The sequence below is a fragment of the Dermacentor andersoni genome, chromosome 3 (genome assembly GCF_023375885.2).
Source record: "Dermacentor andersoni chromosome 3, qqDerAnde1_hic_scaffold, whole genome shotgun sequence".
Classification (NCBI taxonomy): domain Eukaryota; kingdom Metazoa; phylum Arthropoda; class Arachnida; order Ixodida; family Ixodidae; genus Dermacentor; species Dermacentor andersoni.
In genome coordinates this window covers 108,080,244-108,152,332 of record NC_092816.1, presented here as the reverse complement: position 1 = coordinate 108,152,332, position 72,089 = coordinate 108,080,244, and the positions used below count along the sequence as shown (strand labels likewise).

Here is a 72,089-nt window from a genome sequence, read left to right as displayed (position 1 = left end):
ACTACACGGAAAGCTTTTATATACGGGAACCCGCCGTGGTTGCTCAGTGGCTATGGTGTTAGGCTGCTGAGCACGAGGTCGCGGGATCAAATCCCGGCCATGGCGGCCGCATTTCGGTGGAGGCGAAATGCGAATACACCTGTGTACTTAGATTTAGGTGCACGTTAAAGATCCCCAGGTGATCGAAATTTTCGGAGTCCTCCACTACGGCGTGCCTCATAATCAGAAAGTGGTTTTGGCACGTAAAACCCCATAATTTAATTTTTTTTATATACGGGTTTCTTAGACCAAAATATTCGCAGTTGACAAAAAAAAATGATCCTGGTCCGTGACTCGAACCCGGGACCAGCGCCTTTCCAGGACGGTCAGTCTGCCATCTCAGCCAACAAGGAAGCTCGCATGCCAGAACGCGAGGGTGAATTGACCGAGGAATCAAAGCCCATGAACATTGATTAAAAAGAAATCTGTTCTGTGGATTCCTAAAGGAGGTGGTAGTGAAGCAAACGTGATGAAAGTGAAAATTGTCATCCTCCGTAATGTAGCACAGAGCTCCAATTGTACTGCTACCTACTTCGACTTGTCAATTCGACCTGTCAAGCGGGTTGGTCCCGCGTTCGCATACCGGACCAAGATAAGTATTTCTTCAACGGCGAAACTTTTCTTCTGAGCAGCCCTAATGGGTTTCTTTGTAGCTTTGCGCTACATTCGGGTGGGTCACAATTTTTCCTTTCACGTTGTTACTACGTAGTGTTACATACACGAGGAGGTTCAACAGTTACAGACTGAATTGGAGGTTCCCCATGAAATTAGGAAACATCAAGAGAAGCAAATCTCGGAAGGCACGCGCTGATCGACCGCGTGCTGGCAAGGGGAGGAAAGTAGTAGGTGACGAGATTAGCTATAGCGATGGCGTCCGTGGCGGCTTCTAAAAGACTCGGAACGGTGGTGGAATGTGTCGCATCGTCGGAGATTCCTTGCACTATGGACGCTGCAATCAGGCAGGCGGTCGGGGTGGAGCAACAGAACGTTGTCAAAGGTTGCAAAAGCAAATATACAAATCATGAGCAACATTTTTGACACCCATGCAACAGTGCATCAAGGACGAGCGTTCGCGATCGGAACCTTAACTAGTGACGCAGTATCTGCTGTGTATCACCTCGACAGATAGGAGACATCATTATGTGTCTCCTTTCAATTTTTATTCTTTAAATATGAGCAGATTGGTTGCCAATAAAGGAAGAATCGCAAAAAAATTAAGGGTTTTTAATGCATGTAACTAGATAAAGCCGAAAGTCCTGATCGTATGCAGAAAAATAAGTAGCAATTTAAACCCCGTGAAAGTACACCTACTGGGTGTTGATCACGAAAAGACTAATTGAGTAAATAACAATACCGCAGAGTTAGCGAAAATGCATAAATGTTCATTCCCTCATAATAAAGCACGCAACAACTTTGTTATTCGTAGCCGTATGTACTGCACTTCAAGCTAAATCAAACAAATGATGACAAAATAGACAAGGAAATCATAGTAATTATCCTTGCTGGAATAACATTTTGCCCCACAGCATATCTTCCAAACAGTGAACGTAAGTACTGCTGAAGCGCCTCTTCAAGGCACTCTGACATACAATTTCACAAAGAGCGCACAGAAATGTAGATGCAGCTACACACATTAGTACCTTTGTACTGGCGGACAAAACATAGCAAGCACTGGATGAATTCCAGTAGGAGTTCGTAACAAATGTTTTCCATTAACCTTGTGGTCGGTTCCCTCGCCGATATCGCATCCCGCTTCTTTTGTGTAGTGTCGATTATAATGTAGCGAATATGTTAAATTCTCTTCACGTTCTGTCTACAGGTAATTCAATATTTTGCTTCTGAATCACAAAACGGTAAAATTATGTATGAATCAAGTCAGTGCCAAAGTGACAGCAATTTTTATTATTTTCAGGCATCAATGATAGCGGTCCATGAAAGCAACCCAAAAGCTGTCTTAGAAGAAGGCATGGTAAAGTTACAAACATTCGGTATACGTTTACTGCCTTTAGTGAATGTATGTCCGTCTTCGACATGTCTATCTATCCTACACCTTTTTCTTCGTTCCTGAAAGCAATCTGTTTTTTTCTTCCCGAGCATCTTCGTTTGTCATGAACGTGCGTTCTCTTTTTGCACCAGCTACCGGCCCGATCAATTGTGCACGAGTAAATAACCCTTGGCTCAAAGAAGATTTGGCGTTCCTGCACGGTAGTTTGTGAACATACATAAATCGGAACTGCTTGCATTCACTTATGCATCTTGCTTCGAAACGTGCTTGAACAGCGGAATGCTCATATACTTTTATGAAAATTGAAATAATATCAGTGTGCCAGAGATATTGCATTTGTTCCCAAGATTAATTAACTTGGCATTGGCTTCAGGCCTTTCTCCAGCTAAAGTAGATTTCAGTGTAGTTCAGCTTATGTACAGGGTAGCTCTTAAGCCAGCTTTAGCTATGAATGAGCTAGCTCGCTGTAACGCCATGTTAGCGAATATTAGTCTTCTTATTCGTGATGCTCGGTTCTTTCGTACCAGCCTCCAGTTCGTACAATTCACATACCTGCACAAAACAGAAAGGTCTGCATCATTTTCTTGTTTTTATACGCTTTATAGACTGATTATATTGACAAGTGTTTATCTTTATTCGTTGACCGCGTTTCACCGTCTAAGGAATGTTGTCACTCACATTTATACATCCGAAGTTTCTCGAATGGTATCGATTGTTCCATCGATAACATTCACATACGACTGAACTTGTGTCCCTGAACGTTGTGCAATATGATTGCTTGTATGCGCGACTCGAACTTTGCAGAACTTTCTGAAAGACAAGCAATTTTTTCGAGAACCTTCTATGACTCGTGTAAAAAAGCCGACGCGCTTGCCCCGCAGATCAGACATCGACGATCGCCGACTGTGTTCGCCACAATCGTTGTCCTTTGAGTGTAGCCTGTTTTTTGGGGGCCACAGGTTCGCCCAATAAAAGTTCCGTCATTCACAGTATTGTAATAGAGAGACATTCAAGAAGAGCGGACACTCCCATAAAGCCCAGTGGCCGAAATGACTGTAGCGCACCAGGCGGATGGGATCAACTTCTTCCGCATTCGGTTTTGGGCGGGCGCGTTTTGAACACTGGCTTGCACGCGCTACGCTGGCTGCGCTACTTGGCGCTATCTTTTTCTCCTGCTGCTAAATCGCACGCGGTGGTAGTGCAGAATCGTTTATTTAATCAAACCGATTGGGAACGATCTTGACAAACCTCCATCGAATCTGTGCCACGTGCAATTCTACAGTAGACGCAAAACGCCTTGTAAGTGCGGAAATGTTTGTTTCGGTTTAAGTAAATGCTCGTTCTGGGCTTCTTGTGCGTTCATCCAACATTGTGGCACCAGGTAAGCAGCTGTAGTTTCTGTCCAAAGTTCCACCGCACGCCATCACCTGAAAAATGTAAATTACAAGCATGTGTCAATTTGTTATTTAAACTTTATAGCAATACTGCATGTAGAGGGGAAACGTGCGAAAGTGGTAAATGGCGACATTACACGAAAGAGCAATTGGCTTTCACATACATGGCGTAGAATATACCTCACCTATCTCAAATAATAGCATAAAATATGAAGAAAACAACTGATTTCCAAGAATCCCTCCCTTCCCTGGCATTATTTCCTTGACACTGGGGGCACAGATAGACGGTCGACTACGCGTTTCCGAAAGAACTTAGCTTAAACCGACGCGGTAGTACACTACCTGAACATAGGTGGGCACAACACAGGCTCCGATCCAGACCAACCTAGACGCTCGCAGAATGCCTTCTACTCGCACTCAAGACAAATGCGTCCGTGCAAAGCCTGTTTTCAGCCGTTCAGAAGACAGAATTTTCGAGATCTTCGTTTTTGACCTCCCCGGTGTCATCTTTTGCGCGTTCTGCCGGCGCAAGCAACACACTCCAGTGTTATCAATCTTGACAATCGCTCGCCGCGTCTTCAAAATGCGTCAGTACAGAAAGAAAGTATATTTTGCGGTGTCATAGAAAGCGTCGCGAACTTGTCTGATTAAGACTCAGTACACGCCAAACTAACTGTCACCGCAGCCGGTTTGCTTTTTGCTAACTACGTCACAACACCAAGCGTGGATGGCATGCCACAAAAGTATCGCAAAAAGCAAATTAATTACAATAATTTTGTAGGTCAGAGAATGCTTCACTAACCTGTCCCTGTTAGATCTTGTACACGCAAAACTAACTTCGGCACACGTCCAAGCTGCTTTTCGCTAACTGCGTCACAATGCTGGGCGCCGCGACTGCGTTTGCAGTGTACTCCAAAAAGTAACGAAATTCGTTAAAATAATGTTGTGGGTCAGAGAAGGTGCCAAAGCTTGTCCTGGTAACGTTCATTACACGCAAAACTGCGTCACACGGCCGAGGTGCTTTTCGCTGACTATCGCAACAAATTATAATAATATTGGGGCTCACAGAAAGCATCGCTAACATCTCTAAGTACGAGTCACTAACTAAAATTAATCACGCCAGCACGGCCGAGCGGTTTTTTTCTAACTGCTTCACAAGTCTCGGTTCCGTGCCGTAAAAGCCAAAATAGCTCGAAATGCGTCGCAGACTGTCAAACAAAATTTCTCACCTTGCCTTAGCCCAATAGTGCAGTGGTAGCGTGTCGAAGGGCAGAATGAACGCAAGAATACGCCTCGAGCTGAACAAACACGCTACATTAAACAGAGGCGGATTTCACATGCGCAACCGGCCTCACTGGCTTCGGTGGCCTGTCATGGCCTGCTTGACGCATGACGCATGCATGTGTCGCGCCTCGCGTGCCGTTGGCTTGTTCCTTGTTAACTCACGAAAAATAAGTCGCAAAGTAGAAGTTCATTTATACGCAAAACTATTTAGCTTTAATGGGAATGAATAAAAGAAATAAAACGTTGTCTGTAAGTTCACTTCACATTATTTTTTTTTTTTGCTAAGCTTGCGTCAAATAACGGATGGGATTAACACTAGGCGTCGCGTGTTTCCTGTGATAGCTTTCACCGAATTATGCTCAGGTTGAATTTCTTTGTCCATGGCACTATTACGGTGTTCTTAACGTCACTACTGCTTGAAGATATTGTCTTTTAGGTTTCCTTACAATATGTGCACAGTCCTCCGGAAGCTCAGTCTCGAGGCTATCCCCGAGGGGACAGAGTACATTACGATTCCGCGAAAGGTCAGGGGGCATATTTATGCCCCACCTCTACCCCGCAACATGGACCCCGAGTTCCATCAGGGCCGTCGGCAGGCCCGCAGTGAAGCCATTTGGCGACGCTACGGCTCGCAAGATGGAGTGCTCTACACAGACGCAGCCAGACACCCTCGGGGCGACCTCATGACCGCGGTGGTAGCGGATCACGACGGAGGACTGATAGAATATACAACAATCACGGCTGGCCGAGTGGTGGAAGCGGAGGAAACCGCGATTGCCATGGCCATGCATGCGGAAGCGAATACCGTCATCAGCGACAGCAAGCAGGCCATCGGCAATTTCGCCCGTGGTAGAATTTGCAAACAGGCGTACCATGTCCTCACACGACGCCCCCTAAGCGGCTTGAAAACCCTCGTGTGGACCCCCGCTCACGCGGCTGTGCCCGGCAACGCGTCGGCTCACAGTTTGGCTCGAGATCTCGCGCGCCGAGCCTCGTCCGCGGATGCGGACGGCGTGAATGAGGAGGAGAGACACGAGGAACCCTGCGAGACTTATTATGAAATAGCTCATCGGTATCGCTTGAGGCGTCGCGCGCTTCCACCGCCGGCCAAGCAACTCGACAAAACGCAAGCGGTCTCGTTTCGGCGACTTCAGACAAATACATACCCACACCCAAAATACATTAACAAAATCACAGGGGGCAGGGAAAGCGACAAATGTAGGCTCTGTTCAGAAACAGGAACACTAACACACATAATGTGGGAATGCACCTCGCTCCCGTTCTCTCATCCTCCCGTCAGCAGCGAGACTGACTGGACAGCCTGGCTCAGTTCCGGGGACGTCGACCGACAACTTGAACTGGTGGACTGGGCGGAAAAGGCCAAGCAGGCCCAGGGCCTTACTTGAGCCCTAACGCTCAGCCACGTCCCTCTTTACCCTTCCCCCTTTTAATAAAGTTTATCACCACCACCATGTGCCTTGTGCCTTTGTACTCGTAAGCGCTAATGCATACAGAAACCCAAGTATAAGTGCGCTGATTAAGATGCAGTAATATTTGGAATGAAACGTTGCTGCACATTGTCTGTATGACAATTTTCAACGTAATTTGATGCATACTGCTACAACTCTCATTGGGATTCATTGCTTGCGAAACATTGCGCTAACGAGAGTGCTCAGCCCTCACAGTGCCATCTTGTTGCAATAATTTTACGGCACGATCAAGCCCACAAGCCTTTAAGACATTCATGCCTTCTGAAACCTTCATGCAGGTGAACAAATTTAACTCAATTTGTCAAAGTGGCGGCTAGATGGTGCGCCACAAGAGAGTCTGCCGATGACTGTATATGAATGCCTACCTATGGATGTGACTACCTTCACTTCTTTGTACTGAAAATGACGATTTCTGTCCATAACTGTGATTATATTGTAACGTAGATTGAAGACGGAGTCTTACAAAATAGACGCTGCTCTTTAATGCCGGGCCAGACGAAGAACGTGCAGCTCACGCGCTTCATCGTCTTTCATGGCGTGGACCTTTGCGCACGCCGTCCCGCGGTGTGAGAGCCCCACATCATTGTGTCAATTGCCCCCCATGCGAAAAGCGGCCGTCTCGGTCGCGTGAAAAAGTTCTTTCAGCGACAAGAAATGGAGCTCCTCATGTACATCTCGGCGTTCACGTACGCGCATAGTAGGGTTTCATGCGCACTACATGAACAACTTCAGCGCGAGGACGATGACGGAGCGAACCGGGGTCAGAACTGCAGGGGACCACTTCGTAGGTCACGTCGCTGAGGCGGCGTGTAACCTTGTAGGGACCAAAATACCGGCGGAGCAACTTTTCCGAGAGTCCACGGCGACGGATGGGCGTCCAGACCCACAGGCAGGCGCCGGTATCGTAATGGACGTCGTGTTGACCCTGGTTCTATCGAAGCGTGTTAGTATGCTGTTAGCTCGGGATACGATGTCGAGCAAGCTGGCATGCCTCGTCGGCTCTTGGTACGAACTCTTCCACGTGTTCGCTGGTCGGGCAATTATCAGCCAGAGGTAGCATGACGTCAAGTGTTGACGTGACGTGGTGCCCGTATACAAGTTCGAACGGCGTAAACTGTGTAGTTTCCTGTACAGCAGTGTTATACGCGAAGATCACATAGGGTAAAATCTCGTCCCACGTCTTGTGCTCTACGTCGATGTACATGGAGAGCATATCAGCCAGCGTTCTATTCAGACGTTCAGTTAACCGATTGGTTTGAGGGTGACACGCAGTACTCTTGCGGTGAGAGCAATGCGTCAGCTGGAGAACGTCCTGCATAAGTTCGGCTGTAAATGCTGCACCGCGGTCGGTGATGACAACAGACGGTGCACCATGTCGTAGGACGATGTGGCGTACAGACGGAGTCTTACAAAATAGAGGAGGAGGAGGAGGAGAAACATTTATTAAAAAGAAAGGACAAGCAGGTGTCGTTCTGCTTGCGCGGGAGGCGCCCTTAGTCCAGTGCTCCTGCGGCTATTGCTGTCTCCCGGGCCCGCCGCACCAGTTGCTGCTGGTTACGAGGGTCCGAACTAGTCAGCACGGCCTCCCACTGTTCGGGTGTGGGGTTGGGTATTTGCGGGGCCGCCTTCACGTTGGGGCACGCCCATGTGGTGTGATATAGGGAGGCGTAATCATTACAAAGGGGACATTTGTATGAATATAGTGTAGGGTCTATTGCGTGTAGTCTGCTTAAATGGGGGTATGTGTTGGTCTGTAGTTGTCGCCATGTTACGGCGTCTTCACGTGAGAGGGTCTTGTGTGGAGGCGGGTATTGTCGTCTGTTCAATCTGTGGTGTTCTAGTATGGCGTTGTATTGTAAAGGTACGGGCTCCATGGATGCGGCCGTATCCCTCTCGTGTGGCGCCCGGGAGGCATGAGCTCGGGCTACAGCGTGCGCACGCTGATTTCCACGGAAGGACTCGTGTCCTCGAGTCCACACTATTTCAACGTCCGGGAATTGGGAGGCTTGTTTGAGGAGTCCGTGGGCGATTGAAGATATTCTGCCTCTCGCGTAGCTACGGCAAGCTGCCTGGGAGTCAGTAATAATTGTGACGTACTCGTTGGTCGGACTAGAGGTGATGGCCAAGGCGATGGCTGTCTCCTCCGCTACGACGGCGCTGGCAGTGCGGACCGTCATCGAGACCACCTCTTGTAGGTTATAGTCGACAACGCTGGCCGTCATGGCTGCTTTTTGGGGGTACTGCGCGGCATCTGTGAACAGTGTGGTGGGGAGACTGCCATATTTTGTCTGTAGAGCTTTTGCGCGAGCTTGGCGACGATCGGCATGATGTTCCGGGTGCATGCTTCTGGGGATAGGGGCTACCTTGATGTGTTCCCGGAAGTTGGGGGCCAGATGGATTGTTTGTTCGTGGCCTTTGCCGTGTGTGGGGTAGCCTAGGCGCGCTAGGACTGTTCTTCCTGTTGGTGTGAGGGCTAGTCGTTCTCGTTGGCTTGTGCGGTGGGCGTCTATAATTTCTCTTATAGTATTATGGACTCCTAGGGCTTCAAGCTTGAGTGTCGCTGTTCCCGGTGGTAGGCCGAGCGCTTGCTTGAAGGCTTTCCGAAGAAGTATGTCTAATTAGACGCTGCTCTTTAATGGCGGGCCAGAAGAAGAACGTGCAGCTCACGCGCTTCATCGTCTTTCATGGCGCCGACCTTTGCGCGCGCCGTCCCGCGGCGCGGTAGCCCCCGCATCATTTTGTCAATATTGTCACGTGGTAGTGACGGTGAAGAAAGTAGTCAAACTTGGAAAGACGAAACTAGCGTTTTATTGGGCGAACTTGTGCCCTCAAAAACAGGCTACACTCAAAGAAGGGCGACAGCGGTGAACACAATCGGCAATCGTCGAAAATGTGATCAGCGAGTCAAGAGCGTCGGCTTTTACAAATCAGTCGCCAAATGTTCCAGAGTAATCGCTGGGACCCGCATGCCTTCCACAAAATTCTACGTCATTCGCGCCGCGCATACATACAATCAGATTACACAATTCGGCGACAACAGACAGCGGATGAAACCATCGATAAATAACAGAAACTTCCGACACATGCAAGTGCGTCCTGCGCTGTGCGATAACATTTGTTAGGCGGTGAAACGTATCGCCCGATAAAGACAAGAGCACGTGTCGATATTGCTGTTCATTTATGAAGATTATTTTCTTCAATTGCTAGAATTGATGTGACGATGCGGATCGAAAGGGCACGAAAGACCGGCGAATAAACGGGGTCGATGAAGAACACTTGTAATGCAGAGTTCACATGGTATGCGTGGCGGAACTAAGTTTTTTTATCTCAACCGGAGGCTTAATTTACCTGATAAGACGTACACGAAACTCATAAGTGTTACACTACGGCTACTCCGTGGTTTCATCGTTGGTAAAGCCAGTTCTCGGATTGAAACTGAAGTGACGTAGTTTCAAAAATATCTAGATCGCCTGAACCAATCACACATTTGTTTACATGGAAAGTTTCCTTAACGACACGAAATAAAACGCCCTGTCTTTTAGATTAGCAACGTTTCTGCTGCTTTTAGTCTTCCGATATGGGTACGTAAGACTTACTTCCTATTATTTGATATGAATAAGTCAGTATGGCTACACAACCTAATACTGCTTAGACAGGCAAACGCACAACGCGATGACAACAGGACGGCCACTGCACCTGCAGACCCTGTTGTTCGTAGTGCAGAAACACTTCGCGATTCGTGTTTTGTTTTTTTCTTTAGCAGTGTTGACATGTTTCACAAATACCAGCAAGCATCCTAGCTGCTCACAGCAACAGTAACCCCGTAGTTTTGCTTTCCAGCGTTGCGCCATGCCGTGCAGCGAGAGTTTGTTGAGCACGGAAGAACATGTTAATGCTGCAGCTCATTGGATTTTCGAAGCCCTGCGAAGCGATGACCCTAAGATAAGTCTGCTGGACTAACGAAATAAATCTAGAGCTCGGTAAACTTGTGGTGTGCTATATAAATAAATATATATATATATATATATATATATATATATATATATATATATATATATATATATATATATATATATATATATATATATATATATATATATATATATTCCTACGGCGTATTACAAGTTCATTTCATGGTCGTCATCACCAGATCGAGCGCCAGTTTTCGTACTTGTTGTGGGTAGAAGATGACGTAGACGACGTTGGTTGTTGTGGCCGTGCAGTTGTTCTCTCTCCTTGAGATGTTCCCGTTCACATTTCGCTGATGTTTCGTGAAGAGTTCACTCCCCTGGTGAATTCTCTATTAAATACCTGAGAATCACGTATGATAGCACATTAAGCTGAAAGAGCCACATTTAAGAAGTCGCGTTGAGGCAACTCGTGCCTTGGGATGGTTGCGTAAGTTCAGTAACCGACGATATGGCTTGCGAAGACATACACTAATTATGATATATAAAATGTATGGCCGACCTATCATGGAATTTGGGTGTCTTGATTTCTGGCAGCCCAGCTTATAAAATGAAGCCTCTGGTTTTATTAGAAAAGGAAGCTCTGCGATTGTGCCTTGGACCACCCAAGTTTGTTGCAAACACCGTTCTGTGCATGGAAGCGCCAACACCATCTCTATAAAGAGGATTCAGGATCCTCACAGTCCAAATGTACTTAAATATTTATGATTCTCCTCAAAGAAAATTAATGTATGTTTTCATTTATGAACCAAGTTCATTTTGTTATAATCATTGGCAGTGACTACGCAAACCTCAGATTGTATTTATACAGGCCAACTAAAACCATCGAATGTGCAAATTCAACGTATTCAACCAACAGGTCAATCCAAGTTACGTCTTGAGATAAAATTTGACAATATTTTCCCCTCAAATGCTAAACTAATGTCGTACTACGATTTAAATGACTCATTACTAGATTAACGGCCCATCTCGCCTGGAAACAAGCAACATAAATAGCCACCCCGCAGAAACGCTTCTTCGCCGATCCTTCATTGTGGGCATGTGTCGTATTATGGAAATCATAATCCTCAACACATGGGGATCTTGTCAAAGAGATAATCGACGTTGTCACAATACGTGCGGCCCACTTCTTGTAGCGCACGCTTCTTGTACTGCGCCACTATTATTGTACCGTACTTTTCTTATTGCACCGCAGGCTTCTTATGTATGTATCAATGTATGCAAGTTGTCATCATAATCCACATGCGAACACGCTTCTCGTTGAGGAGTTGTGCCACAGTAGCAACTTATATGTATCATCAACACGGGGCGGTCAACTCAAAGAGCTTTGGTCGGTGACAAACTAAAAGCTTACAAACAGGTTCCGCCCACAAGAATGCAGCGCACCTTCCCTTAACCTTTGAAGGAGGGCCGAACTAGCGTCACGCCGCTCACATATTAATGACTTTGTTCGGCTAATCTAAATGCTCCAATAACTAACTAATAAAAGCTAGTTGTTTCGAGCTATCATGTTACCTGCGGCTGAGCAGTGATATAAGCACCACCCATAAAATTTGCCTAGAAATTCAGGTTTCATCCAAAGAACAGTGACACAAAGGCAGATCTGCAAGGAGAAAGAGCAGTTGTTTCGAAACCCTTTGATGTTGACCAATTAAGCGAACCTAACTGGCTGGAGTCTCTACGCAAATCTATCTTAAATTACACCGCTTACGTACAAACTTCTCATTCTAAGGTTGTCACCGCGATTATACATGGCCAATCAGCCATTAGGGGTATGTGCAATAGTATGAAAGCCATCATCATAATTAACAAGTGGCGACCATCAGAAAGCACCATTTGGTGTTGGCATGAGAGAAGTATACGTGCGTATACACATACGTTTACATCAAGAAAGACATTGATCTTAATTCTCATAGTATCAGATATATTGTAGCTCAGTCTGACAATGTACCATTCGATTCTTTCTTTACTGATAGGCCTGCAATAGCATATGGAGGTCTCGTATGCAAAACCTAAATGAAGAAAAAAAGTGTTTCCTCCAGATCGCATTCTCTTCAAATGATTACGCAGTTAAGTACATTTGCGATCAAAATGAATATCAGCCGAATGGGTGCACGTTTGGTTAGGTGTTTAAATTCTCCTTTCAAGTTTTTATTCAGATGGATGGTGTTGCTTTCTATGACGTTTTCTTTGTATGTTCTCCTCGTTGCCAAGTCATTGCTTATGATCATCTGAAGCTAATTGGAAGTAGTGCATTTCATATATAATATGAATCAGAGTAATAAATACAATGTGAATAAATGTGGCACAATCGTTAGAGCATCGCACTGTTGCTCTGGCCGGCCGAGCTTCGAATCGCGGTGCCGGGTATGCTTGTTTTTCAAGTGAGGTGAAATCTCCTAGGCTAGGACCCCACTACCGACCGACCGACCGACCGACCGACCGACCGACCGACCGACCGACCGACCGACCGACCGACCGACCGACCGACCGACCGACCGACCGACCGACCGACCGACCGACCGACCGACCGACCGACCGACCGACCGACCGACCGACCGACCGACCGACCGACCGACCGACCGACCGACCGACCGACCGACCGACCGACCGACCGACCGACCGACCGACCGACCGACCGACCGACCGACCGACCGACCGACCGACCGACCGACCGACCGACCGACCGACCGACCGACCGACCGACCGACCGACCGACCGACCGACCGACCGACCGACCGACCGACCGACCGACCGACCGACCGACCGACCGACCGACCGACCGACCGACCGACCGACCGACCGACCGACCGACCGACCGACCGACCGACCGACCGACCGACCGACCGACCGACCGACCGACCGACCGACCGACCGACCGACCGACCGACCGACCGACCGACCGACCGACCGACCGACCGACCGACCGACCGACCGACCGACCGACCGACCGACCGACCGACCGACCGACCGACCGACCGACCGACCGACCGACCGACCGACCGACCGACCGACCGACCGACCGACCGACCGACCGACCGACCGACCGACCGACCGACCGACCGACCGACCGACCGACCGACCGACCGACCGACCGACCGACCGACCGACCGACCGACCGACCGACCGACCGACCGACCGACCGACCGACCGACCGACCGACCGACCGACCGACCGACCGACCGACCGACCGACCGACCGACCGACCGACCGACCGACCGACCGACCGACCGACCGACCGACCGACCGACCGACCGACCGACCGACCGACCGACCGACCGACCGACCGACCGACCGACCGACCGACCGACCGACCGACCGACCGACCGACCGACCGACAGACAGACAGACAGACAGACAGACAGACAGACAGACAGACAGACAGACAGACAGACAGACAGACAGACAGACAGACAGACAGATGGGGGCTCGATCCCATCGCTCGTGATCCGTTGTCAAGATTGGAGTCCGGCATGAATTCGAGGGTAGCTGGCCCATGCCATCGTCCAACTTATCCACGCTGAGGACGTTGATGAAGGGAAGGACTGCTTCTCATCGAGAATGAGGAATATGGGTTTATTTACGGTATTTATATCAGTCTAACATGACTGCTTGAGAGAGAGTGAACTGAGCCGCCGCGCAACAGCGGTTTTTAAACACTCGGTCCTCTCCCGATACAAGGTGATGCGAACGTTCGTTTAGTCATCGCAAACTAGCCGGCTCCCCGCAGGACGGTCTACACGCACACATGCACACGCATACACACAGGTGCGAAGGCCCGGAGCCGACGTCAGAGGGGCCCCGTAGAACTCGGAGCCGTTCCGGGTAGCGCGTTGTTGTCTCGCGTATTGGTCGGTGCGTGGGAAGCAGTGCAAAACGGCGTTTGCGCGGCAACTCGCGCACCCGTAGCAGATCAGGTCCGCGTTGGGGAGTTTGGGAACAATAGTTGGCCGCCGAACTCATTCCGTCACAACGGCGATCAGGCTAGAGGTTGGCGGCGGTTTCAGCACAAAGCCTGCTTCATCGAACGCATCCTAGCTGAAGCGACGGAGAGTGGCGAATGCGCGTCTTGTTCCCCGGCACAAAGTCGATTTAGTCACGCTGTGGCTGGAGGTTGGCGGCGATGCTCCCGAGATGTTGCTTCCACAGTCGCAACGGGTTGGCAAAACTTTGCACTGCAGCTGGACGTTCTTAACAATAGATAGATAGATAGGCAGACAGATAACAACAGACCCCGAAAAGTGGGTATAAAGAATACCGTATACAAATACCATATAAAGAATACATCGTAACATGGGGACCTGAAGCTAGGTACCATCCCACAACTTAAGTACAGGTTCCCGTTGCAGTATACCGATCGGATTACCCCTTTTAGAAATAATCGAGATTAAAGCTTTAACCAATGAATGACGCAGTTAGTCGATCACCAGCACAGCTGTATTTTGCGGCCAACGCCATGTTGCACTCATGCTTTTTTTGTGCCCAGCTATATCTTCATTGGGCATTACAATTTTTACTCGTGACCAGTGCCGCTCTGCACACGTGACAGCTTAAGAGAGGACAAAAAAGTAAATACCACACGTGATCTGATCGCTCGCGCAGAAGAAGAAGAGGATGAAGTGAAATGCACGTAATGTGTTAGCAATTGAGCAGCAAGCGAGCTGGCATTTGTATGATATAGGGAATTTTAACCCCTTGTTCTCGCCACGGCTAAGCTTAGCGACATGCCGGCCCAGGATACGGCACGGTCGGCAAAGGATGACCGAGAAGCTCCGGAAACGTGCCCAGCGGCGCATCCGGTGAGCTCTGCTCCAGCATTCGTCCTTTTCAACGATGTCCGCACGGCCATCCAAGAAAGCATCTATGCCATCCTTGGACACGGCAACTTCCAGCGGCGCCTGCTCTTCACCGGCATGTTGTCCGTGGTGGTGCCCAATTCTTTTGCCCACTTCTTGATCGGCCGCGACGTGGACCACTGGTGCCGGCCGCCGAACGAACTCAGCGGCATGTCCAGGGAGGCGTGGAGGAACGTGGGCATACCCCTTGAGGCTGACGGCAGCTTCAGCCAGTGCACCGTTTACCACCCACCGTTGACGATGGTGAGAACTCTTGCTTATCAGCAGGGCATATGTAAAGTGCCTTATTTTATCGTTAGCAGAATGTTCTTGAAAATCCCCAGTGGCATATATGTAGCCCAATTCTACTTTTTGAGCTACAGATTACTCGCAGAGGCAGATAATATTTGCACAAGAAGCCAAAATGAATAGTAGACTAATTAACGCGTTTTGTTATATACTTTAAAACTAATTACTTTACGGCAAATATTGCAATTTACCAATTTTATGCTGTGACGTCCGAAGTCGTATCAACGCAGAACGAATTCTGGGTCACCCCAGATCGGAGACACGCGTTCGCAAAATTTGCGATGAAATGAAATGGTGTCCTAGTAAATTTTGAGCTTCAATGTACCAAACGGCATTTTGTTCAAGAGAGCCTCCGTTGCCCCTCCAAGAAGAAGCATTGTTTCGGATAGCAAATTAGACAGCTATGCGCAGTAAGGTTAGTAGTTTTATGAGCTGTGTGAGGTGATGTTAACATTCGCTTACTAACTAAATTAACAAGCACGGCGCCATGAGCGCCCAGGCAACACTGAACAGATCTCACTCATGAACGCGGACACTCGGTTTCAGAACACTGGCGTGAAGCCAATCGAAAACAGCAGCGAGTGAATAGACATAAGGAATTTTCAGCCATACTACGTATTCAGCCTCACCATGCACAGCCGCGGCCGGAGTAGAAGCGGAGGCGCATGATCTAAGCATTACATGGCCAACCCAACTGCATTCTAAAGCAAAGCTTTATTTGCCTTTTCGACTATTGCACTGCTGCTGCTGCCGATTACACGCCGCGTCGGGTGGTGGTTCTGAGCGTATGTGCACGCGACAGGAGCGTGGCTGAGAGGAAACGCGAGGCGAGAAACACGTGTTGACCTTTGCACAGCGTCGAATCTGCACAATGCCCACTGGTGCGGCCTGGGCATCGTCCCAATAGCATCTTGACGGCTTTAATTATCCGCGACGCCCCGCAAAAGCATTGCCGATACTGCACAACTTACCTTTCAACTAATGTACAACCGTTCAGAGGCCAAGTATGTAGAACGATTGGGAGGAGGGGGAGAGCAGGCAGATAATGGGTAGACCGGACGCAGCCACGAAACGAGTGAGCCTTGGCACTCCTCGCTGGCAATTCGCATACATGGGGGTACGGCGGGAAAGAGAAAAGGTGACGTGAGAAGGCGAGGAATCGCTGCTACTATCGGTTGCCTCGACGCACACTCCCCAGAGGCACCCTAGCTACAGCTAGAGACTACAGCGGTTGCGGAAAAGCTGGATACAATGAAGTTCAAGGAACGGTAGACTTCCGCTATTTCTGAAAAATAAACACAATGCGAATTTGTCAAGTGGACAACTGACGCACGGAGCGCACACTCAAAGCCGCATTAAAGCACCGCAGCGTCTAAGCGACACGGTAGCACTGTAGAGTCTAGGCGTCGAACTCCGAATCAACATTTCTGTGCCCGCCGTGGTAGCTTTGCGGCTATGGCATTGCTTGAGATCACAAGTTCGATCCCGACCGTGGTAGCCACACTTCGGTGAGGGCGAAATTGAAAAACACTCGTGTACTTAGGTTTAGGCACTCGTTAAAGAACCCCAGTGGTCAAAATTATACCGTAGTGTTTGACTACGGCGTGCCTCATGATATGATAGTGGTTTTTGCACGTATAGTGCCATAATTCAAGTAAAGTTTAACGCTTCTACCATGATGCGATGCGCCGTGGGAGGCAATGACAATGCCAACTTTCTCGGAGGTTATGTACGATCGCGCACAGCAACGCCTCAAGCAAACGCGTCTCTCCGTGGGTTCTGTGTACTACGCAGGCAAACAGCAGTGGTTCACGCATGGTAACATTTACCGTGAAATCGCCACTCTCATATTAAACCGACGTGCTGCAACGTGATACGCTCGCACACAGTGATTGCGACGTGATGAGTACGCGGCTTATATGTGAGACCTACTCAGAGCACCTTATTTTGAAAGCAAACCCTCGTTTAATCATTCAGTGTGTGAACCCTTCTGCTCATCTCGTCAGCCACGTCCTTCACTCAAGTCAATTCGCGCACGCTTCGGAGTTGGCTACTCTATCAAGCTGTAATACTCCTCTTCAACTTCACACATGTAGCATTTTGTGGATAAGGAAGGTAGTGAACAAGAGTCAGTCACAAAGAAGTGTTTGAAATTCTTTATATTTTTCGCAAACAAGAAGGGCGGCCAAATGTGTGGAAAATATTTTAAGTGATATTCAAGTCGCTGCTACAACGGTTCGTGATATTGTCATAATCGGACTTTCTAGCGTCACATTTACGCCTAGGCACACTTATATTAACACTTGTACCATTCATAACAAAGCAAAAATGAAAACGTCGCTTTGTTCTACAATAGAACATCAGCAGTTCCGGGGCAGTGATCGTGTCGCCAGCAGTGGCCTTTTAGAATTCAGAAATCTTGGCCTGTTTTCGCTCAGCTTCTTCGCTAGGATTACTGTTTTCTTAGCTGCACTGTCTAACATGAAGTTGGCTTTCGCGACAAGGCCGCTGCATATTTGACAAGAGTTAGAAGTACGCAACAGTGTTTGGGAAACAGAGCCGTGTCTTTTCAAGCGACAATCTTTAATTTGTCACCTTAACATCCCAGCCGGAAAATTCCGAAGAGGTACGCCGCGTGTTGCCGTGCCGCAAGTGGGATTACGACACCAATGACGCCAGCGACAGCATCGTGAGCCGGTGGGACCTCGTCTGCGATAAGCGCTGGCTCCACAAGTTCACCACCACTACCAACATGCTGGGAGCTGCATTGCTCGTGCCGGCCGCCGGGTTCGTATTTGACAGGATCGGCCGCCAGCTGGTCATCATGGGCAGCGTGCTGTGCCTCCTTGCATTTAGCGTAGCCTGCAGCCTGGCGCAGACATTCATCATGTTCCTGGTGACCCGTTTCTGCATCTCCGCGTCCAGCTGCTCGGTTCAGGTGCTGATGTTCATTCTCATCTACGAAGTGACCGGCAACCAGAACCGGGCCACGTACGGCGTCCTGGACACAGCGGTGGGCACGACGCTGGTTCCACCGGCTTTGCACGTGCTGTCTTTGTTGGAGCCACATTGGCTCACGGCACACTTGCTCCTGCTGGTGCCTACGTTGATGCTGGTCCTCTGGTGCTGCCTCTTCGACGAGTCGCCCAGCTGGCTTCTCTGCACGGGACAGCCTCGCGTCGCGGAGATAGCTGTCGTGGCAGCGGCGACTAGCAACGGCTTGAGCGCGGACAAGGCGCGAAATTCCTTCAGAGCGCTCACATCTCAGCTCCAAAAGCATGAGACCGCTAACTTATACATCATGACCATCGTGAGCACCGAGACGTTCCTGCAAGAGCCGGTTTTTCGCTGGGGCGTCCTGTCGGTGCTGCTGTCGTGGTTCAGCGTGAATCTCGCCTACTACGGTCTCGTACTTCTGAACGCCACGACCGGCCACTTCTGGGGCACAGTGCACATGGTCGTCCAGGCGTCGCTCTACGCGAGTCTCTCCTGCTACATCAGTAACCACGGACAGCGGGAGACGCTCTCTATACTGCTCGCGTTTCTTAGCGCCTCTGTCGTCGCGCTTGCAGCCTCCTCTGTGGCGATGGCGCCACCGCTTTCATCCGCAGTCGGCGTCGTCGTCGAGAGCCTGGCGTCCGCTCCGCTTAGCGTCAACAACGGCTACAAGGCGGAGGTTTTCCCCACCACGATACGGAGTTTGGGGCTCACCATCTCGTATGCGTTCGGCCGCATGGGGGTGATCACGGCCTCGGTCATCGTGGTGCTATGGGGCGGCCCCAGCGAAGCCGACATGCCGCTCGACGTGGCGGTGGCTTTGTTGGCTTTGTTGAGTGGTGTCTTCATCCAGTGGCTGCCAGAAATTTTCGCCGAAAAAAGGGAGCATCATCATCATCGGAGTGAAAGAGAACGCAAGGAAGCTATACTGACTTCACTGTCGTCCACCATCAAGCCAGCTAAGCGATCCAAGCAAACTCGTCGAAATCCTTCAGTATCGCCCGGTTCGGCAACGTCGAAGGTCCATACTTCAGTGAATAGTCAGGCCAGTGGCCTGTAGGGTTAACAAGCCTGCATTAAAAGAACAGATTTTTATATTTCCATATTTTCCCCTAAATATTTAGGTTGAAGCGCAGGTTGCTTATTTATTGAGTTGATCTTTTGTGAAACTTTTTTTGCGTACTGTGCACCGGTGTTCTTATGGAACTACGAGACTGTTATTGAGGAAATGTTTTTCTGGTGTACGTTGACTCCTGACAGACGATTGCGTGTCAACGCACAAGTGAACAATAAGACACTCCGGCATGTCCACATTCTTTCCGATTCATTCATGCAACTTTTCAGATCAGACTAGGCCTCTACCCAAGATACTTATATTGCGAGATCCTTGCTGGGGAAGTACAGGTAACAAGGGTGGACATATCGTAGTGCTGCTAACTGAAAGGCACGAATGTATAGAAAAACAATTCTTGTGAATATTACCGATTCACGGGAATGTTATCGCGTAATTTCCGCCCAAGTGCTTCGCGGCTTTGCGTAAGTCGGTCACATTCCTTGTATTAAGTAGCTTTCGTAAACGTGGCGTACAAAAATTTGCACGCAGCCACCTGAAACTTCAGAACGCATGCTCCTTCGCCAATCTGCAAGCGTTTTCTTGAATTATATGGAGCTCAGTAAGGAAAGTTCGTAGGACGAGACTTTAGGGAAAAGACGGCACGCAGTGTCTCCACATTTATATTTGAAATCTACACAACTTCGCTTAATAATGATGCGTATGAGAGATCGATACATGTTCAAATATAGCGTCGTTCTTTCTGGCTTCACTGCGCTTTTTCAGAATTGAAATAACCTGACCAGTAACGAAATGTATGCTCTATCTGCATGGTTACGTACTGCGAGGGGGCGCAACTCACGGAAGGCCAGTTCTTTCTCAAGGCAAATATATCCGCTCCGTGCTGGCCCCTCCATTCGCGTTGCACGTGAAACCGCCAGGTTTTAACGAATCGGGCAGAACGATGGCGTACACTTTCGACAATATTACGCCTGGGTCAGCTTGTATAATGGCCATGTAATAGCGAGTTTCTTGGCAATCGCATTGATTTCTCCCCTCATAGCGGTAGGAACTCGTTTTAGCAAAATATAAAATAGATGAAGACAATGGCTTGGTTTAAGGCAGAATTGGGCAGCTTGCCGCTTACTAAACGATCGTGGCACGCATTGTGGCTTCTTCGGCAAGAAGGATGAGCATCATTCGCTCCTGCTTGCTCTCTCTTGAACTTCTTGTGCATCGGCGTAATCTTCTGTAGTAATTTACTCGTTCTGACATTCACAAATTGCACACCACGACTACATATGGCCCTGGAAGTTCGACGTTATTACTATAGGCAAAGCAGTGATGCAGCGACACACCCTATCACCACCGCATAGACGGGTCATGTATAGAGAGTGCGTGCAGGCGGGCTCCTCTCTGGCGCTTCCATCTGGACACGCTGCGTCTTTCAGCAACGCAGCCGCGAAGTCCGTGCGCGGCACTTGTGTGAATAACACATTACAAATGATTGTCTGATTATATATGACGCGTGTTCTATACCGCCTAGCACCGGATAAATTTTAAATTTCAATGCTCTTAGTCATTGATGAGTGGTACATACTAAGTGGCGCATAGTCACCTAAGTTCGCGTTCAAGACATTCATTGAAGTGAAGCGGATACTCAACCAGCTTTCCGAACCTCCCCCATATATATAAATATATATATAACATTTAACCACAGGTAAACCTTAAACACCTTTAACCTTTATATACAGGTTTTATTATATAGCTATCCTTCATCCGCGCCTACATTTTTCTTGTTTTTTCATTTTTTTTCTTGGGTTTTACGTGCCAAAACCGCTTTCTGATGATGAGGCACGCCGTAGTGGAGGGCTCCGGAAATTTCGACCACCTGGGGTTCTTTAACGTGCACCTAAATCTAAGTACACGAGCGTTTTCGCATTTCGCCCCCATTGAGATGCGGCCGCCGTGGCCCGGGATTCGATCCTGCAACGTCGTGCTCAGCAACCCAACACCATAGCAACTGAGCAACCACGGCGGGTTACTCTAAATAGCGCACTAATTTCTGGCCGCGAACGACTGCAGTGTAAGAAGTCGCTTCAGAACTGACAAAATGGCATGCTAACTTTGAAAAATTATGGCATGAACTTCTTTCCTCACTCTTCTGAATTAACAGTTTTGCGTTGACTAAGATCTGTTAATTTCAGAAAGGCAGGTCTCCTATCAGCGAGCATGTGAGTACTCGTAATCTCCCGGGGGAACGCACAAAATAGGTAGTAGAGACAACTGGGAGACCCTGCTGCGCAGCTCGGACTCTGAGCTCCAGCTCCGGCTCGTCCAACTGGCTGAAGAGGTTGCTGGGATCCAAGACCTCCCAGCCTGCATCTGAGGCGGCGGCACTCACCCCCTGACCTGCGTGTCGGGGGTTGGGTAGATCACCTTATCCGTGGGACAATAAAGTTTATTCTATCTATCGAGGCACACAGTATCGTGGCTATTGGGGCCGAGGACTTACGGAGTCGCCATCTGTCGGAAACCCTTCCCTCGCGCAGTATGAGGGATAATAACGCGGCTCGCTCCTCATAGGTTTGGTTTATGGCACTTAATGAAAACACCAAACGGCAGCCCTCCTGGACATCCCTGTAAGTACTCTCAAAACGAGGGAAGTATTTTACTGCCAAAATAATAATGTTGGACAAACAGAAAGCACAGAATCATTTACAGACGCTATCTCTTTACCGAATATGTACAGTGAACGCCACTGCGTGCGGTCGCCGCGATGGAGTGTCCCGAACGGGCTTCTTGCGTGAAACGTTAGCAAACGCTGAGAGCAAACTATGTAAAATATTTCTGTATAACCGAATGGAGCATAACAGAATGAAACCTCAGTGCAACGATCGCACGTGTTCGCAACGACCGACTGTGCGTCTGCATGCATGTCCGTGCACAATGTTTTGCTTTCGCTGCGAGAGCGTTTTCGCACCGTGCCGTGAGTGCTGGAAGAGTGGCATTGTACCTGCAGATTGGAAGACGGCCTGCACGGCGCTCATTCCCAAACGCGGCAAGGCCCCGAACATCGAAAACTTGAGGCCGATTTCTCTAACCTCCTGCGTCGGCAAGGCCATGGAGCGCGTCGTCCTCAACAGGCTTAACGGGTACCTCAAAGACAACGAGGTTGACACATACAACATGAGCGGCTTCCGCGCCGGACTCTCAACGCAGCATGCCATGAAACTGATCAAGCATCAGATTGTGGAAAGCCGTTCCAGAGACATCAAGGCACTGCTCGGTCTGGACCTCGAGAAGGCTTTCGACAACGTGCTCCACACCTTCATCGTCAATACCATTTCAGACCTGGGCCTCGGTTCCAGATTCCACAGCTACGTCAGCTCTTTTCTAACTGACAGGAAGGCCAAGCTTCGCATTGGAGACTTCCGCTCCGAGGATGTACCCCTCGGAGGGTGGGGCACTCCTCAGGGCGCCGTCATCTCCCCAACACTGTATAACATCTGTATGATTGGTCCTTCCGAGAGGTTGGCGCGCGTCGAGAACGTCAAGCACACCATCTACGCCGATGACATCACCATATGCTGCTCCGGCGGCTGCGAGGGCAGAGTCGAAGAAGCCATGCAGGACGCGATCGACGTGATCGAGGAGTATCTCCGCCCGTCCGGACTTCCATGCTCCCCCGCCAAGTCGGAGCTCCTGCTTTACGGAAAAGAGAAGGGAGGCAGACCCAAAGATTGGAAGCCAGTCTCCGAAAGCAGCATCCGACTTGGCACTTGTGACGGGGGGGGGGGGGGGGGGTGATACCCAGGGTCGACGTTATTCGGGTCCTGGGCATGTTTGTCTTCGAATTCTTCGAATCGTCGTATTCAACGGCGGGAACGGAACTGATCTGCGAAAGATCATCACAAATACGGAGAACGCTTTCCGCCTCGTTGCAGAATCGCAAACCGGCATCGAGGCATGAAGGAAACAATCTTCTCAGCCTGATCAATGCCTTCATACTCTGCCACCTCACGTACACGATTTCTATGCACAGCTGGCTCAGAACGGAGCGAGACAAGCTCAACGCTCTCATTCGCAAAGTAGTCAAGAGGGCTCTTGGGTCGCCGATCAGGACCCATACCGAGGATCTCTTGAGGCTGGGGGTACATAACACCGCCGACGAGATTACCGAAGCCCAAGAACGCGCGCAACTCAGTCGCCTGACCACCACAACGACAGGTAAACGCATCCTCAAAGAGCTGGGTTACCAACCTGCGGAATCCCCGATGGTCAGTACCCCGATCCCTAGGTGCATTCGAGACAAGTTCGTAGTGGTCCCTGTGCCCCAAACCGTCCATCCCGTTCACAACGAGGGCAGACGCAAGGCCAGAGCAGCAGTCATCCTCAAACAGATCAAGCAACACGACTTTAGACCAAGCTTCGTCGACGCCGCAGAGTACAGTGACAGGAAGACCTTTGCCATCGTTGTGGTCGACTCGAGTGGCAAGATTTCCAATAGCGTCTCGATTCACACTTCAGACCCCGGAGTCGCCGAGCAAGTCGTCATCGCCCTCGCCCTGCTAGACGGTCGTGGGTCAGAAATCTATAGTGATTCCGAAACGGCAGTTAGGGTTTTTCAGAAGGGTTGCATCGCCAAGGAAGCTCTTCGTCTTCTTAGCGGCGCGAGTCCATATGCTCTCAGAAACAATTCAATTCACTGGTTTCTCGCTCACGTAGGGTCGGTCGAGGGGGGCCCCCGAACCACAATGAGTCTGCTCACGAGGCTGCGCGTGACCTCACCGACCGAGCAGTAGGCACCGAGCAGTAGGCTACCACGCTGCACGCCTCCAAAGGCAGCCACTACCTAATATAGTGCTTACAAATGTTGTTAAGCGGATATGCAAGGTAGGAAAACCTCGCCACTTAATCAGAACCGCAGCTCAGGTGGGACAATAAACTTTCGTTTTCAGTTCGCTTGGGCGCTTCCAATGTAGCCGACGCGGCCGCTGTGTCCACCTGATCCCTCATGCCACGTCATGCGACGGCGGCGCCAGCTTTTCCAGTGGTGGAGCTCCCCCCTCCTTTATAATCTGGCAGCCTGGCGTCTTGTGGGTCGCGTGTACGTTGGAAGTTTGTCAAAGTTCTGCATTGGCGTTTCTCGTATGTTTATGTATGTCATCATTTATGTGCTTTCATTGACTTGTTTCTTTGAATTTAATTTGGTCTTGTGTGTATATTTCGAAATTTGACCAGTAACCACTGCAAAAAAAAAAAAGAACTTCACTCAAACTGACGCTATACCTCTTTTTATATTCCCATTGCACCTCGAGAAAATTTCGCCCTGTACAAAGTAAAAAAAACTTAAAAAATGAAAAATATTCTCCCACGGTTGAACGCAAAAATTCCGCCGCCACCCCCCGGCCCCTCACACGGGGTACAAATTTACTCCGATCATACGGAGCATAATAAACTCCCAACGGGAGGGTCGCTAGAGGTCAAACAATATACTCCCACTTGGGACTTATTTCCGTTCGCAGTGCCAGCGTGGCGTTTTCGGCACCTGAAAAACTTGCACGCTTATTTTCACGTATTTCACGCGACCAACGAACCAGCGGATATAGAAAAAGGCTTAAAAAGCTGTATTTACGCTGCGCTGTTGGATTCGTACATGTGATCCTGCTAACTTGCTGAAAATCCTGCAGACAAGACTCTGCGTAATCGACCGCGCATGGGAGGATATGCAAAAATAATGAATGGCCAATTTGCCCTTCCATTGGGCTGCCTCCAACTGTCACGCCCAATTTCATATTACCAAGCTGCCATGAAGAAAGAACGCAAACCCAGAAAGATTTTGGAAGCGTTTTTATCAAAAGAAGAGAGGTAGTGCCTGCATACGTGGCGCATCTATATCGCTGTTCAGTGCAGAAATGTTTTTTTATTAATCAGGTGCATTACAAGGTTCTGTGGAGAGGCGAGGAAGAGTATTTTTCCTTCCTTCTTTCTTTATTTATTTATTTATTTATTTATTTATTTATTTATTTATTTATTTATTTATTTATTTATTCATTTATTTCGACGTAGTATATTGTACGTTTTTGATCAATATTAAATGTGGTCACCGGACCTCCCAGGCCGAATTTAGCTGAACACACCTGTAGTCGCCCACTTCACGGCGTGCCTCATAATCGGATCGGGATTTTGGCACGTAGAGTCCCCGAATTTGACCAATTGGCTTCAAATTACAAATCTCAACGATAGCGGTGGACCCGATCGTTGATCGTCGAGTCTGAAGTGAACACGCCTGATGGGTCAAGTTCGTCTTCTATTCATGCGTGACTCTCACTTTACATTCCAGAGTGATCGCTCCTGCTGGAGTACATTCGAGAACGTACAACGCTGTCCGCGGTTCATACGCGCAATCTGAGCAGACAAGAGTGTTTGCTATAGAACCGGTGACGAGCTTACAAAACTAGGTTTTGATCCAGCGGCCTTTCCAATATCTTCGAATACAGTAGTCGCGTATTGTGCCGATGAATAGAGAACGGTGGCTGAGCCTCTTACGGTCCGCTCCGCTCATGGAAGTATATGCTAGCGATTTGCATACAGCAGCTTAACGAAAACAGTGGCGCGCATGCGCGCACAACGTTCATGCTGGCAGCGGTACCTAGAAGCTCGGCCTCCCTCGTTCGGCTAGAAAGTCGACTGAGTGGTGGACGAAGGTGGATCCACTTGGCTGCTTTGTCCGTTTCGTAGCCACGTCGCCGGCACGTGTAGCTCGCGTGTCGTGAAGGCTCACTCATCAAAGCACGAAATCAACGCAGGTTCCCTGTTCTGCCTCAGAGCGTGCAATCTGTGCGGAGCGGAGCGCAAGCGACAGATCTGCTAAACCTGTCTGGTAACTCGAGACCAGTGATAATCAGTCGATTAACAATCACTGCTCCATAAAGTGAAACGGCTTACGCATGGCAACATAAAACTCGCCGGTTTATTCACACATCCACTTTTTTTTTCTTCTTTATCTGTTATCTGCCACTTTAATGTTTTCGAGTTCCTCAGTTTGGAACGTGGCGGCCACGTGATCACCGAGAATACTATCAGGCATCTGGCTCCGTGCTCAGTGCGACGTAAGCTTGGAATAACAAGCCTGGTACAACCAATGGAGCGCGGCGTTCATCTTCTTTGCGTCGTGTAAGGGAATGGCCAGTTGCTCCACAACACATGTCTGAAACGAAACACATCGTCTTTTTCTTGCGCTGTCAGAGAAATCGAGCGCTAATATTGGCACTATCGATTATGAATTTAGGAAGCGATTGACCTTACTGAATGGCTCTACGCTCCCGAACACAGTTCGCGTAGTGAAAACACGTTAAAAGAAATGACAGCCCTGCCTGCGCTTGGAATTGTCACGGCACGAAAGACGCGCCACTAGCATAGTGGTTTTCCCTACTTGGCGACAACAAAAGTGTTTTTTGTCAGCGTTTTTTTTTTTTTTTGACGCACAGCAAAACCTCGTAGTGCGTGCGTAGCTGCAAGGTAATAAGCAACGTCGGCCGCAGGTCACCGTTCAGTGCTAGGCGTCAGCTTTCTGCACACAAATTTGAAGCATTTAAACCGTAAAAGCATCTATGCTCGGAACTGAACTCGCATTGAAGCTTGCTTCCATTGTTTGGCGAGTACTTCTGCTCACGGGCCACTTGGCGGCTTCACTTAAAGCAAATTTTTTTTAATTGAAGCTTTACTTCCGGAGTTTCTTGCTAAAAATGCGGATATGGAGAAATTCCTTTGCTCTCCATCCACTGCACCTAGCTTCAAGAAGTATACTAAACTTGAATGAAGAGACTACAATATGTTGACAGTAGTAAGTAAATTTTAAATTTACGCCATCTATTTTGCCTAAGTCCTTCAATATTGCAAAATAAAGGGGAAAGTAAGAATATCAAGTTGAACCGATCTTGAAGTGCACATGTACACATCCATGGTTATATTGTGCTTAGTTTTACACTGACGATATTAAGTGAAGGACAGGATGCGGACGTAAGTAGCGCAATGCGCTACGTAGCATCCACAATCGCTACGTCCACAATCGATACCACAATCGCCACGTAGCTCAATGCGCTACGTACGTAGCACTACGTACGTACACATCCTGTCATTCACTTAATATCGTCAGCTTAAAACTAAGCGCAATATAACCATGAACGTTCACCAACAAGCCCCCTTCATTGCTTTACTAAATACAGGTACACATATACAAATGGCTACAGAAAGGCTTACCGGACAGCGCCTCGCTCACAGCTGAAAATTTTTCTTGAACAGAAACACTATATACGTTGTTACACAAGTTCATGCGCACGCGTAACAGAGCATATACGTAAGTTAAATCAACGAAACCACCCGTGACAGAACGTCTTACAATGCAAAAGCACAAACGCAGTGAAGTGCTATCACTAATTATCAAGGTCGGCCAATCGCTTGCGGTTGTTTTCTGTCACAGGTGGTTCTGTTCATTGAACCTGCGTCTATCCACTGCTGCGCGTGTGCATAAAATCACATAACTACCGTGCAGTCTTTGTGTTCAATAAGTTATTCAGTTACTGAAGCGGCTGTTCTGTCTACTTTTCTGTAACCTGTTGTCTGTGTGCCGGCACGCTTCGAGATCTGTTCAACATGAACTTTACCCACAAGCCCGACATGCCATTATGTTTTATCATATATGAAGGCTTCAACTCTGCTAATGGGCAATAAACGAAATCACACCACAATACTGTCGGCTACACTTCTTCAGATATGTATAAAACGCACAAATATGTCGTGTTACACACAACTCATGTTATATCAGTCATGTCTGCACCGAACTTTTTTTTTCAAAGCACTCGTAAACATTATAACAATTTCATACCAGATGTATACTCATGTATAACATTTATCCGCTCTAATTGCTTTACCAGACGCCGTTTACAGCGCTCCTATGTTTGTTTTTGTACTAAGTTATGAATTTCTGAACATTGGGCTTTAACATTCTTTTAAGGTTGTCGAATCACGGTAACTTTTAAAAATACGTAAAGAACCTAAATTATTGCTACTGTGGGTATAATTTAGCTTTCTCTTTTTAAATGCAACAAGTTGTTATTCAAGTCAGTTCAGTAGTGCGGAGAGTAATTCTCCGCTTTACAAGTATTCGAACGGGGGAATCAGAGCTCATGCCGAAGTGAACCTTCCTGCTAATTAGGCTGTGATTGTGATGATATCACCTTCATTCCCATGCGCCTGTTGTCACACAGCATAGTAAAGTATGCCAGATGTGCCAGTGTAAATCACAGCATTCTTGCAACACGCACCATCATCCGCCTGGTGACTTCTTCGCTGTCGAAGCTTTCGCTTCGTACTCGCTGAGGCTGCGAAAAACGGAAATGATAGTACTTTTTACCAGTCGAGGCCCCACATGGTACAAGTCATGCGCCATTTCTCGAATGCAAGTTTTGTTCTTTGTTTTCAACGACAAAGTAAATGACAATACAGATCCGACTGTCTGAACAAAGCAGTCCCTTCACAAGCGCGCTAGATCAGTCGCACAACGCTAAAATGCCAAATGAAGAAAGAAACCAAGTCAGGCTAGCACGGTGTGCGTTGTCTTTAAGCCGGCAAGGCGCATTGTCATTGTGCGCAGGGTACGTTAGCGCTACCCCGGCACAACTCATAATCTCTACGACACGGCTTTACCGCGGACACAACTCCAACGCGGTTACTTATGATGTTCTCCGTCATGGACAAAGCATTGCATACGTTGAGCTATCAGGCACTAATCCAAACGGAGTCCAACCTGTGGTTCGCAAAACATACCGGTTCGCAATATTACTCAGTTGAAGGTGCGAGACTTTCCAAAAACAAGTGTTTTGCGTCGGTTTGCGCTGCCATGACGTTGGAGCGATAGTTGTACGATGATGCGGATATTCAGATACTGACTACAACGAGCATGACGGAAAAAATACAGTCGATGATGATGATAATGGTAATGATGTTTGTCGGCGTCCCCTTCGGAACGGGTCGGCAACAAATAGTCCCCTAGCTTTCTTTAGCTAATCATTATTCATGCATCTATTGTACCCTATATCCCCAGCTTTCTGGTTTTCAATAAAACATCTATCCCTTTATTGTACAGTTACTGGTGCCTGTAAGAAGTAGGGTTCTATCAAGTTGTTCCTTCTTTTATTTCAATCAATACTGTTAAGTGGTTAATGCTTGGATCCGCTTTTTATTCCCCCGCTTTTGGAAGGTCCGCGCTACCCGCGGGTCACGCTGAGTGAACGACTTGGCTATGTGACCCAGGCGCCGCAAGCTGAAGAGCGATTGGGAAAACATGCAGCGCTGCTGCTTCATCACCACGCTAACAACGCAGCCGTTGGCACGAGAAGCAAACCATACACAGCGCAGGACACAACGTTGAATCGGTAGCTGCACGCAACGGGGTCGGACGCCGTCAGAGACCAGCGAGCGGCGTCACGCACAAAGCGGAGCACAACGGGAACGGGGGTTGCAATGTGGGCTTGTTGGTAATGCATCTTCAAGGGGAGTACGGTAGCGCTATTAAAAGACGGGACAAAAGAAGACACATAGGGACACACACAGCGCTGTGTGTGTCCCTATGTGTCTGCTTTTGTCCCGCCTTTTAATCGCGCTACCGTACTCCCCTTGAAGACACAACGGGAAGGTGGTAGGTTCCATATCGCTTTCCCGGCACACTTAACTGATTGTAAAGCTTATATCTGCCGCCCTCGGAGGAAATAAACACAGATTCGAAACCATTTTCCTGACTGAATGATCACTTAGCTACGGTTCAAATAGATGAACAACTAGAATTATCCCTGTCACTTCACTCACTTAGATTAAAGAATGAAAACTTGCAGAACAGTAGAGGAGAAATTTCGATGTGTGCTCGCCGACATGCTAATCTGAACAAAAAAAATGCAAGATCTAAGAAATGACGAGCCGATATCATCATTATTAATGACAGCGACGAAATGAACTTTTGTCTGGAGGATAACTGGGTTGCCTAAGCAGAACGAGGCAGTTAAAGAACAAGCAGCCGCAAAGAGCAGCCAAAATTATTTAATCATTTTCATGTGAAGCCTGCTTCGTTCCCGAACTCACACAATGAGCTCTGTCCGTAAGGTTATCGTGGTCACAGGCAACATAGGCTGCCATAGTCTACGCCTGTATGTCTTAGTATTGCATGTGACATCGGCGCGCAACAATATTCTTTTTCGCAAAGCGGCCGCATTCGCTGCCACTTTGCAGCTAGGTTTTAGCGGCGACTCATCAGACTCTATGGATTTGGAATGCGAACAAACAGGCGGCAACAGAAAGAATAACAGTCCTCATTATACGTCTATCACAGAAGGCGAAAAATCACCGGAGCAAATTATATGAATGGTGCGCGTCACAACTTTCGCATTGATCCCCCACTGAGAATTTTGTGCGCATTGGGAGAATTTTTATTAGCAAAAACCATGCACGATCCAAACACCTCATCGAGGATCCATGTGGCTGTTCCGTGAGAACTGCTTGAATTCACTCTTAGGCATTAATTTGTTTTTTCACATAACTCACCATCGTTTCAATGACACGTTCCACGAGGCACATCTCCGCAGCTTTCTTGAGCGCTTGGGTCTAGGATCCACGTAGACATAATAATAGAAGTAATAAAATGCTTTGGTTAGTCATGGATTGATGAATGACATATAGCATTCATTCATTCACTCATTCAATCACTCATTCATTCATTCACTTATTATTTCAATCATTTACTCAGTCATGTTAACTCCTCTACTACCGACAAGTTTCACATTGCATTAAAAAGTAACGCTCGTAAAACACAGTTCCTTTTACCTTAATACTTATATCCCATCGTGCCCATTCACAATATATCCCATTTCACACATCCGTGAAATCTATCCGCCTAATCTCCACGACTGTTGTGCAAATCGGAGTGCCAGGTGTACAATTACCCTTTCAGCTTACTGGTTATCGTTCAACTTTTGCCCAGATCGAGCATATCGCAGTGAATTTAGCCTAGTAATTATCACATTTGTGGATATCTCTTGCCCTATTTAGCTCGCAATATAGCCACAGTACGCGTCGTCTGCGGCGACACCATTGAAAAAAAGATAAGGAAGTTTGGGTACACTGCAGTGGTATGATGACGCTATCTCTTACAGCTCCATTTCTTTTACATCGCATCGAAATCCCAGCGCCAGTTCGTCAGAGTGACATCACAGATTTCAAAGTAATATTTCTTTTTCGCATTTGGACAGTTGTCGCTCAGTGAACGTCCTTAATAGTGGCTAAGCTCAGTATATTGATTTTGTTGCAATAGCGATTATATAAACACTCCAGCTGAACTTCTACCGTTGGCTTCGCCGATGTGTTCCGTATTAAGTCCAAGGACGATAACATCGTCGCCGCGCGCCGTATGCTGTATCTGCGAGTTAAAGCTTGCGAGGGTGAGCCGAAGATGGAGGCCTAATCTCGCGCGCGCAATGGAGCAGAGCGGGGAGGAAGCGTGCCGTCTTCCGTCGCGCGCAAGGCACCCGGGGAGAGGAGGAAGAGGTGGGGGTTCTACTCTGGCCACTGCTGAATACGGCGCGGGCCCTATCTTGAAAGCGATCTGCGATGAGTACAGAGTCAGGCACGCCGGAAGCTCATAGCTTCGTGAGCGCTGTGTTCCGGCCGCTTAGTTCGCGTTGAAGGGAGATGCAGCACGAAGGTCAATTCTCTCGCTGGCTGCTGCCGCTCTTCAACGTGCCAGCACTTTGACAGTGTGTGTCCGCTCTTATCGAGGGAGACGTGTTTCTGTTTGCCTGTGCGCGCCTGACACCCTGATTGTTAATTTAGTTAGTAAGCGAATGTTTACGAGCTTATACAGCAGATAAGACTACTATCCTTACTTCGTATAGCTGTACACTGATTGACCATCGTGATCGACGCTTCGCCATTGGGGTGAAACTACGACTTTTCTTTTATTGCAGTGTATTCCGCCGTTGCCGATAAAAATTAACCAGACATGAAAGACGCCCTCCAAACCATTTTATAACCTTACGGTGTACTAGTGCCGAAACTTCAGGGTGGCCTCGCTACCCGTACGTCTTTCGTTTCATGGCACCTTTCTGGCTTATCAAGCATGTTCCCACGGCATGAGTGGTTGTCTGATTATTGTCGGAGGGTATTTTTTTAATACAGCTGAATTACTTCTCTTATTAGTAGCCTTTTAAATGTTCCAGTGCGCCCTGTTTCGGTGAAGCGTGCTAACGCTACTCTAATAGCCCTAATTTGTGAGTGCTAAACACGATGTCTGGGTATGCGCATACGCTCACCCAACCTCATTAAATGCTCAAAATGCTCGTTGGCCGGCTATATTGATTCCCAAATGAAATACACCATTTGCGTTGTTGTAATGGGCCGCACGCCTTCAATGATGGTCCAACACTTTAAAAATTTAATCCAGAGCTAGATAACAACGAGTAAAATATATGCTGAAGACATTCGTAACGTGGAAAGGGCAAATAAACCGGTGTTCTCGAGACTCACAGCGAGCCTTACACCAAATACTTAGAAAGTGTTGTGTCTTGCTTACCCGATTTGTTCTGTACTCTTGTACACAGATTGCATGGTAACTGCATATGCCTTCAAGAACCTGAATAAAAAGTAATGTAATGGCAAAATGAGGACATCGTTTGTGAATTTTGCGCAATTACTGTGTTGCCATGCTGCGTATCCACGTTTTGTTAACAAAATTGGTGTCGAATAATGCTTCGCTGAATTTCGGACACTATTAAATGCCGGCCTATCCACCGCGTTCTGTAAATGATCATTCTAATGTTCCCTCCCACACAATACTCCTGGTTCTTTCGTGCACTACTCTAATCGATTCGATAGGCAGCTACAAAATACCCTGTACTGGTCTGGGCTTGCTAATAAAAGAGTGTCGACCAAGCATCGACGCTAAAGCAGATAAGGACCATGTACATAGGGGTTCAAATGACTCTATGACCAAATGATCATTATAACTCTATTCTATCCTTTGTATCTCTTTTTCATGTTCATTATGCATTCATATTATGTCGTAGTCGTGTCGTATTCCATGCGCAATTACGTCGACACTTCGTTGACCCGATCTTTCTTTCTGCCTTTGGCTCTCTGGAATGCACCCATCATCCCAGTTTCCTTGTTGCACTTTTAGTCTAACGCGAGGTACAGGACCCATTAGCCCTGAGTGTCTAAGTGCGGCTTCTGCTCATCAATGACCATGGCTTCGCATGACTATCCACGTGCTCGAGCGCATACGCGGGCCAAGCGTAGTATCTCGGAGGTATTCTGCGCTGGGTGCAAAGACAAGGCGAGCCAAGATGGCTGGTCCCGTCACGTGCGCTGTGTTCCCGCTTACCAAGTGCAGGAGGTCGTGTTATCCTAAGTGGCGCATGCGCCATGAAGCGAGAGGAAGCGTGAAGCGCTCGTTTGCCGAGGTCGATGCTTTTCTTCACGCCACCGTTGTGACAAGTGTTCGTGGTTACCGAACGAGATCAGTTCGCGTTTGCCTGTGCGCGCATTACACCGTTGTTGTTAATTTAATTAGTAAGCGAATGTTTATTGCACGTTATACGGCTTGTAAAACTACGTACTTTGCTTCGTATAATTGTCGAATACTTTGCTAGCGTCATGAATTGTTCGCTTTTCAGGCGAAACTGCGGCTTTATTGTATTCGCACATTTCGCTAGCTTAGAGATTATTACCGCGTTAAGAATGTTGTACTATATATAACTTTTAGTTATAAAAGAAAGCCGAAGTATGCGTAAGCAGCTCCTGCGCTTTTCGCCGCGCCCTGAGGACCCTGTATGTCGTGTTACAATGCCTAAAATTTTATAGTACAGAGCGCACTGCAAATTGCGCTATTTACCCGCATATCAAAAGTGCATCAAACAAAAGCTAATGTGAAATAAATTCCGCCCGATCTTTTTAGAAATCCAGCAGAACAGCAGCTTCGAGGTTCCACTAGGCTGCTTGTTTTAACTTTCGATAACAAAATCGTAGCCTCCATAAAATACACTGCCGTGTGGTGCTTCACTTACGCTGATCACAAACGGCGAATCCAATTTGTACTGCAGCACAACGTCCGCCAAGCAGTCGACGGCCATTTTGGACACCGGCCTCAGCACTGCACTCATGTCTGCCGAAGCTGCAGGGCAAATAACTTGGTTTACATAGCCCGCGTATACCCACCAAAAAGACACCGTGTAATTTACTGGAAACGTAACATAAGGCGAAGGAACACATGAACAAATGAAAGATGGTAGCAAGTTTTGCTTACCGCTCTACAAAAAGTGAAATCTGCACTCGAAATTTAATTTGTGCTCTTCCTTGGCATTTACACCCTCGAGTTGGAACTGCACAATATTTTAGTGCTTCCCAGTCTCGGTCCTTAATAGAAGACAACGCAACCAATCACAGCTCGTATCAAAAGGGTAAGCTAATGATTCAAGCGATAAAAAAATCTTCGGATTCCCCCGCATTATCACCTGAGCAAGATGTATCTGATGAATTCTATGAATCGATGATTTGGCACTTTAAGGTAATATTTATGGGTAACAGTAAATTTTAAGACGACCAGAATTCATCGCACACGCTGCAGGCGTGGGCGTAGCCGTTTTTCACGAACAGACAAATAATTTCACGTTTTTTTTTTTTCGCAAGCAAACTGTTAACGCGGTATATGCTTCTCCGTCAATTTTGCTGTCATCTAGCGACCCTTAACGCTTCACGGCTTGCCCTATTCTGCTCCTTGGCGCCAATTCTGATGCTCTAATAAACGTTCTATAATTTTCCTATGCAGATCGTATGCTTTGTATGATTGCGCAGCGACATTTTCTCTTAATTTCAACCAGAAGTTTAGGTACTCGCAAATGAACGTTTATTCCAGAAAAGTTACATTGTATACGTGTATGACAGATTACATAGAGTTCTTATATTTTATACTAATTGAGGTGCAACTTTCATTGAGAAAGAACTCGCAGTTTCATAAGGTCATGCGTAGGAACACTTTCAGGTCCTCTTTACCCATGAAATTATTTGCGATAAATTAAAGGGTAGTAAGCTAGAAAAAGTTCTCATAATTGTTGATGAGTTCTTCATCTTGATATTGCCACATCCTATATGGTTGCCAGGGGTATGTGCCAGGCGATAAGAACGACGCTGAGGTAGCGCGCGAGTGGAAAAACGGAGACGACAACGACGTCGCGTTGACTGCTCTCATAAAAGTACTTTTACACGTCCTCTACGCCGACTTTCCCGTCTCCTACTAGGCTGCGACACTGGTGGAGGTGCTGGATAGGATTGCCTCATGCTCGGCACCCCATCGCGGAGCCATACCTCGAAAGCGGAATCACCTTCGTTCGTCGAAACTCCTGTACACCGGTACAGTCGCCGCCTGCTAGGCCTGACGCCCGATTTCAACCCTTTGCAGGACCCTGCTGGAACGCGTCTACCTACTTCCGCCATGGCTACTGCAACTCCATCGCAGGTGGCGCTGCAGAATCCTAAGATACCAGAAAGTTTCCATGGCGACGCTTTTGAAGATGTCAAAGATTGGCTGGACCCATTTGAGCGTGTCGCCAGCTATAATGACTGGGGCTCCCAGCAAAAGCTGTCTAATGTATATTTTGCGCTTCAAGACAGTGCGCGGACGTGGTTTGTGAACCGGGAGAGAAATCTCACCACGTGGGATGCCTTCCGCACCCAGCTGCTCGACACGTTCACTAGTAGCGACAGAAGATACAACGCGCAGCGCCTACTCGAATCCCGTATTCAAAAACCAAACGAGAGCTTTGCCATGTTTGCAGAAGATATGGCCCGCCTTTTCCGCAGAGCAGACCCTGAGATGGCCGAAGAAAAAAAGTTACGCTATCTCTTGCGCGGTGTGAAGGAGGAACTGTTTGCCGGGCTCGTGAGGAACCCACCGACGACAGTGGCCGAATTTACCAAGGCGGCTACCGCTATAGAACGGGCACTACAGCAACGGTAGCGCCAATATGATCGCAAGAGCTCGCCGGTGAATGCTTCAATTCTACCTGAGAGCTGCAGAACGTCTCTGCGTGAAGTCATCCGAGAGATTGTGCGAGAGGGGATCCGGCAGCTCGGGATCTCTCCCATGGCACCAGCGATGGCTTCCGTCGCTGATATCGTTCGGGAGGAAGTTCGACAGGCCTTTTCGTCGCCCGAATGGCAGGCGGTACCGCGACGACTGACCTACGCGGAAGCTGTCTGCCGTCCACCACCCGCCACTTCGATGCTGCTGACACCGTTGACCACTACGACGCAGCCATCACCGCCACCCCCGACGCCCTATTTTCGACAGTCACAGCCGCCGCCAACTATGCCGTATCGCCTCGAGTAGCATCGCTGCGCCTCGTTTCTACAGTGAATCCCCTGCCGACTACCCGCTTCGAAAGATCGATTTGTGGCGCACCGCTGACCGCCGGCCGTTATGCTTTCATTGCGGCGAAGCAGGACATGTTTACCGCGCGTGCCACTACCAAGCGGCTGGGTATCCAAGATTTCCCAGCTGCAATTACCCTGTGTCTGATGCTGCACGTAGCTGCGACGGAAATTCTACAAACTTTCGGCCAGAAGGTTCAACGACGCCTCGATCATGTTCCCCATCTCCGGCTCGTTACACCCCACCGACCCTTCGCGATTTTTCTGACGCCTCTAGGGGCAGGTCCCCTAGCCCGCGCCCGGGAAAATTAGCCGCAGTGACCTCTGGGAGTGAGGTTGCAAACCGGCTAGCTACCCAAGAGCCTCCATCTCCGACGATCGACGACTCCACAACTCCGACGACTCCAACCACACCTCCTGTAACCGACGCCGTCAGCGCCGATCTGGTCGTTTGCTTGACGGCCACCAAGTGGCCGCTCTCGTCGATACTGGTTCCCATTTTTCGATAACCAGTCAAAAGCTGGCCGACAGGCTGCGAAAAGTGAAGACGCCGTGGACCGGGCTTTTCACCTAATGGCAGCAGCTACCTACTCGTCATTCCCGCATCTCTTCGCGACGAAGTCCTACATGCCTGTCACAACGAGCCGACCGCTGGTCACTTGCGATACACCCGCACATTGGCAAGAATTAGGCTAAAGTACTATTGGCCAAGACTTGCGGCGATCGTGAAACGTACGTTACACACAAACATGCCTGGAATGCCCGCGCCGCAAAGCCCTACCTGGCAAGCCAGCTGGACTGCTGCATCATGTTCAGATACCGCAAGCGCCCTTCGAACAAATTGGCATGGACCTTTTAGGTCCGTTTCCTCTGTCTACAGCCAGAAATAGATGGATAATCGTTGTCACAGATTATCTTACTCGATACGCCGAAACAGGTGCTATGCAACGTGGAACAGCAACCGAAGCAGCGCGATTTTTCGTCGAAGCCGTCGTCCTAAGGCATGGCGCTCCCGCAGTGGTCATAACAGACAGAGGATCTGAGTTCACGGCTGCGCTTCTGGATACCGTGTTGCGACTAAGTGGTACCACTCACCGAAAGACCACAGCTTATCATCCCCAAACCAATGGGCTGACAGAACGTATGAATAAGACTCTGGCAGACATGATGAGTATGGACATCGACGTCGACCACAAGAACTGGAACAAGATTTTCCGATATGTTACATTTGCGTATAACACGGCTCGCCAAGAGACAACACGCGTGACGCCTTTCAACCTCGTTTACGGAAGCGAAGGGACAACAATGTTGGCCGCAATGCTGCCACACGAGTGCGGTGACGACGAGACTGGTGCCGACGAGTTTACGCAACGCGCAGAGGAAGCCAGGCAGCTTGAGCGTTTGCGAATCCAAGAACAACAGGAATACGATGCCCGACACTACAATCCTCGGCACAGACCCGTCACATACAACGTCGGTGACCAGGTGTGGGTCTGGACTCCGACTCGTCGGCGGGGGCTGTCTGAGAAGCTCCTGCGAAGATACTTCGGCCAGTACACAGTTCTGCGCCGCATCAGCGATGTGAATTATGAAGTTGTGCCCGACAGCCATAACTGCTCCAAACGCCGGCGGCATCTGCCCGAGGTTGTGCACGTGCTTCGTATGAAGCCATACATTTCTTCATGACCAAAAATGTGCACCGTCTGTGCACAGCCGCCGGCGGTTGGTGCATCAGGACGATGCCTTTTTTTTTTCCGGGGGTGTGGGGGGGGGGGGGGGGGGGGGGGGTCACATGCCACATCCTATATGGTCGCCGTGGGTATGTGCCAGGCGATGAGAAGGACGCTGAGGTAGCGCGCGAGTGGAAAAACGGAGACGACAACGACGTCGCGTTGACTGCTCTCATAATGTACTTTTACACGTCCTCTACGCCGGCTTTCCCGTCTCCTACTAGGCTGCGACAATATATGACATCATGAACAAAAATTGTGTAGGAGAAGGTTTCTCGATATTATGTGCCTGGAAGCCTCTCGTTTTACTCATTAACAACCAGACGAAGTCCAGTTGTTCCTGGACTTGTCCGGCAATATCAACGGCCAACTTATAATTATTACGTTAACACTCAGCATATTCTAAAATAAACTTCAACGAATAAACCTGTGATTTCATAATGCAGCCACAAATCACATCCTCCGTCGTTTGGAGGAGAAAGAGACAGTCGACTTTTATTTAAGACAGCCATCATGGTGGCAGGCACAGCCTTCCTCCACCGAGCTGATGGTCGAGGTCCCCTGGGTCTCGGCGCTGCCTCGTCTAGCTGGATGGCCCAGACCTGGTATCGCTGGTCTGAGCTGAGCAACAGGGTCTCGAAAGCAGCCGTTGTCGAGCATGCCCATAGAATATGTGGCAGATCCGCCCTAGCCTTACACGATCTACGTCGTTCACTGTATTGCCCGGGATAGTATCTTACGCTGGCCACCAGGTTTGGATACATGCTTGTTTGCAGGAGACGCCAGGCCACCGCCTGTTTCTTGGTTAGCTCGGAATGAGCTGGTGGGTACAAGACCCTTGATAGCAAATAGTATTCGGTGATTTCTTTGTAGCTGGCCATACAGTCTCCTCTATTTCCCAGCTGGACCGGCTCACTTGCTCGGCGAGTTAGTCCTCGAGCTATCTTGTGAGCGGCCTCGTTGCTGGAGAGAGAGCAGTGCGCTGGCGCACGAATAGTCCAGAGCATCGACGGCAGAGGTTTTCTGAGGAAATGTCGCGTTTTTCATCCACTGGCTACGTCTCGCATGTGACTTCGTTTGCTCAAGAAAAAAGTGAATGAAATGCAGTGAAGATTTATCGCGAGGACTTCCCCAGTGCGTCTTGAGGTGGCCCCTGAACACCTGGTAAGACAAGTTTTTCTTGCGGAGCTCCATAGCGTGCGCCACTACATCACAACACCGTTTTAGCTTGTCCCTCAGCTTCTTAGCATTTACAGATTACCTCGTCGAGAAACCATGGTAAGTATTACCACAGTTGAAAGCGACAGCTGGTGGCGCTTCATCCACCTGTAAAGTAATTTAATTCCTTTTTGTATCGCGTATGTGTTCCATTGAAAAATAGATTCCCCCAGAAACTTCTCTGGAAATTGCCTAAGTTTGCGTAAGTATGGTGCCACTTGCTCATCTCTACGCAGCCCGGTGTGATTATCAATGCTGTGAAACTTGATGCAGCCAGCATAAACGTCAGCACTGCGGCGACACGAACTGCTGCGCACGGTGGCGCAAGGTTTATTGATGACGCTAGCAAACTACTGCAACTCGCGGCGCCAGGTGCGCTGATGACGTTTTGATTGTTACAAGTCGTTATCCCTCTTTAGCACCTTATCCATCCGCGTCTAACCATTATCCACCATGATAATGGTTGATAATGGTTCCCCGTCGTGCTACATATAGCTACGCAAGGCGCAGCCGCTGTGCACCCTATCTTTAAAGCGATCTGCGATGAGGACAGAGTGCGCCGCGTGCTGACAGTTTCGTGTGCGCTGCGTTGAAGCGAGAGGCAGCACGAAGGTCAATTCGCTCGCTGCTGCGGGCTCACGGGAGTGATCGTCTCACGGGACGGACAGGCGGGTTACCTAGTTGGGTAGGCTTATATATTTAAGCATTTGAAATAGTAAAAAGACAACGTTAACGCGTACATCGTTATCAATTTAATGCTCTGCCCCAGTATTTCAATTCAATCAATTGAATTTATTTTCAGTTTGTATAAAAAGTGACACTGGCAAGAGAAATGCATTTGCTGTGACATAGCTACTAGCGCTTGCAAGACTAACAGAGAAAAAGTTGTGACAGGAGAGTGTTTCGCAGCACTGTTTGCCAGGCCTCACCACACCTTTATGCAGACTCTAGTAGTAATAACAGTATTAACTTTCTCAATACTGTATATGGGAGAATATGGTAGGCCCTGTTAAACAGATTATGATACGTAACTAGAGTAACAACTTTGTGTACACTCTGGTTAAACAAAGTGTCACGATGTGTCGCTATCAAAGTTGTTGCAACCGTAAACATCTGCGGTAGCCTGGCATGCCACAAACGCTGGTGCGTTCACGGACAAGGTAAATTTATTTATCAGCCAGTCTACTCTCCACTCGTAGTTGAGCTGGAGCACTCTATCCTAACACCTGTGCCACATACTCTGTCGACTTTCGATCAAGCACGTTCCGCGAATACAGAAATTTAAGTCTAAGGCAATGCGCAACAACGTGGTACCAGCGCCGACGGCTCACATAAATATCTATCTGTAACAAAATTTATCTCTGTCTTTCTCACTGTCGGTTCTTGAAGCGTTTCAGATTTGTATTAAACAAATCTGTTACCATGATCTAGATGAAGTAAGTTTTGGTGATGCATGCCACAGGAAGTTGGGAAGTGGGTTAATGTGGAAGCCGCTGTTCTGTACTACAAAGAAAATACTGTAACCAACGCGGTAGCTCAATGCTTGTGATGTTGCACAGCTGAACACGTGGTCTCGAGTCCGATGCTGGCTACGATGGCGGCAATCAGATGGGGAGGAATGCGAAAATGCTCATGTACGACAATTTTTGCGCACCTTAGAGAAAAGAACCCACGTAGTCAAAATTATTACGGCGCCCTCCTCTGCGTTGTCTCTCATTACCTATTGTACGATTCCAGGAAGTTGCACACACCAGACTATTTATTTAATTAAAAATGCTCAGTATTTTTAAGCGCGCCAAAAAGAAACTGACTTATAAAAGTAAGAGCAGGCAGAAACACCAAAATAATTATGCGAAACGTGGCCTATTGCATTATTTCCAGTGAATCAGCATACATTGGTCCATCTGACAAAGTGCTGGACTGATAGGTTGCCTTTAGTAAGAACGGTCACGTTGAAGCATACTTTTACGTTTGTGCTTTTCTAGGTGAAAGGATCGTCCAGTTTATGAATGAGGATAGGCCATATAAGAATGCGCAAACGACAGAAATTCAAAGCATTGAAGGATACAAAGCTGATTGTGTGAGTGCGTTGTAAATACTCCCTGATCAAAAAAGAAAAAAAACAAGAAAAAGCTGATTTTTCAGACGGTGACTTCGCACGTGACTTATCGGGCGCGTGTACATGCGGCGATTGCACTGTTCTTTTCTTGGTTGCTCCTGCTTCTAAAACCCATGTGTGTATTCTGCCTTCGTCACAATAAACACCTCTTAGTAATGCTCCTCTTCAGAAGCTTGATGTGGGCGAGTTGGTTTTGCATACTTGAAAAGAGCGCCATCGTACATGTTCCTCTTTTAGTCCGCGCCTTCGTAGCGCTCTTTTCTTCAAGTATGCTCCTCTTCGTCCTTCTCTGCTCCCAACTTTTCTTCTGTATTTGCATGCTGTGTACAAACCCACGCTGTGCCTCAGCGCCCCCCACCCCGTCTTAATAGCTAACTAGCCAAGTCTTAGACTCGAGTCAGCTACGGATGTTTGTCCTTTAACCAGCAGTGCGGTGTTCCTGATTTCAAGTCAAGCCAATCTTCATGATATATGTGCGTAAAGCGTCGACTATGCCTTGTTTTCCGTCACGGAAGTGAGCATATTGGCTAGTATAGAAGCTGCAGTATTCGACACATTTCACCTTGTATAACCTTTCACTTCATTTAAATACTGTTTGCTCGTCTTCAGGCATGGGCCACATAGCCTTTCATTGGCAGAAAGCAGTTATTTAGTCATGACAGGGATACTCTTGTTATCTGCTTGAGTGCATGCCGCCGTTTTATATAGAATATTTCGCCTACTGAAATACTTACCAGGCGGTTTCCTGCAAATGCTTCCTGGAACTTGTTCTTGTGCCGCAGATAGCGCCGTTGCCACCAAGGCAGATACACACAGCTTCACTAACATAGTATTGCGGCGATTGCGCAAGCACGGAAGCAGCATAGCTGATGCGCACTACGCAGGCCTGAAGTGTTTCCGCCGTAAAGGCTTAGGGATCGGTCTCGCGCACAGTTGCGTCAATGTTGAAACATACGCGTGCGCGAGGAGGTGTGCCTAGGAATGGAAATGATGGAGCACCCTCCTCGCGGGTAACGCGTGCGCCATACATTATACTTATCAGGCGAGATATGTCTGGCACCGTGGCACCTGGTGACCGATAACTTCGAACTTAGCTGTGTGGAAAGAGTGCAAGTCTAAGCAAGCAGGAAGCATCCCATTGAATAGTCCTTGCGTGACCTGGAAAAGTTGTGTATCAGGAATGATGCACCACGTGCCAAATTAATAGCCGCTGCATTGATGTGCTTCAAATACAGAGGTCCCTACAGGAGCCAGAAAATATCTGCCCAGACAAAATAGAACTTGCAACTTTTGAAATTTCGACTCAAAAGCTTATTAGATGGGCCCGGTGACTACGTTACTGCAGTTCGCTAACTGATTTGCTCCCGCCATGCAGATAGTCGTCTATATCATCATCGACCTGCTGCTTCCTGTTCTGGCATGCGCATCCTCGGGTGTCTCGTCATTGCAGGCTTTCCCTTGTCACGAAGACGTGCCACGTGCCATCTCTTGCCTAGTTTCAACTTGTCATCACCATTTCCATCGGCGTCACCGTTTGAACAAGGTCGGTCCAAATAGGTCAGACTCCTTTCTCTAGGAATAGGTCGCGAAGCTTCGGGCGAAAAGCGGTTCAGGACAAATTGTCACCGACATTAGCAAGGGTGATTATGGGAGCAGCTACTGGAGCACCACAGTGTTTGGAGGGAACAAACATTGGAAAAGAAAGAATGCATTTTTAATTAAAGCGAGACAAAGTTAGATTCATTCAACGAAAATAACATTCCTAACCAATTTTATATATGCCTGACCAGTAAAGAAACGACGACTCTGTTTTATCTTGTCATTATCAATAAACACCTTTTATAGAGCCCATCCTCGTTGCTACCACTTGCACTGCAATACGCCCCCCTCACAAATTGTGCTGTTTTCCTTGTCGACGTTTGTCTGAATTTGGTGGCTCGGTTAGCGACATCGTTTCTCAGCCTGTTCAGTGAAAAGTAGTGAGTTACGAACGCCAGGCAGTTGCCTACCTTAGCTGTTTTTGTGCGACTGCGCAGTTCAGGAGTGTGTTCAGGAGTGTGAGCATGTGGAAGTGCCTAATCATTTGTGCGCGAATAGATGTTATAATGCATACCGCTCATTTCTGCTTCGCTGGTTCAAATATGTCGAGGAGTCCCAGTCTACCTCAGTTGTTTTGAAGTACATTGGCGGCAATACCAAATCATATGCGTCCGTCAGGGTCGTTACAGTCCAGGTTGTGTCGCAAGGCTGGGGACAGCGAGTGTGGGTACACCGGTAACCCATTAGTGGCTGCATGCCCCTCGGCAATTCATTTGGCACTGATGGAATCACATAATCATGTCCACTAGACCATTCCTCCCACTCCCTGCAGATGTGTCGGAAAGTCATGCGGCCATGCTTCTTATCGATTTCCTTCAAAGACAGTGGTCGACCAGGCGGGTTACTGGGCGCCCACAGATGGCAAATTCCATACTTTATCTCTCATTTAAATCTCTTTCCGTTGCTATGTTTGAACATATATTCACCTGACAGGTAACTACATTCTATTTTACCTCTGGGTTGATTCTTTGACATGCTAACACAAAATGCTAACTGGTTTCTGCGCTATTGCCGAACGTTACGCATGAGTAGTCAAGAGCGCATTTTCTATCACCCTTAGTCCTCAAACGCTGATCTGGCTGTGAACACTAGTGCATGACCGTTTGAATTTTAAAGCTCTTCCCTAATGTTTTCACTCGAGTTGCGATATAGTTACGTAAGTCGACCTTCATATCTCGTTTTCCTTGCTGTACCTACACCTTCGCTTATCTTTCACTCTGTTTTCTCTATCCCCGTCTGTACCTTAGGCGTAATGCTTACTGGTTAGTTTTATGGCCCTTCTTCGCCGTTGTTTGTCAAGGTTCTTTGGTTCCTATACCGGCACATATACCTCAACTGCCCAATCGTCCCAATTCTAGTCCCAATCGTACTTCTAATTTTTACCAATCACCAAGTTTCCAAAAATGCACACCCAAGAGCCATGACTCCTTTCCCCACATATATCACAGCCTTTTCGGGGGCCCATAGCGGTCGGTCCACACTTCATTACGTCTCCGTTCTTTCTTTTGCTTCGAGGACTTTATTTTCCATATACTTCTTCCGCTACTCAATTGATACTTCTAATTCTTTTATCTTCGAAATTTCATACACATCTATTTTAACTAAGTAATCAGTGGCATCATTAAACACCATAAAGGGCAACTTCTTTCCTCTGAATGTAAAACGTGGTACTTTCCTTCTACCCTCCACCACCATATGTCAAAAGCTGAACCTTTCTCCTGCGAGGTCACGGTCAAGCTTTGGAGTCATCGCGCTGTGGTCTCTGTGGCGGCCCCCCTTTCATGTATGATGAACTATTGCCATGCGTTCACCGTGATTTTCAATAGAATATGAGCGTACAATCAGCAATAACAATTCATTGGCTTCACAAATACGTCAGCTTGATGGATTGATTTGGCAGCTGACAAATCATAGTGCGTGAACCTCTGCGCACAACAGCAATAGCAATACAAAAAGCTGACAAAATGTTAAATGTATCAAGCAGCTACGGCTGCACCGAATTCTCATTAAGGAACTCTTTGCTTGTTGTCGATTTCCTGTCTGAAGTGCGCTATATGGTACTTTCAAACGGACCATTACTAAAGCACTAAAGCGTTTTATCAACACGTGACAGCAACGCAGTTATATAATGGGAATCCACTAATGGATGCCTGGTCCGCCAAGTCAGTTCTTCGTTGTCGTCAGTATGACCATCTTTAGAGCATTCGCTGTTATCGTCAAGTCATGTGTCGATGGATTTATGAATTCCAGAAATGTTATGCCGCAAAGTAGCGGTTCGCTAGCGATGCAAAGCTTACTGACACTTTCATCAATAGAAATCGTTGAAACAAGCTAAGAGCGGCGTATTACAGAAAAGAAAATGGTCAACATGGTGCTACCGTATTCGCTGTAAAGTAAACGAGTGTTAAGTCTTTCACGTTTTCAAGAGGGGCAAGAACGTCAGGTTCCTCATTCGTGGAATCCCAGAAAGTCAGAAATTGTGTTTCCGTTGGGATGTCCGCGAGCACAAGAGCGTCGCCAGCAAAATATTAAAGATGAGCTCGTCGGTGCAGAAGAACAGTTTGCCGACAAGCTGGCCGCTAGACGAAAAGCATAGTGTTGGCCGCCACTACAAATGCCACGCAGAAGATGACCTTGAGCAGCAATCCCAGCCAGTACTGCGAGGTGCAAAGAACATGGTGATCAGAGATGAGCGCAATATACACGCTACCAAAGCCCTTAGCTTCTTAATAAGTATAGGTATCATTAAGATTACAGAGCCGCATATTCCCAAAACTCCTGCTACCTAATCCACAAGACATTTCGCTCCTAATTGATCTTTGCCATAATATGAGCAGCATCAGGATGGGTTCTAATTCGCTATTTCGAACAATGGTAGCGTAAGAATGTTTTGTGAATTTCGGTGCTGTTAAATAAGAAAACTTCAAGATTAGCCCGTCAGTTGCTTGACGACGACCATGGTGATGGGGAATCACGGATGCTACTTACGAAGCTTTGTCAATATGAACCGAAGGGACCTGACACTACTCGAGCGTTCAGGTAATTGCTTCAACCCACTATATTCTCTCACGTTTCGGTGACCACAGTGAATGTATTTGTAGCGATAAGACGTAACTCATCAAGAACGATGATTCCGGTCTGTCGCCGCTCCAATAATAAGCATTCGTAAGAGCAAATGTCAGTCAGTTGCGATGATGGATAGTTGATGCCGGATGTTAGTTAGCTCTTACAAAAGAACAGCTTTTTGAAATCAGCCACTGCTCCCCAAGGGTAACGCTTAGGTTATAGGCAGCACATCGGTGAAGGCAATAGGGCGAAACATCGCGTTTGTCGAAAATTGTGAGCGTACGTTAAGCAAAATCATCGGATTCAAGGAGCTGTTGTCAAGGTGATTGTCTTGATATGTCGATCATTGTCCTCAATGGGACACGCTTGAACACCGCTCCTCAAGGAATTTAAATACGCTCTTAAGCAAAATTGCACCCCTTAGGTCGTATCTTGCCACGCAACAATAATCGCCATCTGTCTTTTCCGCATTTCCTTTCTTTAACGCTGCGAGCCCGGTACTTCCAAGTCACGAACGGCATACGCGTTATAAGCACGACAAAACATTCTCGACAGGAAAGTAGCGAGCGCAGCGTTTTCAAGAAAGGAAACGCAAGCAAGACAGATGTCGATTATTGTTGTGCGGCGAGATACGACCCAAAGGGTGCACATTTGTTACAGAGCCGCATATTCCCAAAACTCCTGCTACCTAATCCACAAGACATACACAAGGATAACCGCTGTGTATACCCGCATGCCGCAACGCAGGCCTTGAACGCTCCTAAACGGAACAATTGTGAATACGCGCGCACCGGAACGCTGGCTTTGAACCACATTGTGAATACGCGCCGGCTGGAATGACCGCATTGAACGCTCTTAAATGAGAGAACTTGTGAATACGCGCACGCTACAACGGTGGCCTTGAACGCTCTTAAACGGGATAACTGTTGAGAATGCGCGCACGCTGGAACGACAGCCTTGAAAGGTCTTCAATGGGATAACTGTTGAGAATACGCGCAGGCTGGATCAATGCCCTTAAATACTTGTAAATGAAATAACTCTTATGAATACGCGCCCAGCCAGACCGCTGGCCTTGAATGCTCGTACATAGCATAACTGCTATGAGCACGCGCACGGCAGACCGCTGGCCTTAAACGCCCTCAAGCGGGATAACTGTTGTGAATACGCGCGCATTGGAACGATGGCCTTAGACGCACTTAAGAGGAAGCTTTACCTCGGACCCAACTCCGACGCGGCCTATTCAAATAAATGTAAAACGCAAAAAACGTTTTTCTGAGATAACCTCATGACCAATAATAATGAAATTTGTTGCATGTGAGAGAGAAAGGTAAATTCTAGCCACTGTTGGAAGCGGAATTTCGATTCAGGGCTATCGTTTTATTAAAAAGATTTTCAAATATTCGACAGTTTGAAAAAAATAGAAGCACGAAGTTTAGAAATTCATAGTTCTGCGTCAAAAACAGATATAGCGGTTTCGTAAAAGGTATCCATTAGGTCATGCAAAGCGGACAAATTCGTTACATCATTTTACATCTTACGTGAATTTGTTTCGTTGTTTGCAAGGGTTCTGCAAAAGCTGTGCTTTCATATCACAAAATTTTTTGATATTCATGTGCAACATATAAATTTTGTCCGCTTTAGATGCACTATTAGATGCAATTCACAGTATTGTATTATAATGTTTCGTTGTGGAGTTAGAGTTGTAAACTTCATAGTTTCTTTTTTCAAATATTTTCGATTTATGAGAATTTTTAATAAAACATTATCGACCTAACGCAAAATTTGAAACCAACAGTCACTAAATTTTAAGTTTTTCTTTTAAATGCAACGTACCTCGTCAAATTTGGTGCAGTGGCTGCCGAGAAAGACGCCTTCTCCTTTTACATGTATATAGATAAGAGCGCCCGAGCTAAAGCTGCCTCTTAAATAGCATAACTGTTGGTAGTACGCGTACGCGGAACACTGGCCTTAAAGGCCCTTCCAAGGGGATAACTTGTTAAAACGCGTACGGCTGGAAGCTGGCCTTGAACGCTCGTAAAAGGATAACTGTGGTAAATATGGAAACGCCGGAACGCGTGCCCTTCAAGGCATTTTTTAAATATAACATCTTTAAAACGAACACTGCAATTATTTGGACCTAAATTAGGGTATAAAGAGTCGAAATGTTTTCTTGATAGCAAGAAGCCATCCATTAGTGCAAGATATTTGCATTTAAAATATTGTTTCACGGTGCAAGCACGACTCTTCGAGGAGGTCGTTCAGCCCATTTCAGCTAAGTACCACGGTTCAGTGCGACACGTTTATGTCTTTCGCAATTTCGCTATCGAAAAGATTAGCAACAGACAAAATTGAGAGATCGGCTGATCGGGAATAGATGATAAAAAATGAATAGAAGTGAGGCGAAAGGAATCTTAACATTGCCGGCCCGGAATGTCGATTTTGTTCCAGGAGCTACCGCACACCAGCAACATCGTGCTGCTCAGTGCAATGGAAAAGTAATGCCCGCATGTTTAAATATAAGCTATCTAGTCATAATATCCTGTCATAAATTTACCACAAATCTCGGTAAGTTTAGCTCTAAAGCTTACGGCTCAATTCAACCATCGCAGCAGAATGGCACACCCTACCTAACATGCTGCCATCTCTGCATCCTCATAATGTGTTCAGAGCGTCAGTATGAGAGTAACAATATGTTTATAGCCATCAAATGAGAGAAATGTAACTATAAAAAGTTCGTCAACCCTATAGCTTAAAAACTATTCTCTAGAATACCTCGTAGCAACAAGCACAAAGAAGTTTTCGAAAAAGTGGACGAAGTAAAGCACGAGAGCCGGAACCCAAGTTCACCGACCAGTTCCGCGCTTCGCATGTGGGTGTACAGGTGTAGGAAGGCGAGGGGCGTGCTCGTGTATGGCACCAGCAGCACGCAGCGAGACTGCATCAGCACGGGCAACAGGAAGTACAACGGGTGCAGCTGGAAGCGCTCCGACTGCGTTCAGGGCGAGAAAGGACATTAAAGTACCTTGCAACTTCTTTTGTCGTCGGTATCACTGCACTTCTACCATTTGCATCGGAACGAGCCGACGAGAAGTTGAAATTTCAAAAGGCCTTCTTATTGGGCAGCTGATGCTTACATTTCCCAGGTATACTTGATTGTGGCGCGAAATACATTTCGTGGAAAGGGACACAAAAGATAAGACAGTGAGACGCTTCACGGTCTTCTTTGTTAGGTCCCTTTTCACGAAATGTATTTCGCGCCACAATCAAGTATGCCTTCAAATGTCACTTCTCATATGCTCTTCCCAATTATCAAGTATTGCGTATCGTTGCCTTGCAGAAACAATGCATCCAACCACAACGCCTAAGCAGCGTAAGAACTGCAACCCGATGTTTTGGCTTAGTGGCTATGACCACGTACCACTGGTGACGTAACGCGGGAATTCTCCTGTATTGAATACGAGGGGTTTTACGGAATTCCAGGTAGTAAAAACTACCGACATCTAGAATCAACTAAAGCGTCTTTCATCACGCCCCCTGGGTACCTTTGGACGTTTACTTTCCTTGAACAAAATAAACATTTATTCATTCAATCAATCAATAAATAAACCTACTGGTGCTGTAATATTTCTTAGTAATTTGGTGTTGCGAAGTACGTGACGCATTGTCAGTGCTATCGCTGGCTGGTAATATTATTGAGGAAGTGTGCGTTGTACACAAGACGCCGAGGTAGGTTTCTGCCAAGCAGTCCCAGATACCCTAAAGAAGAACTTTTAAGGAAATATGTATATAAGCAAATATATATTTTAAACAAATATAGAGGAAGACGCAAGAAGGCGCCCAGCATCTCTGGGGGGGGGGGGGGGGGTCAATATACGCTATGTTCTCCACAGATGGCATTGCAATGGCATCCTCCCTAATATCTAATATCTGTGGACAGGAAGGCAACAATTTAGGTTTGAAATTCAGTGTTAGAAAATCAGGTGTTATGGTATTCAATGAAAACAGTGAACAGACAGTGGAGATACAGGGTCAAGAAATACCTCGGGTAACAGAATATAAATACCTTGGTATATGGATAAACGAAGGCAATGGATATAAGGAAACACAGGAAAAAACCATAACAGTAACGGGGAAGAGAAATGCAGCCATAATGAAGAACAGAGCGCTATGGGGATACAATAGGTGCGAGGTCCTCCGAGGTATGTGGAAAGGTGCAATCGTTCCAGGACTTACTTTTCGAAATGCGGTCGTTTGCTATAAATTAGGGGTACAATCAGGACTCGACGGGAACCAAAGGTCAATGGGTCGCCTCGCATTCGGCGCTCACGGGAAGACTACAAATGAAGCTGTGCAGGGTGATATGGGCTGGACTAGTTTTGAAGTGAGGGAAGCTAGCAGTAAAATTGAGTATGAAGAATGGCTGAGGAATATGGAAGAAAGTAAATGGGCTGGGAGAGTGTTCAGGTATCTGTACAGGAAAAACATTGATTCACAGTGGAGGAAAAGAACTAGGAAGCTTACCAGCAAGTATGCGGCCTGTAGTGTGGACAACACAGCAACAAAGAAGGTCAAGCGGAAAGTCAAAGAGGCTGAATCAATCTCATGGATGGCGGCAATGGAAAAGAAACCTGCCATGAGTAACTAGTTAAGGGGAAAAAACGAAATCAGGTAAGAAACTATTTATGATAACTCAAAGGGAAGCTCATTACTTTTCGACGCGAGATCGAGATGCCTTAGAACGCGCACCTATAAAGCGAGATATAAGAAGGAAGAAGAAGCATGTGCTTGCTGCGGTAAAGCTAGGGAAACTACGGAGCCTGTTTTATTAGAATGTGAAGACGTCTACCCAGCGGTTGATTTAGGCACCACTGGCCTCCTTGACGCCCTTGGGTTCAGAGGGAACAGTGGTAAAGCAAACATGTCCGCAATAGACATTAGTAAGAGGCGACTGGAGGATTGGTGGAAGAAAAGTAGGGAAACGACAAAAGACGGAGACGTACAAAAGCACAGTTCACAATAGGGGATCAGAAAATTTGGGCGTGGTAGTTCAGAGTGTTTTTCTTCCTTTTTTCATTGTTTAACCTAGGCAGGATATTAGGCAGTATAGTAACAAGAGCTTGGTGGCGCAACCCACCGCCTCGTTCCAAAGGGGACGCTCATAATATCCACCCATCCATCCCTTCCGAAGAAGTTTGATTGCAACAAAAACATGTTCTTGTAGTTTGTCACTAGTGCAGCTTATTTCGCATGTTACCGTACGTTTTATAGAATGGAACGATCGGTGCAGGTATGTCCTTTTCATATGTCGTGCTAGTGTTTCAGATATGTTTGCTTCTCAAAGCTGTAAACGTTTTCTTCCCGCCATAGTCACCGTACGCTGTGCTGCAGCAGAAGCCGACAAACCACTTCGCAAGGTGCATTTGTGGCTGTAAATATAGGAGAAACACGGCGGGCAATGAGAGCGACGCCTCGAAATTCAATGCCGAAGCTTGAAATGAGTTAACTCTATAAGCGACTTCAAGACATTTTCGAGCGTTCCCGCTTATTATGTTACTATGTCCGCTAATTCCATGAAAAAGGGATGTGTGCTCCGTGCAGAACAAGCCAACACTCGCTTTCTGATATTGCCAACGGTATTTGTGCGAGAATGCAGTCGGAGCATTCCGTGCCGCTTGCCAAATTAAAGGGGCGCAGAACAAAGTCGAATTGTTTACGTGTCAAATTTCCGCAGTAATTTTTTTTTCACTTAGCCCACAACTTGCTTAGCGATAGTGATCTTAAGGCCAGGGGACAGTGAGACTCTTTACAAGAATGGTATGCTTTCATAGTGAAAGTATAAACGCTTTACAGGTTTCTGCAAGGTCCCTCCACCACACAAGACAGTCGCCAAAGACACCAGCAGTTGCAATTTGCTTAACGCCGACTGTATTCACGCTAACTGCGGGGTTTCACATTAAAAAAAGAAATTGGAGGACGCTTAAGCTTCGCCTGCAAGAGTGGAACGCGATGGCGTTGTCGCACCCCGGTCGCACCGCCCACTCATTCGCTCGGCATGCTCTTGAGTCACACAAAGACGAAACGTGCGCCTGAGCGATCGGAACGAGCCAAAGAAGTCGGTGTCCCGGAGGGAGAAACGATCTACGCGAGCCGAACGTCGTGTTCGGCACGGACAGCCGACCCGCGATGCGCCATGAAGGCGGACGTGATCATATGGCTGACGCCTCGATGGAATCGTCCTCTATCTCGCTTGGGAGCACCACGCACCCGCATGACCTCCGCCAGCAGCACGGCACACTTCGCAGGGGACGCGTTCCCACCAGACGCGCTACGGCGCAGCGATCACGTCAGAGGCGTCCCGCATCGGGCGCTGCCAGGGGCGTAGACGGGGGGGGGGGCTTATCGTGCTGTCCATGCACCGCCCACCAAAGCAATCCCCGGTGCCGGAAATCATTCTGAATTTTCTCTAGAATGTCTTTTTCACGCTCGAAAAGACATTTCAGCGCGAACCTTGCGAACTCGGGCTGGATTTCGCGGCAGCGCCCATGCACCGGGAGTAACATAACGCAAGCAGCCCCATCCGAGCACAAAGTTTCAAGGGCGTTTCGATGGCGAACGGGCTCGCCACGGCATCTTGTGGAGGCCGCGGAATCTACGCAGCGCATGGATGTCAATTGCGAAATTTATGGGTATAAAGTTCTCATAAACTTTTGATGTGAAAGGTGCATTGACATTTCCAAAGTTGTGGTTTAGATGTTCAATTGCGGAACTTTGTGGGTTAATTGTTCGGTCCATTATCTGCGAGGAATGCGCGTGACACAGAGGCATCTCTCTATTACAAAAGTGACACGCAGGTGTGAGTATCAAGGTTGTTTAATGCTCTCATACACTGGGTTGAACATGGTTGCGCGACATAGTGGACGCTCTAGATGTTGAGCAGCGTGGTTCCCTTAGGTTTTTAACAGCTGAAGGTATTTCCCAAAAAGAAATTAGTCACCGTATGGCTGCCATGTACGTTGAACATTGCATTTCATTGGCCACTGTGAAGCGTTCAAGCAAATGGTTCAAAGAATGACGTGAAAATTGCAAAGACGATCTAAGACCGGGCCAAAACCATCGTGCAATCACCCCTAACAAAATTGCAAAGGTTGGTGAGCTGATGGGACAAGAACGGAGGATAACCATCGACGAACTGGCAGAGCGTGTGAACATCAGTCACGATTCGGTTCACGCCATAATTCATGCACATCTCGGTTTTCCGCTCTTGTGTGCGCAATGGTTGCCCAAGATTTTGAACTACCGCCAGAAGACGGAGAAGTTCAGCGCTGTCTTGACTCATCTAATTCAGTATCACAAGGAGGGTGACGACTTCTTGTCTCCAATGTTGATCGGGGACGAACCATGGTGCCACTTCAACGAGCCTGCAACACCACAGCAAAGCTTACAGTGGAAGCATTCGAATTCACCACCCCCAAGAAAGGAAAGCCCGTCATTTCCGCCGGAAAGGTGGTGTTCACTTTTCTTTCGATCGTCAGGGGCCATTACTGATAGAATTTGCTAAATTTTGAGAGACTATCAATTTGTTTCGTTATTGTAAAATGCCAGATCGGCTGCGTGTCACAATCAAGAACAAACTACGTGGAAAATTGACAAATGGGGTCATCTTGTTCCACGACAATGCTGTCCCCACGTCGCTGCTGTAGTTAATACAAAACTGGCAATGTTCAAGTGGGACACACTGCAACATCCGCCATACAGCCCAGACCTGTCGCCTTGGGACTTCCACTTTTTGAAACATTTGAAAAAACAGCTCAAGCGAACTAGATTCATGTCGGACTATGACGTGAAAGAGTCAGTTGCAGACTTTTTGAAGCAGCAACCCAAGGAATATAACGAGACGGGAATCACGCGACTCGTTAGACAATGAGACAAATGTCTAAATTATCATGGAGACTACTTTTAAATAAGGTACCCAGTTTGTCATATATTCGCACTGGCTGACTTTCAGTTGACTCGCCCTCGTTTATTTTGCCGAACTCCTGCTCTTTATACGTGCTCTCTGTTGTGGCTATAATTTCAGTGCAATCACTCGCAATACACGACCGGTGACAGCTGCTCCTGCGTAATACAGCAGAACAAATGAAAGCTTCATTGAGATTTTTCACTGGCCATTGCATATGTACAAGAATCTAAACAAGGTTCTTGAATGACAAAGTTTCATTACAATATTTGTCCTCAGCTTGTTAATTTCATGGCCTGTACGTTTTTCGTATCAGCGGCACGCACTGCCTTGCTGCTTTCGAAATGATATAGTTCTAAAGTTCGTGTGATATTTTATTTACTTATTAAATAGAGAAAGAACATGGAAGCATTGATATCGATTATTCTGGGCACAATTTTTGGCACATACAAGTATATTTTTTATGAAAAAATACATATTTCAGTTGTTTTGACAGTGCGTAGCGTTCAAGAATTCGTTTGCAGCTTCTTTAGCAATGACAATACAGTTATTATTCATGTATTTGATCCCCCAGACAAATTGTTTCAGAGGAAGCTTTAGCTCGTGCCCAACTCCGACGCGGCCTATTCAAATACATATAAAACGCAGAAACGCTTTTCTGTGACAACCCCCAGATCGCTTTTAATGGAATTTGTTGCATTTGAGAAAGAAAGTTGAATTCTAGTGTCTATGGGAAGCGGAATTTCGATTTGGGGCCTGAACATTGCTTAAAAATTTTGAAAATCTCGAAAGTTAAAAAAAAAATATAGAAGCACGACGTTTACAAACGAATAGCTCTGCATCAAGCACACATGTCATTGTTCAGTCAACGGCATCTGTTATAACAGTCAAAGTGGACAAATTTGGTGTGTCAATTCGCATCTTAAGTGAATTGGTTACGTTGTGTACAAGGATTCTGCGAAAGCCGTATTTGCATAATGCTAAATTTCTTGAGATTCACGTGTAACATTGAAATTTTGTCCGCTGTAGATGTACTATTAGGTGCAATTCACAGAATTGTGATATTATTTTTCATTGCTGAGTTACATGGTTTTAAACTTGATAGTTTGAATTTTTGAAAATTTTGCGATTTTGATGAATATTTAATAAACAATTGACAACCTAAATGAAAAATTCTAAACCAACAGTCACTAGAATTTGAGTTTTTCTTTTAAATGCAACAAACCTCGTCAAATTTGGTGCATTGGTTGCGGAGAAAAACGAATTCTCTTTCTACATGTATTTAGATACGCGCACCCGAGCTAAAGCTTCCTCTTAAGGAGGACACCGAACTGCAATGTGAGCCCCCCCACCCCGAAAGAAATTTCTGGCTACGCCACTGGGCGCTGCACCTAGGGATCGCGTAAGATCCCGCTATAATTTTCAAGGTAGCGACATCTGCCGCGCGCGCCACCTAGGAAGTTCCTGTAGTAGACGGCGCGCACGCTAAACCCCGGCGCCGAGGCATTCGTGAGGTGAAAAAATATCTGCATACGCGCGGAAATAAAACCTACTGGTGCCTGACTGTGGCGAAAAACAAAAGAAGAACCCGAACTGCTAAATTTAGTCCTTTAATTTCAAATGAGCGCTCCAAGAAAATAGCTCAAGAGAGCGTAATGAGGGCTTGATCGCCTCGATTCTGCATGTTTAGATTTCGTTCCTTTGCGCTCAATCACCGCGCGAGCCTTGGTGATTGCTTGCGCTTAATCCCGTATGCTCTGTGAAATCTTTTGCATGTAAGTATGCTGCGTACACATAGCGGTTGCATTGAACGAAGAAGTCGTGTTAAAATGAAGGCTGACAGTCGCTTGGACCGAACAACTTTCGACATAACGTGGCTCGAACGTGCGATTCTCAAAGCGCGCGACCCTCACGGCAACTAAACAACGTCCTGTGTGTGTGTGGAAACGAGGGTGCCAACAGTCTTCTTGCCGCTGAGTATGTCTGTCGTGTAGCGATTACACGACGACTGCTGTGTCTTGTGGTTCAATGCTACGAGCCACTGCAACTGTCGTGACATGATGAAGAGGCGGTATGGATCGTGTCAGCGTGTCTCCTCGATCGTGTTCTGGCTGCCAGCGCGATCTGATCTCGCGGCACACCAATATCAAGCGTAGTGTGTGCGCGTGTGTGCATGCGGTTGACTGTTCTCGTGAACCGTGCGACGTCGCCACGTAAACTCGATCATGACGCGCATTGTTGTGTTTATCCCTTTTCGCCTCCGTGCACCGCTAAAGCCCCGTAAGAATTAGAGGGCCCTTATACGAAACGCACGCGGATTGGCCCAGCTATCACTGCACTGTGTTTTGCTGGCAATCCGTGTAAAGCTTGTGCAGTTGAGCGTGTCATTTGCGCTGTCATCCGCGTGTCATTTGCAGTTGTGTGTTTTTCATCAGTAAAATGGCATTGCCGATTACTGAAACATCTTCGAGTGTAAGGGAAACTTGGAAGGAACGAGCTCGCAGCTGTATGTAATGTACTTTGATATACTGTATTACGCTTTATTATTTGACGGCCAGTAGCTGTGGCTATGCGGTATTCGTTCTTAAAAACAGAGTAATGCAGGCACTTAGCAATATATTTATTCACATATGCAATGCACGAAATACGATTAGGATATTGGAAATTACTTCTAGGACTTGTTGTAAAGCGCAGTTAACAACGCGCGCACAAACACAGGAAAGTGTAAAAGTAGAATTCGCTGCTGAATTTTATTTTTTATCACACGTAACACAATGCGGATATTTGTCAGCGTGTTAATGCGTTTCTGCCCCACTATTTACTTGCATGCTAGGTCATACTGCACTTGCTAAGTCAACGGGCTCGTAATGCACTAAAATCAGTAATCTCCACAAACTTCGGCCGTCAACATTCATGCGCGCGAATGAAATAATACTGCAGCTCTGCACAGACAGGTGTATACTCTCTCTCGCACCTTCTAATCGCTCTACGTTACTTTCCTCGCACAGTCGTGCAGTTGCCGACCGTTCAGTCATTCCGTCCATTTCTCTGCAACCAGAATTACCTTCTGGTTAGGTTTTGTTTGCTGCGCGGGATGCAAAATAACTTCTTGTCGTCCTCCGTCTGATCTCGGCACCCATCCGCATAGCAACAAGGCATTTCGGTCCTTCGCATCCTAGGTCATACCGATCTATTCAGCGGGCTCACAGCGAACTAAAATAAATAATCTCGACAAACTTCGGCCCTCAACATTCATGCACACGAGTGAAATACTATCACCGCTCGACACACGCATGTGTATACTTTATATTTCACCTTTGTATCGTTGTATGTTACTTGCCTCGCATAGTCGTGCTGTTACCGACGGTTCAAAGTCTGTCCGTGCAATTCTGTGTAACCATACTTTTCGTCTGGTTAGGTTCTGGTTGCCGCGCGCGATGCAAAATAACTTCTTGCCATCCTTCGTCGGGTTTCGGCACCCAACCGCACAGCAACAAGGCATTTCGGACCTCCCGGAACGAAATTATCGCAGCGATGTGCATAGCACAACAGGCGAAACGCGCGCACTTCGTCCGGCGCGCAGGAACTTTCATGGCGGCAAAGGGGCGGTGCAAGGTCACATGTCACCAATCAGCCTATCGCAGGCGTTGTCGGCTAGATCAAAGCCTGTCGGTACTTTTAAATGATTGAGGGATTTTAGAATCGCACTGTGAGCGGAAAGAGGAGCGGCGTCGCGCGGGCGAGTGGCGCGCTACCTTTAGGGGCTGCGCCGTGCATTGCGAGGAGGGGGTCTTCCGTGTTTGCCGCGAGATGGCTCTGCGTGCGCGGCAGGCGCAGAAACAATGTAGCGGAAACGTACTTCGCTACGCGTTTAACTGCGACTTCTGTAATTTACGTGCTCATAATTACCGATATACACGGCAGTAGAACTTTTCTTTTATTTAAAATGTGGTTTTACGTGCGAAAACCACTTTCTCGTTATTAGGCACGCCGTAGTGGGGGACTGCAGAAATTTTGACCACCTGGGGTTCTTTAACGTGCACCTAAATCTAAGTACACCGGTGTTTTCGCATTTCGCCTCCATCGAAATGAGGCCGCCGTGGCCGGGATTCAATCCCGCGACCTCGTGCTCAGCAGCCCAACACCATAGCCGCTCAGCAACCACGGCGGGTACAGTAGAACTTTCTACGGCGCGTTTTGAAGGCAACACAGCATTTAATAGATGCGCTCTTGTCCCGCTTTAATGCATCTAGCTCATGGCTGAGTGGTAGCGTCTCCGTCTCACACTCCAGAGATGGGCTGGGTCTCTCCAGAGACCCAGCCCATCTTGGAAGTTGCTTTTTATATATGAAGTGCCTTCCGAGATTTATCGTTCACAGCCAACGCGCCGACGCCGACTACACCGGCTTTTCTGCGACACAAGCTCCTTAACACTGTCGCTTTAAAAATTGTGATAGTGCGAATAATTGGCAACTGAGCTTCCCCCCAACGGAGAGACACGCCGTCTGACCCTTTCACTGTTTATAAACACAGGCCCTGGACGGTTTCCGATTTTGCTCATTGACGTAGCCCACTGAATTTAGCGCGCGAAAAAGGCATTGGCTACGATATTGACTAGCAAGGGTGCGTTAAAATGTAAGCCCGCAGATTTTCAACATTTTTCCTCTGTACATAACAACAATTTTGGAATTGAAGTTGCGTATGTTATATGAAAATTTTTATGTATTTGTCTTGAGGCGTAATGCGCACGTGTTTTATCTGAAAACTTAAAAAATAGATTTCCCGCGAGTAAAAACACTTAAAACACGCTTTATGTTCCAGCGCAGTATACGCTGATAAGGCCCGTGAGCTGAAGTTTTTTGGGGGCGCACTCTCGCTGCAGTTATCGCGCGAGTGAAACCGACTCGCTCACGCTGCGTCTCGAGAACGCCAGCCCCCAATCTGCCGGTTTCTCTCTGCTGGAACCATGCTGGTCTGCGACAACTCACCAGAAGTATCAGCTTGTGGACGAGCGGGAATCCAGCAACGCCGGTGTCCACTTCGCAGACCAGCGCCGTCGCAGCCATCAACGCCACCAGGCACCAGGCGGGGTGCACTCGCGTGTTCACGTGTCGCAGTAAAGTCTCCAGCAGCCACGTGGACACCCTCGAACGCTGCGAGTGGCACGTTTGTTCAAAAAAGCGCTGAAGCACCTCTTGCTCGAGAAATGACTGGCGGCACAAAAGGCACTTGTAAGGTTCAATGATTCAATGCACTAAATTGTTTATGCCGTGTCATGGATGCTGTTATCATGCTCTATAGATGTTTGGGCAAAACATAGTATGAGTAAAACTTTAGAAGTGAAATAAATTTGGCCCTGCATAATTTGATTTAAGATTTAAAGCATTGTAACTTTGCCTGAAAATACGAAGCCTCAAGTTAGGTGTCGATTGTCGGCGCTTAACGGTGCTGCGTTTGCTGAGGCTCACGAGAAGCAGAGAAAGAAGCATGTTATTTAACGACAACCAAAAAAGGGTTAGTGCATATTTTACAGTAGATTAATTAACTAAGTTGTGGGATTTTACGTTCCAGAACCACGATCTGATTGTAAGGCAGGCAGTAGGGGAGGGGGGGGGGGGGGGGGACTCCGGATTAATTTTAACCAGCTGGGGTTCTTGAACGCGCGCCTAAATCTAAGTGCGCGGGTGTTCTTGCATTTCGCCAGCATCGAAATGCGCCCGCTGGGACCGGAATTTGATCCCGCGACCCCCCCCCCCCCCCCCATTCTTAGCAGCGCCACTCCAAAGCCATTAATCAACCACAGCGGGTATACAATAGCTTAACACAAGTTGCGATAAATTAAGCCTAGAATGTAGCCCTGGCTAAAACGATAGCAAGGAAGGGTGCGCTAAGATTGTTACATAAAGGGAGTTCAAAAGAAAGCACACACGAGTAGTTGGAAAGACAACGGCTACCTCGAGAACACCTGTAAGCCGACCGATGCTTCTTGAATGTCAAAAGCTATATTTCGCGTGCATTATAAGCAGCATTTTTCTTGGCAGGGGGGTGGGGGAGAGAGGAAGTGTGTTCAATGCCTTGGTAACACAAGAACAGAGGTAAAGCCGCACATCAACCATATGCTGTGGGATATGGATATGTCCAGGGCTTGAAAGACAGCGCCAGAGACATAAACCTGAACAGTGCCATTCTCTTAACGACTGGATCTGCCCACCAAAATATCTGAATGCCCGGGATATAAGCTCCCTCTGGGAGTTTACGGAAGTTGCGGTACTTCGGGGCAGATATTAATCCCTTCCCCACATAAGCCCGTGTGCCCGTCTTAGTAATAAAGGTTTTATTGCGATATAAATCACATCGACACTCCAGACGCATTTCTTCCGTCGTCATCGTTGCTGTCGCCGTGAAATTCCGCATAAACTCCAAGGGTGATATCATATCCGCGGGCCGTGCGCTGTATGCGTGAGTGAAGGCATGCGGGGGCGAGCCGGCGATGACGGCTGAATCGCGCGTGCAGGGCGTAAAGCATGGAGGAAGCCCACCATCCTCCTTGGCGCGCAAGGCACTGGGGGGGGGGGGGGCAGAATAGGGGGGGGGGGGGCATTCCCCTCCGCCGGCTGCGGCGTTTGGCACGGCGGCACGCGGTCACACGGACCCTGTCTTAAAAGCGATCTGTGATGAGGGCAGAGTGCACGGAGTGCTGATAGCTTCGTGTAAGCTGTATTTTCACCACTTAGTTCGCGTTCAAGCGAGAGGCAGCACGAAAGTCAATTCGCTCGCTGTTGCTGCCACGCTTCCTCACTCCAGCGTTTTGACAGCGAGTTTCGGAGGTCGTCAAGCGAGATGTGTTCCTGTTTGCTTGTGCGCCCCTGGGACTATACTTGTTAATTAGTTAGTGAGCAAATGTTTACAAGTTATGCAACCAATAATTACTCATTCAAGAACACTGAAACTTGAGAGAGTACACACAAATGTCTTCTCAAAAAGAAGCCGCATAAAAGAACATGCATCCACCAAAAGTGTAGCCCTTGTTCTAGTTATTTCATGCGGATATACATCTGCGGAAATTAGAAAATTTATCCCCACCTCATATAAAGCAATTGTATGTTCCTGAACCACGTGAAATTCAGCACTCATTCGCTGTTGTCTATGCAAACCTGCTAAACGACTCGTAAATAGTAAACGCCGCTTCTACCTTCTGATGAATGCTTGAAACGTGTGTTACCCTTGGGAAATAGATCAGGTTACGTACATCTGCTGTTACACTAGCCGCACTCGTCAAGATCTTCCCCTGGAACTTCTCCTCGGCTACAGAAGTTGGTGCACTTCAGTAAAGCACACCGTCAAATCCTTCGTCGACGAACGAGTTGCTTACAAAATAACTTGTCACTGCACTAGCATCGAGCATACGCTGAAAGTTCCTTTACCCCAAGATATCCCAAGGAATGCTATTCCACTTAAGTGAGCACTGAAGTCAAAGGGCAGCGCTGACCTTTGACGGTGGACACAGATTATACTTTCCTATTTGCGTCAACAGATATTTTCTAGATTGGTCAACAGGCCGATTCTATCACCATTTCTCGTGAAAAGAAATGCCGCGGTTCGGTCCATGTTCGGCCCATGCGCTACACAGAAAAGTCCTTGAACCAAGCAGCCACTGCTGGCTAGCTGCTGGGTTCATTCCCAGGTATCTGCTAGGCTGCGGGATACGCGAGCGTTCATCTTGTACGAATATACCCCAATGTGTTAACGGATCCAATTAGTAGTTTGCTACCGTGAGACGCATGTATTGCCGGCGATGACACGAGATAAAAACAACGAGTTTGGTGGCTGCTGTAACCAGCGCATCTTAAAGAAAGAAGTTCTATTATCCGTCTATCCACGAATTTAACTGTAAAAGCACGTTTGACTCCGCCCACGTTTGTGGCCACGATGATTATAGGTAAAAAATATATCACGTCTCTATCCAGACCTCGGCGACCACCTGCAGAGCGCTTCCTCCAAGTCGCACCAGGATCAGTTCCCAGGGCAGGCGGCGAAGTACGAGCTGCCATGTCACCACGTGTTCGGCCAGCACAAGGTTGCCCAGCTTCTGCGGGATGCCCACGGCCACCACGGCGCACAGCGAGGTCACCGTGGTGGAGTCGATCCTGCGGGTGCGTGACCGAGAACGAAGTGTTCGAATCTCACTGAACGCTCTTGAAAAGTGTCAGTCATTCGAAAGCATTTCTTTTTTTAAAAAGAAAAGAACTGTGTGATTGCCGTTTACTCACTCCTATGCACGAAAGCGCCTCCAACATCTCTTGCAGAAAGGGTAACAAGCAGTAAGGCCGCGCTGTAAGCAATCCGTTAATCTCAGATTGCTTCGATTCGATTCGTGATCGCCGGTAAGCTAGCTCAGACGATATTCAAGATCCCTTTCTTCATGTGCACTTTGCCCATGAAAAGGAAGTGAGATCGCAATATTTCAACAAAAAAAAATCCTCCAGAACTTATCTCATGAGGAATATCGACGTTTGTCCGATTAGCATTGAAGCAATGCATCGACACACCGTACTGCAGCCACTGAAACGCGTCACGTGTGAGGCGTGTATGCAGCCGGGCTGCACTATTACACTTTCTTCCGGACACGCTGCGCCATTTAGCGCCGGCGCAGCGATGTCCCCGCGTGTAGTGTGTCTTAATATACATTCAAAGAAGCTCGTTTGAATATATATGATGCGGGTTTGACTCCGCCCAGAACAGGAGAAATTTAAATTACTTTGTTTTGTTAATGAAGAGCGGCACGTACCCAGTTGCACATACCCAGTGAACGAAACTGACCTTAAAGACGCTAATTGTAATGTGGCATATGCGTAATTTCACATATCAAGTGTCCAAAATTGAGTTCATTGAAGAGCTGCACATAAAGTGGTGTATTCGGCGACGATCACTTTCGACGATAATATCACCGTCAGGCACGCGCTGATTGGCTGGTTGAGCAAAATCAGATTAGCTGATTGGCTGGTTGAGCACTAAGTCACGCGAAGGCTATAGTATCAACGAAGCGATCCTAGCAGAATACGTCCTAAACATAGGCACACATCGAGTATCACACGTTGGTGCGAAACAGCTTAACTGATGTCATTGAAGTGAGCCACTTAACCAGTGACACATGCTGTTACCCAAGTTGACCTTAAAGAGATTCATTGAGGAGCGGCATACACCTAGTGGCACATTCCCCGTGACCCAAGTTGGTGTCAGGTCGACAGGAGAGCGGCAAAGTGTGCCAAGATAACATTAGAAAGATGCATTGAACAGCGCACTTGCGCGGTGGTACATATACAGTGACCGAAGCTGATCCAAAGGGTGGTTTCGAACCTCGTTCCATCAACACAGCAGCCGGATGCACTACCCATTATGCCGTGGGCTACCCACTCCCGGTGACCCAAGTTGGCGGGAACACAGGCAGGCAAGGCAAGGCAAGGCAAGGCAGGCAGGCAGGTAGGCAGATAGATAGATAGATAGATAGATAGATAGATAGATAGATAGATAGATAGATAGATAGATAGATAGATAGATAGATAGATAGATAGATAGATAGATAGATAGATAGATAGATAGATAGATAGAACCCGGAAATGAGCGAGGTTCCCTAAGAATGCTAATCGATTTAAATATGACTGCAGTGCTGCGTGATATTCAACCACACTCGCAGCGATAGCTGACGAAGAGCCCCTCGAAGCGGCCTTGACAACGATGTCGCAGGGCTCGCTTCTTACCACCTCGTCAATTGTAGTTTTTCTGTTGACGATGGTGACCTGCTGCAGGCTATGCTTTTTCGGTCTCGGCAGCCCTACGCCCTCTCTGCTGCGGCACGTCTAACTTTTCACTGCACTTCTGCAGCGGCGCGCGCCTTACATGGAGGGGACGGCAAGAATTGAGACTGACGCGCGTTGCAGGTCAAGTATTGTGAACATGTCAAACACGTGTTGTCGCAGAATTAAGGCTGAGCTTATTCTAGTGGGTGTTAGAAAATTTACCTGGTGCAGCGCACTGCTATTCTGTGCCAATGCAGGTGACTTCTGGCATTATCTCCAGCTTATTTTCTGTGAACAAACTATTCTGCCGCAAGTGTCCCAATTTACTGCAAATCAATTATGAGCATCTGAACATATATGAGCTCAAAAGTACCTATCCTTGAGCTGAAGGCACATTCATACTCCTTGTTGCATTAACAAACATAGCCTTACCGCCGCTCAAATTGCCAACGAAGACGCCTTGCGTGCATACAGATTTTTACTCCTAACTTTTTCTTGCATTTATGTTTCTAGCGCATAAGAGCAAGCGTAACTTTCTCATATTTATTTTTGTTCAAAGGCATATATTTTTAAGAAAATGTCACTTTCCTTATTCGTAAACTATGGTGGTCTGACAACGCTACTTAGTTTAATTATTAGATGTGGGAACTTCTTTAAATGACACAGCCAGCTTCGTTAAATGATGTTCACTGCGTGTACAAACAACGTAACAATACAATCTTAACTAAATCTTGTCATCTAAGTAGGTTACAGATAGTGGGATAAGATCATTCACAGAACCGCCTTCTCAGCTTACCCGATGTGCTTGTCCGTGTCTGCAATAAGTGAGATACCGATTGCGACGAGCAACAGGATGACCATCACTTCCCTCATCCTGCGAAAGTTGTACGCGTGGTAAGTGGCGCTCTTACTCAAAGTTCTGGTATGCAGTTGTTTTACGAATTACGTTATGTAATTGCAACAAATCGACGCTACATTCTTCCTTCTCTGACGCCACAGTATACTAGCGTCAATACTGGTCCTAACTGGAACAAACCTCTTTTCGATGCAAAAGCGCCCAATCGCCCATTGAGCGAAAAAGCCGGCGACGTTTGTAGCAGCGAAACCGTACCAAATGTATTTCGCATTGGCTGCGACGCCACGTCCCCAGAGCGCCTCGCGCGCACCTAAGGCTGTCTCGTGCTTGTTGGCTCGGGCCTAGACAGAGCAGAGCTGGCGAAAGGGAACACCTGCTGTTGTCTTACCGCGCCAGGTGTTGAATGAGGGTACAGGGCATCGCCGCAACGCCACGTCGCCCTCGCTTTCGGAAGTCTGTGTTATCCAGGCGTTCCTTGTCCACGCAAGAACTAGCCTGCGTTCTGACTGCGCCTCGGTAAGGTCAAATCGAAACGCGCTTAGCCTCTCAAGGCGCTCGCTCGCACGCGAGTGCCTAATTCGTAGAACCGCTCAGCGGCGTTCAATTGAACAATAATGCTTTCGCATTCACAAGTGATAAGTACTTAGGTATCCTCGGATTTTTTACCTCAACTGTTGGATTTTGGTGACTGGAGTCAAACATTACTGAAATACGTGTGAAAACGTTTAGGCTACGCTCGCGATACGATTCGTATGTAGTAACGGTGGGAAATTATGCGCTGCCGGCTATTGGCGGCTGAGGACGATGATAATTTATTCGCATCCCCATGGAATCGGGGAGCTGAAAAATAGTCACCAATCCTGCATGATTTATTCAGGTACGCTTTAAATGTTCTTAATTTCTATACATCTTACACTGTTTTCTCTTCCTCAAGACTTCTCTATATATATCTTGTACTGCTACCTATGCCTGTAACGAATCCGATAGTATCAAAAATCTGAACGCACTTTGTCGAGACTAAAGTGTGAAACGGCGGAAGCCTGAAACCATTGCCATTGGCGATTTGTTACGCCGGAAACACCACAGGGGCACACAACTCAGCGGGATCACACGACGCGTGAAGTCGACTGCCCTGCCCTGTGGAGTGCATTGACTCATTTACACACAACTGACTTGTACTTGCTCTGCTTGTCGTGGCAAGATGGTGGTCACAGCGCTTCCGAACTTCATTTGCCTTGGTACCCGGAGATTCAGCGAGTCGCTTCAAACGCATTGACTCTCTTACATTGGCCCGTCGCGTCCCTAGACTCTGTGGTGTCGGACGCGCCTCGCCGCTCTGATGCATGCGACGTATACGCACAGCCTCTCTTGAGCACCGCTTGCGTTCAGCGGCTGCCACACGTCGCGTGTTGGGAGACACTGCTTTGGCGAGACGAGGCATCCTTCCCACACGATACCGCAAAGTAAACTGCTGCCACCGCCGCCGCCACACCACACCCAAGCAGACTGTCGCCACGCGCGCCTCGCGACAGTGACGTCAGGCCACACAGCGCCAAATCGAGAGGCCACCTCAAGCGCCTGACGACAGTGACGTCAGGGCGCAGCGTCGAACACACGGCCGCTACGCGTGCCGATGTGATGAGCCATCCCGCGAGGCGCGGAAGCATCCCGCCACCCGCACTTGACGACAGTGACGTCACGCACGCTAGCCAATCAGGAGGCGCACACCTGCGCCTAGCGACAGTGACGTCACGGCACAGAAGAGACCAATCAGGAGGCCGGAAAGCTGTGACACTTTCTGCTAACGGCAGATGACCTTGACAATGAGATATTAAAGGCTTCCGCCTTATTGTCTTCCATGCTTTTTTCCAGAAATATTCGGAACTCTCTTGCTTATCTCGACTGATGATCGGTTGGTTCTTCCGTCTACTTTAAATCCGAGCTCTTCTAGAAGGTGTGCTTATACCCCTGTCACACGGGTGTTTCGAAGGCCTTCTACTCGAATGTCTGTTGACTCAAAGGTCAAGTTCGAGCTGCTACTTGGGCGCTTTCGAAGGCCGCCTAGTCAACAGCCTATCGAGACAACGGAGCACCCTACGACTTTATCGAAACCTCCATGGCCTTTGAGCATTGGAAGTGGAAACAGCGTGAAGGTGCGCTCTCGTTCACAGCGTGCTCGTACTCACGATTAGAAAGCAAACAAATCAAACCGAATTGCTCTAAAAATAGCATGTATGAGTGTTAATTATTGAAAAAGTACTTTTGCCACTTTAATTTTTTGTGCTATAAGTGGATTTATTATGATTTAACATTTGGTGACACGAAATCGAAAATAAAGTTGTGAAGCGCTGCACAATTTTTGTGACTTGAACCACTCCACGGCTTTTCAATAGTACCATGCAGCAGAGCCACAACTCCTTTCAATCAATCGAGTAGTGGCGTTTCGAAAGCCGTCGACCGGAGGGCGTTCCAAGTGTGTCCGTGTGACACGTGTATTACCTATGTGTCACATTGGGTGAATCACTGGGCTTCGTGATCGAGCGGAATCGCCCCTTGGGGGCCATTGGCTTAAATGCGCGGTGTGCAACCGCCCATAGTGTGGATGGCACGTCGCGTCGTCGGCTAGCTACTACGTGTTTACATGTGCGCGTGCGGTGTGCATAATCAATAAAGAGTGTTCGTTCTGTGGGTGAAGCGGAGTCGTTAATGCTGGCATTCATTTGGTGACAATCCACATAAGCATTTGCCCTTGAACTTTAACATTTATGCTGTGATAAGACCAGTGGTAGAGCGTGTCGAGAGCGCGGTATGTGAGGCTTGCACCCCATGTTCTCCACAATAAGTCCAATTTCGTTGCCGCTTTGATTTTCAAACACGCCAGAAAACGCATTTCGCGTCCTTCTAGACAAATAAAAATTGCTGGCGCAGCGAGAAGTAAGTGAAGCACTTGAGGAACACTTTATCGCTACGCATGTGTTGCTGATTCCGCAATGTTCGGGATACCACAAACATCAAGTGGCGTGAAGTTATGATGTGCAAGAACTGTATCAAGTAGGAACTATCGCATGTCACACTTAATCGAAGACACTGCTTAGGAGTTCGGTGACCAGCGTTATATATGCGTGCTTTCTTTTTTTTTTGATCCCACTACGAACAAGTAATTTTGTCTCCTAAGTAAATTGTGGCAGTTTAGTGCTTTAATTCTTGTTGGTACAGCAAAGCGCACAAAGAGTGACTTAGGACCAGATGAGTTACGGCAATCATTAGACCAAGGCGTTATTACACTAGTTTGCCGGCCGCTAATACTACACCTCTTTAGTGAGACAATGTTATCTACAGCGAAGGCAGTGACCATTGTTTGCTTCTATGAAGGAAACAACATAATATTTTGGTCCCTGAAATAATTTGAATCTTTAGCATTGCCGTCGTACACGTAACCATGCCTTTCCTTTTTAACTTTTTACTCCCTGTGTTGTTAAAGGTGATGCTTTTATTTATTGCAACTGCAATAAAATAACTGCTTGTAGACCACTGTTACAATCAGAAAGTGTACTGTCACTGACAGTGGCGGAACTTGTTTACTGATCTTGATAACTGTTTTGGACATCACGTAGAGATCCAAAAGAAGGCGATCGAAGCTGTGCCGTAAAGTACACATCAGCAGTGAGCACGTTTGCAGGCTTTTTCTTAGACCCTTTGGAGATTAGGATAAAATCTTACAATAGTTCAATTGCACAACAGCAAGACTAACAGAATGCACGGAAAGCAAGCAGAGCACGCACAAACAGCACTAAGGGGGAGCAGAGGCCGACAAGATGGCTGACTGCCAGTCCCCCATTGAATTACAATTTGCGATTCCACTCAAAATAGGAATGTTCTGAGTGTTTCGAGCAAGCATGTGGAACTATAGGGCAATTTATTATCGGTTCACAGGAGTGAGTGCACTTTATTGTCACACAAGCAGTTGGCATGGCCAGCAGCGAAGCTCTCCAGAGTACATTGCGTTCAATGAGCACTGCCGACCGCGCATCCACATTAAGGCGGCTTCGGTGCTGCCACCTACAGCTCGGTCTGGCGGTCAATAGTGGCCATGGCAGACATTTGCTTTCATGGCCTCGATCGCGCAGAGTCGTTACGCGCTAAAGAACCTGACTACATTTTGAGGAGACGGCCGAGTTGTCAAGCTCTGGTGTGCATTTTCTGTCGGCAGCAGTTGTGGTTCGGGCAATGGGACTTTTGGCCTTATCGAATTAACTGTTCCCCCGTGCCCATCTGTCGGAGCTTATTGACAAGGTCACGGTCCATTTATGTTATGTCTGTATACGAAGCAAGTACCAAGTATTAGGCTGAGGCACGAGGCGGGCATACGTCACTGAATCGCACATCTCAGTCTATATTCATAAATGTGCCGCGTACTATAGGCGTGGTACGTGAGAACATGCCCAGGTCAACCATGCGAACGAACACGATATATGCTAAAGGAACTGGCCAATCACAAAGCACTGCTTACAAAAGAATAGGCTTGTGTATTCGGCTCATCAGTCTTTATTCGCCGATATGCTGGTTAACGTCAACGGTTTGTTTTTGTTGTTGTAGTTGTTGCTGGAACCGTCGACAATGCCTGACGGCTGCTTGTGTGTCAGGCCCATATGGGCATTGCCAAGCAATGGCAAATTCATCTGACTATACCACCGACATTTCTCACACCATCAGCATCCTAACGTTAGTTCGCGAAGCAGGGCTCCCAATCACATGTCTGGCTACATAGCGTCACTGAACCGATAACCATAGCTCTACAAATCTCAGTAGCTGAAGCTTCAGTGACAACACTAGCGCTTTGTGAGTAAAGCCTCAGCAGTCGACAAGTTGTGCACCTTTTATACGAAGCTTTCGCTCGGGGTATCCTATCTAAATACATAGGAAAGGTGAAATCGCTTCTCTTCTTTCCACGATACCGAATTCGATGAGGTTTGTTGCAATAATTGAAAATGTTAAAGTTGAGGGACTCCAGGAAGCGTGCTCGTTTTTGTCACATTTTTAATGAAAATTGTTGAAAGTTGCAAAATGTAGAAAACAAAACCACCAAGTTTACAACTATGCAACTCAGCAATGAAAATAGATATGATAATTCTGTAAACTGGTTTATTAATACATCTAAAGCGGACAAAACTGATGTCTCATGCACACCTGCGAAATGTATTACTAAATTATCAACAGGATGCTCGTAAAGCTCTTGAAAACATCGTAAGAAGTTTTCGTAAGATATAACTACTTAACCAGATTTCTCTACTTTAGACGCTCTAATGGATGCAGTTTACAGAACTGAGATATACACTTTTGATGCAGAGCAAGGAATTTGTAAAGTTCTTGCTTTGATTTTTTTCAAACTTACCAATATCAAACACTTTGGTAAATATATACAGGCCTAAATCAAAATTTCGCTTCCACGGTCAATATAAATTAATATTTTCTCTTAAATGCAAATAATTTCATTACAATCTGTTCGGGTGCTAACACACAAAAAATGCATTTTTTCGCTGTACGTATATTTGAATACGCGGCATCGGAGCTGCGCTCGAGTTAAAGCTTCCACAATAATTACTGGTGCTATAAACTTTACAACTAGACAGAATATTGAAAGTGCTCTCACGATAATCGGTCTTCGTATTGCCATCTGTCCTTGCCGATGTCGTGAATGGCGGCGCGTAATTCCGGCGTTGGGGCCACGTCTCTGTAACCGTAGACTCATTAAACACGCCATCACAGCACTGGCCTTGCAATTATTCTTGGCCAAACGGAGAATATGACCACGTAAAGTTTAGTGAAATAATAGTTAATAAATTTTAGGTTCGTTTAGTAGCTTGCTACGTATGTCGCTCCTCTAAATGAGCGCGCAAACTTAGGTTGCTCCAAAATTGCACGATGCTCGAAAGGGCTGACAAAAGCGAGAATATTCAACAAAATTAAATATGGCTATAGGAATCTAACACAAATAAGACCAAAATACTGCTACAAATATTTCTAGAATTTTTAAATAATTTGGTAAAAGTGACCTAAGTCCTCTTACGATAAAGTTGAATTGGGTATCCTGCAAACGAATAACGCCGTGCTGCGTTAGTGTTATTTCTTTACACTGGATGTATTTTCCCTTAAACATCTCTTTTTTTGGATGTCCCTGGTACACCAGCAGCGCTAAACAAGTGGAAATATCTAGTACAACAAACCACAATATTTAACTAACTGAACTTCTTCACAATCACAGTGCGCAATATTGTGTTCAAGCCGGTTCCGCGCTCGAGTAAATTTAGTAAGCACCCTGACATTAGCACTCAGTTGAGATATTGTTCACAAGAATGTGTGCCGAATGCGTCCAGATCATTAGTACTATATCAACATTCGTCTTGTAGGCCACGATTAAACTGCGCAGATAGTCAATGTCCTCCGGAGGCTGATTTTAGGAATGTATGTTTCGAAACTCTTGCCGGTCTCGAGAAGACAACACATCAACATCTCTCAAGTGACACACAACCTAAAGTAAAAAAAGAAAACGCGCGCTGAAGTGCATGTTTCTCCCGTCACAGCGGTGTTTCATTCTAAATACAAATCACCGATTATGTCACGTAGTTATATTTTAATAAAAACTTACACGTCTCTGAGGTAGAAGTGATACACAAAGATCAAGAAGAGCGTGATCGATACCAGCGACGCGGGAACCAGGCAGCACCCAAACACGACCGCGTTCAGAGGGTTCGGCTTCTTTTGGCTGCACAGTAGGAGAAAACACGACAAATTTGGTGTTGCTACCTTCAAGGATTACATCATGCTTACGGTAGAGTTGTTAGCGGTTATAACGTCATTTGTAGACATGTTTTGTACATTAATAGAAAGAACAGACCTCGA

General features: G+C 47.4%; 2 protein-coding genes across 2 annotated transcripts; one reads left to right on the top strand and one right to left on the bottom strand.

Moving 5' to 3' along the window:
- The first annotated feature begins 14,904 nt into the window (after window positions 1-14,904).
- Window positions 14,905-19,381, top strand: LOC126540390 (solute carrier family 22 member 7-like). The gene is made up of 2 exons (XM_050187196.3): window positions 14,905-15,279; window positions 17,933-19,381. Exons 1-2 carry the CDS (start codon window positions 14,905-14,907, stop codon window positions 19,379-19,381), a joined length of 1,824 nt encoding a protein of 607 aa, XP_050043153.3.
- Window positions 19,382-25,254: 5,873 nt separating this feature from the next.
- On the bottom strand, window positions 25,255-42,870 carry LOC129386375 (uncharacterized). Its single transcript, XM_055074229.2, has 6 exons — window positions 42,649-42,870; window positions 34,486-34,592; window positions 32,994-33,053; window positions 30,971-31,030; window positions 28,702-28,758; window positions 25,255-26,585 (listed from the first exon to the last, which is right to left on the bottom strand). The coding sequence occupies exons 1-6, from the start codon at window positions 42,776-42,778 to the stop codon at window positions 26,478-26,480; spliced, it is 522 nt and encodes a 173-aa protein (XP_054930204.2). The 5' UTR covers window positions 42,779-42,870; the 3' UTR covers window positions 25,255-26,477.
- Between the last annotated feature and the right edge of the window lie 29,219 nt (window positions 42,871-72,089).

Coding starts and splice junctions, on each gene's coding strand:
- LOC126540390 (XM_050187196.3), top strand. CDS start 14,905: ATGCCGGCCCAGGATACGGCACGGTCGGCAAAGGATGACCGAGAAGCT. Junction 15,280..17,932: donor ACCACCCACCGTTGACGATG/GTGAGAACTCTT, acceptor TTAACATCCCAG/CCGGAAAATTCCGAAGAGGT.
- LOC129386375 (XM_055074229.2), bottom strand. CDS start 42,778: ATGCTGCTTCCGTGCTTGCGCAATCGCCGCAATACTATGTTAGTGAAG. Junction 34,593..42,648: donor CATTTGCAGGAAACCGCCTG/GTAAGTATTTCA, acceptor TTTGCCCTGCAG/CTTCGGCAGACATGAGTGCA. Junction 26,586..28,701: donor AAGTCACCAGGCGGATGATG/GTGCGTGTTGCA, acceptor GTTTCGTTTCAG/ACATGTGTTGTGGAGCAACT.